The sequence below is a fragment of the Emydura macquarii genome, unplaced genomic scaffold (assembly GCF_026122565.2).
Source record: "Emydura macquarii macquarii isolate MOO-44397 ecotype Brisbane River unplaced genomic scaffold, CSIRO-AGI_Emac_v2 contig_369, whole genome shotgun sequence".
Classification (NCBI taxonomy): Eukaryota; Metazoa; Chordata; order Testudines; family Chelidae; genus Emydura; species Emydura macquarii.
In genome coordinates, this window is record NW_027130506.1 from 6,457,399 (window position 1) to 6,524,090 (window position 66,692).

Here is a 66,692-nt window from a genome sequence, read left to right on the forward strand (position 1 = left end):
CTAATGTAACTCCATTGACTTCAATGGCACTCCCCCAAGTTTACACCAGTGTAACAAATCAAAACCTGGCCCTGAGCCACGAGCTTAGGAATGCATCTTATCTTTTCAGATGCTTGTTTGTGGGGCCATCTGCTGGTTTACTTGGATATTTTCAACATTGGATATTCAATGGGTTGTACTAAGGCAGTTAAAAGATTAACAAGATTAAATCTTAAACTGTAACACTTTCCACATTTTCATTAAACAACCATAATATTTTGACTTTAAAATCTGGGAAGCTGTCTTTTGTAGTTGGTTTGTACTGTTCTTTATTGATGATTTTTTTCTGTGTTTTTCCTGACTGGGTTTTATATGAGTAGTCCTTCTAAGAACTGCCAAATATGTAACAGTAATCAGCGTGGATAAAATCAAGTGACCTCCTCTATTAGCTCCAAAGGAAACAGGCAGATGGAAATATGCTGTGTTGCCTCCCAAAGGGGTGTAATAGTTTGCATGTTCCTACTGTGTACCTGGAAGCCCCTTCATCCACTTCCACCCTACCTCTGATCTTGAGGTTTCTTGCCTACTCCCCAGTTTCAGCCTCCTTACTTGTCACTCTATGCTATCCCCTCCAGAGTAACCTCTCTTGGCTCTCCCTTATTCTATTAACCTACCTTCTCCTTCACTTCTGGCTACATCCCTTCTGTGTACCAACATACCCTGCTTTCCTCCATCCGTACAAAACCCACCTGTCAGTCACTATTCCTATCCCTTCAATTATCATGCCTTCCCCCTTTCTCTTCCAACATGGTAGGAAATGGAAGGAAACAGTCAAGACAAATGTGATTGCATAAGTAGGCTTAGTGTTCAAAGCAATCTCAATCTTGTTTTTGCCCCCTCTGCTCCACAGATACTGCTCTCACCAGTGTTCCAGAAAACCATTTCCTAGTCAAATCTCAAGACCTATACTCCATTGTCATCTTCCCCAACAGGTATACTGTCCCAATGTTGATAATGCTCTCCTCTTTGACATCCTGTCTCCCATTGACTTTCATGACTCTGTCCTATCTTGATTCTCCTCCTGCCTCTCTGGATACTTTTTCAGCATCTCTTCTTGATGCTCTTCCTCCTCCTCTCCACTACCCCTCACTGTTCAAGTCCCTGAAGGCTCTATCCTGGGCCCCTTGGCTTTGAGGTTGAAGTGTGGCAAGCTATCCCAAGATCAATGAGAAACAAAAGGAAGCTCATAGTATTTCCTTCCAAGCCCTCTGTCAGCTGCAATGAAGAATAGATGCAGCATAAACCCAATATGCTCCCTGCCATTCAGGCCTATAACTTAGGAATGATTTTCGACTCCTCTCTGTCATAACCAAGTCCTCTTCCATTCCGTCTCCACTGTACAAGTCACTTGTACATGCCCTGATCATTTCTGCTTTGATATTGGAATCTGTTCCTCTTGGCTCTGTGATAATCACCTCAGAGTCTCTCCAACCCATCCAAAGGGCTGCTGCTGAAATTTTCTGCATCCACCAGTTCAACCTGGTCATCCTCTTCTCTTTGAGTCATTTTATCAGCTCCCCATTGCGCTTGGCATTAAATTCAAACTACTTGTCCTTGTCAGAAAGGTCCCTATGTCATGTAGTCCTAGCCTTCATTCATGACTTTGTCTCCTTTTACATTCCCTCCTCATCTTCTTTTCTGCACTGATTAAACCAGCCTTGATACTCTCTTCTTCTCCTCTGACATGCATCTATCTTCTTCTATGCTGCTCCTTGTGCTGTAGTCTGAATTTCTAGAGAGAAGGAGCTCTCTGCTGCCATCTATTGGTGAACTGGAGAAAGAGACAAAAAGCCAACTTCATTTTGATCGTTTTGTTAAAAATTCATTTATGTTTTGGGTGTAGGGGTAATGAAATATGAAATATTAGCCTTATTGCATGACAAAAGGACAACAGAAATGAAGTTAGTGTCCTGAGTAAGGATATTAACTCATTCCTTCACTATTGAGTAGAGAAACTTGGATACAAGCCAGATATGAGGTTAAAGGGATTTCGACCTTTGGCTAGGAGCAAATCCCTGGTGGCAAGGACTCTGCTCAAGGGTCCTCCGTGCTATTGAACCCTTCCTCCCCCACCTTCCACAATGCAATGGCAGAATGCAATGGCTAAGTGAATTCTGATAAGAGCCCTCCAACCTAGCAGCCCTAGTGCTGTAAGTATGATAGCTGGGGTTTGGTCTACACTTACCCCGGCGATTCAGTGGCAGTCAATGGGAGTTACACAAACTACGCAGAAAACTTGCGTAACTCCTGTCAACTACTGTGCTTCTCTTCTGCGCGCCATCTTCATTGCACTGCACTGATAGGAACCGCGTTCCCGTCGAAGCAGCGCTACGCCACTTGCGGGGGGTGGATTAACAGCGTTGACTTCTGGATCGACTGAGCGAGTCTTCACTGACTGCTCAGTCGATCCAGATAAGTCGATCTGACGGCGGCGACTTTGTCGCCATCAGTGTAGATATAGCCTGGGTTAGATATTAGAGCCTCCAGACCTGGTGCAGAGACCCTATTGCAGCAAGAGATGATGCAGAGGTGATTATAAGGTATTTCTCCACAGCAGATGCTTCTGCTGGGAAACTCTTCTCCCCCCTGTGGGGTTGGAGGGATCTGCCTGAATGCACTCCTGGACTTCACTGACAACAAAGCAGCAGTGTTTTCCTAAGACATCTACATCAGCAGGTAAGGAAACTGAAGTGGAGGACTACTGCCAAAGATATTGTGGGGGGAGAATGTTTTACTTATTTTTTATATAAATGTGCAGTTGATTTGTTGTTGTTTTTGCCCCCACCCCAAGTAATGCTGGTTCTTTTTCCCTCAATAAAGTTATTTGTTTTATATATAGATTCAGTGCCTGCAAGAAGAGACACGTTCATTGCTTGTTAAAGGCAACCAGGGAAGGTATTTAGTGTTCCGAGGTTTTTGGGCATGGGGGGAGGGAAGGTTTTAAGCTGACATATTCGTTATTTTAAGAGGAACCCCTAAATACTTGAACCTGAGTCTAACAGCTGACAACACCTGGTGGAATAGCTTTCCAAAACCTGTTAATCAGGTCACCTGCCTTGCAATGTTCAAATCCCTCCTAAAAATTATATTTCCTGCAAAAATTGTAAGATGTAGCCCACAGAGCTAGCTTTAGCATTTATTTTATTAAGCAGCAATGCAAGGAACCTACAGGCCTATAACCTGTAACTGCTTCAGCAGTTAACATAAAGCTTGAGGCCTATGAAGTTTGGCACAGATAAATGGCCTAACAGTCACCCCTAGGTTTTGAGGAACTGGGAATACAGTGTTTAAGGGGGAAGTTTGTCCATAATGACACCAGCCAATCACAGGAACATGAGCTAACACCAGCTTTTGGATATTTTAGGATGGGAACATCTACAGATGTCTGACTATGAGAGTGCCACATGGCAGCAAATGGACATATATGATAATCAGCTGAGAACATTAATATACTAACCTGTAGGAGAAGGGCACCCCAACATTAGTAGAGTGAGGAAATACAAATAAGGAAGAGGGGAGAAACCCCTACTGAATATGCATTAGACATAGTAGTGCCAGCGTAAAATATTATAAAAGTTGTATCCCAGGCTATGGGCAGGAGGATAGAAAGAGATGTAGTCCTTGGGAGGTGCCAGAATGATGGCCACTGGTGATGAGAAGGAAGGTGATGGTGATGAGGAAGATAATGGCTAACATTTCAGGTTGTTCTGCAAGGGATAGTGTGAGTATATGGATGTTCAGATGTACATTCTGCATCTATCTTGCTGGATTAGAGTGTTTCTGACTTTGCTAAATGTATTAATGAACTATTGTAAATATAGAATGGTTCCTGAAGTGTGAGTATTTGCAACTGTGCATATCGGGGTTCCAAACTGAGTAGTAATTTTAATAAAATTGGGCCTGATCTTGGGACAAGAACTTGTCAAACCTCAGAGTGATTATTGGGAATTCTTAAGTAATCAGTATAATTAATATACAATTCATAGATTGGGCTACAAAGAAATGAAGAGAAACCAAACCATGAGCCATTCCTTAATTTACTAACTAGCTATTATGATCATCTTTCTCTTCTTGGCTCTTCTGTTTATGTAATGACATGTCAAATCAAGATTGTCTATCCTTTCTGGGCAGGGGCTTTCATTATTTGTTTGTGAAAAACCTACATTTTTGGGGAAATAAATGTCTCCAGGTACTCGTGTGGATCTTTCATAGCACATCAGGGAAAAGAAACATATTTTAAATGGGGAACATCATTGTAAACCTGCAAAAATTGGCCTGGGAATTCCTAGGCAAGTGAAGTACCTGAAAATAGTATACTTCTATCTCCTAGATTTGTTACTCCTGGTGGGAGGGCATGAGCACACCCCAATACTCCTAATATTTAAAACATCCTGACATAAGCCTTGGCATGCTTTAGTAAAAGCAAAAAACCCCAAACTAATATTGGTCCCCATGAGGTACTTACTACAGACTTAGCTTTATTGCCATAAAATTTTAATGAGAAAAAAAGCATTGAAGCATTTAATCAATTAGTCGTTCTGTTTTAATAATAAAGGCAAGTCATATAGTTCTAGATCTTAAATATTATTTTTTCATTCAGTTTCCTTACTTCTATTTTGAGGAGAATGCTACAAAAAGTTATTTTTTTAGGACCCAATCCTGCAGACACTTAAACATGTGCATAACTTTACTCGTGTGTTGCCCCGTTGAACACTATGGGGGTATTCATATAAGTAAAGTTATGCATGGGCTTAATTATTTCTAGAATCAGGGACTTAGATTCAAACTGGTATAAAGTATGAGATATGCTAACAACTTGACTCACAAAAAGTTTTTTGACTAGTGAATGATTTTTATGAATAACTGAAGAACATGCTCCTTTTTCTTTTTTATAGTTATTCCATTTTTGTGCAACAAAGCTTTACTGTTGCCTGTGGAGGAAAGATGTCTTATTTAGCGCCTCAGGAACAACCAGTCAGGAACCAAAAATAATAGTTTAATAAAATATAAATAAAATAAAATAAAAACTAAAAATATAGTTTAAGAGTTTTTTGTGGTCTATTTGGCATACATGAAATAAATTAGAGATGCAAGGTTGGTAAGATAATATCTTTTATTGGGCCAACTTCTGTAGGTGAGAGAGCCACGCTTTCCTGCTACACAAAGCTCTTCTGCAGGTCTGGAAAAGGTACTCTAGAGTGTCACAGCTAAATACACAATCAACTAGACAGTTCTGCATAAGTAGTTCTCTGTTTTGATCTTGTGTGTAGCTGTGACACTGAGTACCTTTCCTAGACCTGAAGAAGAGCTCTGTGGAGCAGGAAAGCTTATCTTTCTCATCAACAGAAGTTGGTCCAATAAAAGATATCACCCCACCCACCTTCTCTCTCTGATATTCTGGGACTGACACATCTACAGCAACATTGCATGCACAAAATAAATTGCCATTCCTGCCAGCAAACCAAGGACTTATTGCCTCCAGCAATCTAAGGACCTTTGCCATTCAGTGTTAAATTACACTGTTATTTATAAGCTGCTCTGAGATTTTTCTAGAATTACACTTATTTTCTAGGTTATGAATCCTTCTTTTAGGGCAAAATCCAGAGTCCATTAAAGTTCATGGGAAGACCCCCCCTGACTTCAGTGGGCTTTGGATCAGATCCTTACTGCCATGCAGCTACTTCAACTCACCACAGACCTGGGAGTACTGGCATTGATTTCAATGGATTGTGACAGGGCCAGACCTGAGGACTACAGAGAGTAGTAGAGGGGGTCTATATTAGTCCCACAATGAACAAATCCCTGTTCCCTGGGTGATCCAGCTGGGGCTACTCCAGGGCAACTAGGCCAGCTGAGGCCAATCAAGGAGCTTGCCCCAGCAGTTAAAAGCCTCCCTGTCAGGCAGACGGGAGCAGCTGGAAGGGAGTTAGGAGAAGAAGCGGCGCGGCGCGGCGCGGCGCGGCGCGGCGCGGCTAGGCTAAGGACTTGGAGCAACCACTGCCACATACTACAACCCCAAAGGTACCAGAGACAAGAGGGGGTACCTGTCTGGCTATGGCCAAGGACCTAAGGCACAGGCCTGAGGGAGAACCCCTCCTCACCCAGTTCCAGGAAGAAGACTGCAAGCAGTGGGGCCAAAGACAGATGACCCAGGGAAGGGAGTACGTCACGGACTGGGCAGTTTGAAGACTACTCCACACAGGGTCCCTGGGTCGGGGTCTGGGGCAGAGGGCAGGACCGGGCCCCCCGCTCCCACCCAGGCACATCATAGTCATAGCTGAAGAGGGCACAGTACCCACGAGAGGGCTGAACAAGCCGCCCTCGCCACAGGACGTTGAATTGGGCGCTAAAGCCTTTGGTCCAACTTCGGGGTGACAGTATACAATGTGATCAGTGGATGCTGCTTACCTGTACAAAAAGAAAAGTGACTGTAACAGGTGTTTAAAAGCCTGTGAGGTTACCCTATGACTCTGGGGAAAGTCTGACTCACTTAGCCATTGTGAGATAAGAAAAAGACCAAATATATTCTGGGAACTTTGTTTTGAGAACTGGACTTTTGTTTATATTGCCAGGCTGTCTGAATGTTGCCATTTGTGAAGCTGGGCATGTTCGAGTGAATATGACCACTGGAAAAATGAGCTAAAGATCCTTATGAAAAAGCCTCAATTTTTTTTTTCCTCTGTCGCTTAAAAATTCTAGAGTGACTAGAGGAGAAAGTCTTTTAGCACGTGTGAGTTTAGCGTATGTCCTTCCCTTCTTATGTTTCCCCTTTCTCTTTTACTGTCTGTTCCAAATTATAGTTGTTAGTACCACCTTCCTGATCACAGGACTTGGCATTCCTCAGAACTAATACATTGGCCTTTACTAATCTAGCTCTTGGAGTCTGCCAGCTCATCTTATGTCACCCTTGCTGGTCTGACACTGAGAAAAAAGAACTCCAGCCAGCAACTAAAGCCTGGTCTGCATGACAGAGTTAGGTCGATATAAGTCACCTTGCAGCAGCCTAATTATGCGTGTGTATACACTTAAAATTTGTCTCCCATCAATGTAAACGCCCCATTATGGCGACACAGTAACACCACCTCCCCAAATGGTTCTGAGCCATGGTTGATGTACTGAGGTTGATGCTGTGAGAGTGTAGTTGCTGCATTACTTATGTGAACCCTAACAGTCCTCCAGCAGCTGTCCCACAATGCTCGACACTGACAGCTTTGGTCATAATTGTGAACTCCTCTGTCCAGAGGTCACGGAAGCCAAAAGTCTCTTCCACCCCATTTAAAACCCTGCAAATTTTTTGAAATGCCTTTTCTTGTTCATCCAGATTGACAAGCACACTTAGCAGCGCTCTACTGTTGTGTGCAACTGCCTAGCTGCCCATGCCAGCAACATGCTCCAGCCATGCTCTAGCCTGGAATAGACAGGAGATATTTAATGTCCTGGGTCTGTGGGGAGAAGAGGATGTGCAGGCCCAGCTACAGAGCAGCCATAGAAATGTGGACATCTATGAGCAGATTGCACAGGGGATGCAGGAGAAGGGGTACGACAGGGAGCAGCAGCAGTGCTGTGTGAAAGCAGAGAAACTCTGGCAGGCATCCCAGAAGGCTGTTGAGGGCAACCATCAATCCAGTGCTGAGCCACAGAACCATTGCTTTTACATCCTTGGGGAAGCCTTCACCATGACCCTGCAGACTACCATGGATACCTCTGAGGAGCTGAAGACACAGAACTTTGGCATGAGCTGTGAAGATTAGGGTGAGGAGCATAGGCGTGCACAGCACATTTCATTAGGGTGTGCACCCAGGGAATTTTCATGATCTTTATCGGGGGTGTCAAACTCAATTCCACCGGTGGGCCACATTTGAATTACCCGCCGGCGGAATTCTCGCTGCGTCCTAGTCTCCGCCGAGAAACGTCACGAGGAACGGTATTTCGGTGGCAGATCGTGGCGAGTTCCCATCTGCCGCAAAATCTCGCAGCTCCTTCTTTTTCAGCGGCAGCTCGCTGTGTCTTGCCATCCGCCGAGAAATTGCGCGCCCTCCACTCTTTCGGCGGCAGCTCTACCCTCCAGCATCAGCTTGAAACACAGCCAGATGGCGCCGCATGCCACATCCAAAAAGGTTTGCGGGCTGGATACAAAAGGCCGAATCTGGCCCGCGGGCCGTATGTTTGAAACCCCTGCATTAGGATGTGCCTGGGCACACTCCGTACGCACACCTGTTTAACTCCACCACATTCCAGTCCGTCCCAGCAGCCGAGCATAGGCAAACCTGATGGTGGGGAAGGCACTTCAGGTAAGTGTGTGAATACATTTCCCATTACAAACGTTTAAATGCACTGATGGCACCTGACCCCTATGTAGCAGAACATAGCTATCGACTTTTCATTAATTTACTTGAACTAGAAGAGGTAGTAATACAACAAAGAGAGGTACAGTTGTTATCTGGTTTTCATTTCTCTGTAGAGTTAGGTGCGGGAGAGGGGCATGTGGAGCAGTTTGTTTATGCCTGCGGGGATGGCTCTTGCATTCTGCTGAGAGATCTCAATGAAACTTTCATGGAGGTACTCTGCAATCCTCTCCCAAAAGCTTCTAGGTGTTCTGCCAGGTGGAGTCGGCAGCAACAAGGGCCAGGTTCAATAGCCAGGGGTCCCTCTTATCAATATAACAGAACCGTCTTGAGCCCCTACCCAGTAATCTGAGAAAATTAAACACCACCCCTGGGGGCCACTAAGAGGCAATACTTCCCCACTTGCAAGCACTGAGTCTGTGTATAGCAGAGAAAACTTTTAATAAAAAGAAGAAAGGAACCTGGTGTTGGGTGGGGGATCAATTCAGATCAATTCATGTGCCCACAGCTGGGTGCCCAATAACCGTACCAGTGAAGACCAGGATTTAATCTCTTCAGTGCAAAGCTATTGTTTATTGAAAAGCAGGTATCACAGACAAATAGAAAGGACTATACAATGCCTTTCCTTTGTAAGCCTCAATTTCCCAAGCATAAACCCTCAGAAACTATGCTGGCCCCACACAGTATCCTGATTGGTAAGCAAAGCAGGATAGCTACCACTCCTAGATGAAGACTGACTCTGTCTTCTTCAGGTTCCTTCAGGTCCTTGGTCTATTTTCTGAGTTCCTTGCAGTGGGGTCTTAGCTATCCCGAGGTCCTCTGATCTGTGATTCCTCGGAGCAGGGTCTAGGTTACCCCGAGGCCCTCTGGTCTCACGTTCCTCTTCTCTCCGACAGTATCACAAGCCCTCTTGGATATATGAGATATAGATAGAAAAGCTAGATACCATGTGATCTTCCCAGTACTTAAACCCTCTTCTCAAAGAAGTCACATGTCCCCAAAATATGCAAAATATGCTTTGCCAGTGAATTATCCGACATATTTCAGTTAATTCATAATTCGGGAGGGGTTGCAGGGATTGGCTGATATGCACTTTCCATAAACTACACCCCTCCAGGCACCTGATGTCACATCATTCTACAGGGTCAGTTGACCCAGTCAGCTAGCCCCAGATTCACCAGTACACACCTCCACATATATACATCAGGCGAACTGCCCATTGGCTGATCATGACCATTTGTCTTCCACATCAGCATAGCTGTTTAGAGTCTGGACAAACATTTGTGACACACGTTGATGCCAAGTGCAAGTCTGGCCTTTTCAGTGATTTTCCCAGTCTAGTTCTATGAGGCCCTGCTCCCAGAATCCTCTAGCACTCAGGCTCACAAAACTTGTTCATTGTGATACTATATAGTGATTCAGCACTGTCCCAACACCTGGCATTAGGTTGGGAAAACAGCACATCAGACTGTGACAGAGGACCTGGAGGGTGAATGTTGCAGTCAGTCTGAAGAAGGAAAGAGTGGACAGGAGAAAGACGCAGGAGTTCCAGCAGGAAAAGGAGAGGGAGATGCACCAGGGCATAGTGGGGTTTCTCTGGCAGCAAACATGGATTCTGCAGACACTTGTGGACCTATAGGTTCAACAATCACAGGCTCATCTCCCTTTGCAGTCCACGGAAAGCTCCATTTTAGCACCTCTATACCCCCACAACATTCCACGTGGCAAAAGGGCTGCATCCCTACCCCTACTACTCCACACCAGGGAAAAATAAGGATAACCACAGCTTCACATACAGCAACCACGGCTCTCACACGTCAGTATATGTGTAGCCAGAATGGACATGAATGTTCTTTCCTCTTAATAAATTAACGGAACAGAAGTTAACAAGTATTTAATGTATTTGCTTTTAAATTGCACATCTTTTTTGCACTGGTTTTGTTATTCAATGATATTCCTATATTTTGAAAATTAAAAATCTTTGTTTGCTCACAACATATGCTGAAGAATGCCTAGCATTAAAAGCACGCACTTACTTATTATTCTACAGTGTGACAGTACTCATAACATTAGTGACAATGTAATAATCATAAATGTATAGCAAGCACCACAAATTAATAGGTGCACTAACGATGTTATATTCATAGATGTACACCAAACACGACACAATCCCTAACAGGCCAAAAGCTGCAGGGCCAGGTAGAGCACAGTATACCACGATGCATTACCGGGGCCAGGATCGTCCCTATGGGGGTGCGGGGGCCAGGGCAAACCACACTCTGTGGGCCCCCCGCCCACCTTCCGCCTGGTCTGTCATGCAGCTGGAGGCAGGCTGCAGCCACCTGCCTCCTGCCCAGTTCTGGCACAAAGCCAGGACCCTGGTAGCAGCTGCCCACCTCCCGGTCGGTCCCCACTCCCAGCTGGGAGGTGGGCTGCTGCTGCCCGCCTCCCCCCTTGTCTGGCACGGAGCCCCCACAAAGCGCAGGGCCCAGGGCTGTCACCCCGATTCACCCTACCCTAGGGACAGCTCTGACCATGGCTCCATGTTAAAATGCTCTTTTAAGGCCTCCCTCAGCCATATAGCTCTGCACTGAGCTCTTCTAATACCCCTTGTGTCAGGCTATTCATATAGACAGACATTCCACCTCTGCCCTCCACCCCTGTGACAACTTCCCCCGCCCCGCCCATGCCTCACAAATATTGTGCAGGACATAGCAAGCAGCTGTGGGATATTGGGTTATTTTTCTCAGAGTGATACAATTTTATGAGAAATAACACTATTGTCCCTTAAATCTACCAAAAGCAGAGTTAACTGTGGTGATCCAGCACAACTCCCAGACTCCTCCCATTGGTGCTGCTGCCAAGCCAGTTTTCCCCCATTCTTCCCTATGTGTAATATCTTATATTTGTCTTTGTTGAATTTCATTTTATTGTCTGTAGCTCAGTTCTCCAATTTATCAAGATCCCTCTGAATTTTAGCTCTATCCCCCAGTGTATTGGTAAATTCCCCTAGTTTTGTGTCATCTGCAAACTTGATCGGTATACTCTCTATTCCTACATCCAGGTCATTAATGAAGAACAGATCCCTGTGGAATCCCACTTGAGACCTCCCTCCAATCTGACGTCATTCCATTAATAGTTACTCTTTGTTTGCAGTTGTTTAATAAATAATGTATCCACCTGATGGTAGTTCTGCTGAGTCAACATTTCTCCAGTTTACCTATCAGAATGTCATGTGGGACTATGTCAAAAGCCTTGTTGAAGTCCAGGTATATTATGTCCACCACATTCCCCCTATCCACCAAATCAGTTACCCTGTCAAAGAAAGAAGTCAAGCGAGTTTGGCATGATTTGTTCTTGGTAAATCCATGCGGGCTGCTAGTTACTACCCTTCATCCTCCAGGTCTTTGCAAATTGAATGTTTTGTACATTGCTCAAGTAGCTTCCCAGATATCAAAGTCAGGCTGACTGGTCTATAGTTCCCCAGCTCCTCCTTTTTCATGATGGGCACTAGGTTAGCCCTTCTCCAATTTTCCAGGACCTCTCCTTTCATCCATAAGTTTGTAAATATTATTGCCAGTGGCTCTGAGATTTCTTCAGCTAATTCCTTCGGTTACCTCAGGTGAATAGCATCCAACCCCGCTCATTTGAATTCATGAAAATTAGTCAGAACATTTTTTATGTATTCTTCACTTATCCCGATCTGCATTCCTTCCCCTTTATTGTCTATGGTAACTTCACTAGTTGTCTGATCACGTTATTTTTTGTGAGATGACTGAAGCAAAGTAGGCATTGAGCAGCTCTGCCTTCCTATCTTCTATTACCAGCTCACCTTCTCCATTGAGAAACAGACCTAAACTGATCATTCTTTTTTGTCTCACATATTTGAAGAACTCCTTCTTGTTGTCTCTAACATTTCTTTCCAGCTGTAACTCATCCTTTGCCTTGGCTTTCCTGATGTTTGTCCCCACACGCTTGTGTTATTCCCATGTATACTTCCTTGGTGACATGCCCCTCCTTCCATTTTTGTATGTACCCCTTTTACATCTTTTAAGAAATGCCAGCCCCCTTCGACTCCTTTTCCTCCTAATTGGTCTTTCCATGGAACCTTGCCTACTATTTTTCTGAGTCAGTTGAAATCCGCCTTTCTGAAGTCCCGTATCCTTATTTTGCTATGTTCATGTCCTCTTTTCCATACAATCTTGAATTCTATCAGATCATGATCACTTTCTCCTAAGTTCCCAACCACTTTCATGTATGCAACTAATTCATCCCTGTTGGTCAAAACCAGATCCAAAATGGATAACCCCCTACTTGTTTCCTCAACTTTCTGAATCAGAAAGCTGTTCCCTCCACATGCTAAGAATTTGCAGGATGATTATGTTTTGCTGCAATAGTCTTTCAACAGATATCAGGGAAGTTAAAACTCCTCATTAATACTAACTCATATGTGTTAACTAATCTTGTTACCTGCTTGTAGAATGACTCATTCTCTTCCTGATTTAATGGTCTATAATAGACCCCCACCATAACATCACAACTGTTCTTTTCCCTTGTTATCCTCACCCAGAGACTCTCAGTACTGTAGTACTGCTCACTTCCTCTTGGACCTCGGAGCAAGTGTATACATTTTTGACATACAGCGCAACATTTCCTCCTTTTTTCCCATGCCTATCATTTTGAAACAAGCTATATCCCTCAATGCTGGTTCTCCAATCATGGGAGTTGTTCCACCAAATCTCTGTAATGCCAATTAAGTCATAATTTTCTTCATATACCATGACTTCCAGTTCATTCTGCTTGTTCCCCATACTCCTTGCAATGTATCCAGGTGTAGCCCCTCCTGTCTACTGGCCCAGCATGAGGGTACTTTATGACTTTTTACACAGCTTTGGGAAACTGGGTCTGAAGCTTCTCTGTGTACTCTGCATTGTGTGTCAGTGGTATTTACCTCAGACCAGCCCCACTCAGACCAACCACCAAGAACAAGGTTTTATTCTGCAAGGAAACATAGAACAAGATTACAGTCCATCTGCCTCCTCTCTCCTTGCCTGCCACATGCTTCTAGCCTCAGTTAGTGCTGAAACTTTCTGTTGGGGGAAGAGGGTACTTTGTATAATGCAACCCCCCTAACAAACATGTCCTAACTCCCACAACAACTGAACCCCAAAAAAAACAAGCCAGCATTGCCTTTTGCCTCATTTAAACATTTCTCAGAGTGCCCTTTAAGCCCCTTTTGGTGCTACCTGCAAGGAAACATAGAACAGAATTACAGTCCATCAGCTTCCTCTCTGCTTGCCTGCCACATGCTTCCAGCCTCAGTCAGTACTGAAACTTTCTGCTGGAAGGGCAGAAGGTACTTCCTGGCAGGAGCCAGGAAGTTCTCCCAACATGCCGCAGTTTGTAGTCCATAACTTGTAGTTCCCACTGCTGCTGCTGTTGAAGCACTCTGGACCTTGGGCTACATCATTCCCCCACTTATTGAAAGGGTAACCTCATCTCTTTCCCTAGTCAACAACCTCTTGGGTTGAATATTCTATTCCAACTCTTCTTAAGTGTTTCTGAGAGCTTCCTGCTGCACGTCGCCCTACAGCAACACTGGCAAAACCCTCAGTCTCTGGCCCTCTACCATCAGGCAGCCCACTGTTCCAGATCAAGCCAGACAGGTGCCTTCGCTGTTTGATTGAGCGCCATGGAGCTGGGGAACTGTCTCTGGACAGCTTTCTAGCCTGGTCCCACTCTGTCTGCCATTCTCCAATCCAATTAGGTTCATTTGGACTCTCCTCCATCCGGTCAGTCTAGTGTGTGGTCCCTGTGGTCTGGTCAGGCTCCTCCAGGTCACAGTGACAAGGTTCTGAATCAAAATGGCTTGGGTCTGGGGACTCAATACACTGTGGCCCTGGCTCCCCATCCCTCATGTTCCATGTATCCACTGTGTGTGTCATCCCCCTACTGGTTTGTTTTCCCTTATAGCAGCCTGGTTTATCTATACAGCCCCCAGTAAGTTCCTTCCCTGCCCCCGACCCCAATGGGAAATTTCCCACAAATTCTGGTTTAGCTCCCCCAATAGATAGGTACATACATGGTGTCATTCGGTTACGGTGTATCACCTGTTCCCCTCCTCCTGATTCTGACTGTACATCATAGACAGGCAGGTTCCCCTTGTCTTCTAATCACGATATACGGAATGGGTTCCCATCTGTCTCCCAGTTTCTGTCTCCCTTTCTTCTACCTGGACACTAACACCTTATCTCCAGGAGCCAGTGGAACTTCCCGAACTTCCCATGTCTTGCGGTCATAGTACTGGTGAAGTTTGGCAGCTTCAGACACTTGTGCAGCCTGATGATATGCTCTCTCTAGGAACTCCCTCAGCCAAGAGATGTACTCCTTCTCCTCTACACCCTCATCTCCTTGGTGGGTAAAACCCAGGGCCAGGTCTACTTTCAGCCTTAGGTGCCAGCAAAACATTAAGAAGAATGGGGAAAACCCAGTGGATTTGTGCCTGTTGCAGTTATAGGCATGGGTCATGGGCTCAATGTAATCCTTCCAGTTTATCTTTTGGTCTGGATGCAGGGTTCCCAGCATATTCATGAGTGTTTGATTGAACCGCTCAGTGGTCTCATTCCCTTGAGGGTGAGTGATAAAGTGTAGTTCTGCTCTTTGAAGTCCCCAATAGTTTCCAGAGCTGGACCAGGATATTACTTTTGAAATTTCTTCCCTGGTCCATATGTATCCTCACAGGGATGCCATAGTGGCAGATAAATTGTTTCCACATCACCTTGGCTACAGTTGATGCCTGCTGGTCACGAGTAGGGTATGCCTGAGTGTACCAGGTGAAGTGGTCAGTGACTACAAGAGTATTCTTGATGCCCTCCGCCCTCCCTGGATGGTTCCAGGGTGAGAAAGTCGATGCACACTAGCTCCAAGGGCCTAGTAGTATGGATTGAGATATGTGGAGCTCGACCTTCAGGGATGCCTCTCTCTCTTAGGCAGCACCTTTCACAAGAGAGGCACCACCCCTGGATGGTGGACTGCATGCCTGGCAGTATGGTCAGTGCCCATGTGTCCCATATCAGTGTGCAGGGCTTTGAATACTTCTCTCTGGAGTTTCTCTGGCAGCACCACCTGCAGGATCTGTCCCTCTCCTGGGATTGTTGTTCTGCTGTAATGGATCCCCTTACCGGCTGCAGTCACTTCCACTGTTTCAGTAATGTACAAGCTGGTGTTTCCTCCCTCTGCCTATCCTGGGCACTGGGTGCCTGTTGCCTGGGTAGGTAGGTTCTTACTCAGGAGATGACTGCATCATTTTCCTGCAGTCCCCTCAGTTCTTCCTTAGGCCGGCCTGGAATTAATTCTCCGTCTGGCCTGTGGAATGGCCCAGCTCTCCCCACTGCAGTGCTTTGGCATTCCTGGGTTGCTACGGAGGACACATTGCATCCAGCATTCAGAACTGTAGTCATCTCCTCCCAAGGTAACCAAGACAAGCCATTAGCATTGGCATTACTTCTTCAGGCTGGTACTTTATGTCAAAGTTGAACTCTGCCAGCTTTGCCATCCACCTTTGACTGGTTGCATCCAATTTGGCAGTAGTGGTAACATAGGTCAGTGGATTGTTGTCAGTCAGCACTGTAAATTGGTGTCCTAGTAGATGATCTCTACATTTATCTGCAACAGCCCATTTTAATGCCAAGAACTCCAGTTTATGGGTGGGATTTTTTTTTTCTGAGGGACTTAAGCCCCTGCTGGCATAGGCAATGACTCTCTCCTTCCCTGTCTGAACTTGTGCCAACACAGCTCCTAGCCCATCTGTGGATGCATCTGTCTGGAGTATGAATGGCAAGCTATAATCAGCGTATTCCAATATTGGTGCAGTAGTCAGCTTTGTCTTCAGCTCTGTGAAAGCCTGATCACATTCCTCTGTCCAAGCAAAACTGGGTATCTTAGTAAGAACCCTCTGACTTCTCCTTTTGCTCCAGGCTTCACCTGCTGTTAAACTGAACAATGGGGCTACCAATTTGCAGTAGCCTTTGATGTATCTCCTGTAATAACTGGTGAATCCAAGAAACTGCAGCATTTCCTTCCTGTTAGAAGGGGTCTTCCAATCCTTCACCTGCTGTATCTTATTGGATCTGTTGCAATGCCTTGGGCAAACACTATGTACCCAAAGTATCCTATCTCTTCTCGTAACAGGTGACACTTCCTGGGTTTCAGATTGAGACTGTGTTGACAGAGTCTATCAAAAACCATCTCCAAGTGGTGCAGATGCTCCTCAAAAGTACGGGAGAATACTATGACATCATCAAGGTAAGTTAGAACAGCTGAAAAGTTTAAATCCCCCAAGACATGCATCATCAGCCTCTGGAAGGTAGCCGGGGCATTCTGTAGTCTGAAAGGCATCTGATTACATTCAAAACAACTCCATTCGCCATTTCCACCTGCCAGTACCATGAGGTAAGGTCCAGTGTAGAGTTATATCTGGCTCCTCCTAGGGCATCCAGAACTTCCTTGATACGGGGCAGAGGAAATTCATCTTGAGTGGTCTTAGCATTCAGCTGTCTGTAGTCAATGCATACTCACATTGAACCATCTTTCTTCCTTGCCACCACCATCAGTGAAGCATATGGGCTTTGACTCGGTCTGATTGGTCCTGCCTCCACCATCTCCTACAAGTGTTTGTGGACCTCCTGGTATTGTCCTGGAAGTATTCTTTGATAGGGCTGTCTCACTGGAGTAGTATCAATCAAGGGTATCTCATGCTTGACTGTGGAAGTGCAGCCCAAGTCGAGGTCATTTTGAGAGAAAACGTCTGTATTCCACCTCAGCAATTCTTCCAATATGTTATTCAAATAACAAAAATTATAGGATCTTTTTCAGGGGATAAGGCAACAAGCCACGTTTATTGTGAATACAGAAATTTGGTAAATAGTATCAATAGAAAGAAAAGTATCAACACTGTAATAACATCAATATCGTTCTTTAGTGAAATAGTATCAATAATGTAAACACTAGGAAAATGGTATTAACATTGTATCAATACTACAATTACAGAGACACGTTTCAATTGGTACTTTCATTCACACTCACACACACTGACAGGCATACACAGAGAGACAGACAAACATACATAGGGGTCTTACAGATGTTATAGTTACCACCCTCTTGGTGCTCGTGATAGTCACTGGCCAGGTGACCATAGCACGAGGATGAGGAGCAAGGTCCTGCCGATGTGAATCGGTACTCCTGGATGGTGTGGTAATATAGACCCAAACCTCCAGCCTTCATTTTTCAGTCCCATTTAATAGGGAAAGGACCCCATGTAAGTCTATGGGTTTTTGCTCTGTCATGCTGCATCTGCATTTTTGGTGTGATCCTCAATCACCCACATTGTTGCAAGCCTGATCAGATTTTGTCCTTTGAAGTGGGCTGGCTCCAAAGTTATCAGGGTGGACTCCTCTTCGTCTAGTTGATTATCTTCGCTCCTTTCTTCTTCCCTCAAATGTTTTAGGTGAGGCTGGTGTTTTCTTCGTTATTTTGTCTCAGACCAATTGTTCAATCACTCTCCCTGTCTACCCCCACCTCAATTGCTCAGTCATTCACACTTCAGTCACTCAGTACCAACTCCTAGCTGAAGAATTCACATATTATTTTTAAAGCAAACATTATTTCATTTTTGCCAGTGTTTTTCACAATTAGGTAGGTATATTATATTTTACAGTGTGCCTTTTTATATTTAAAATAGGGTTTTTACAAATATATTGAAAGTGGGTAAAATTAACAGATAAAATGGTCAGTGGAGTGATTTTACAAACAATCTTAAAACAAATAGAATTATAGAAAGTACAGATAGACTTGAATTATTATGCAGTAAATGGATATTTTAAAAAGGCTGAAGTGAACATTTCAAAGGGTAGAACAATAAGAGTCAGTTGAGATTTTAGCTTTTGATTAAAGGTACAGTGTATCAGGCTGAAGTGCCTCTTGGTAGAAAGGTGAAGGGGGGTGTTTGTGGCTCTGTTCTTTCATGAAAACAGGATTGGGCCAACATTATCCCTCCTTTGACCCTTCAACTTGAATAAGTAGAACGAGTCATATTTAATCGTTTTAAAGCTATATACTGTGAGGAAATAGGGCTTGTGGTTCTAACTCACTCCACTTTCCTTTGTTCTTGTCCTGGGGACTATTTTAAGTTGCTGCTCATGTTGGACATGCTGTAGACTACTGAAGCTGTGGCTAGTGGCTGGCTCCTCTTTATTGCAACTATTATTTGCCCTACATGATGCAGATAAATATAAGCCTTCCTGTGCTCAACATCCATTATGCCATCCTCCACCTTCTGGCAGGTGAGCCTTAGCATCAGGTTCAACCAGAGCAGTGTATGGTCCCTACCCTATACCACAGGGGGTCTTCACCAGTACACGTCTTCCTTGTTCAGCTCTTAACAAGATGGGATGCTTGCCAGCGTATCTTAAGGACGGCCTCTCTTGGCAAGAGATCAGTTACTTATAGGCTTCATGCCAGGCTGGTGACTACCCTTTCAGGCAGGACGGGAATTGGTTCCCCCACTGGTAACTACATCCTGCCAGCTGGAACAGATGACATTTGTCCCTAGCAACATGGGGACTTCCTGGCCGTACTTCGTCCCAGGCACCACAAGGACAGGGACTCCCTTGTAGGTTTGGCCAAGAAAAGATAAATCTAATTTGATTGCTCCTTGATGAGAGATCGCTGGAACCCTGGCTCCTTCTATTAGGATATGTACAGGCATAGGATATAATCTGTCCAGGGTAGGGTGGTTCCTCCAGAAATTCTCTATGATGGTTGTGACTTGAGACCCTGAATCAATTAAACCATTCACCTCCATAATTTCCTCGTTCAAAGGCTCCACCAGACCAGGATGCCAGGTTGCGACTGGTAGAGTGTACTGGGAAGTCGTGGGGCTTCTTATTGGCTCTATGCCCTTCACCTGCCCCTCAGTGTTGGGCTTTAGCAGTTTAAAGAAGAGGGAGCCTCAATTTGCCCTGGACCCATGGGGTGGGACTAGGGGTGCTGATGGTAGCCCTGGGCTATGTGACCTTCTTGCCTGCAATGGTGGCATATGAAATGGCCTCTGGCACCATGGACACTAGCATCAGAAGTACCTTGATTATTTCCCCATCTGAAATTTTGCGGTGTTATCGCCACTACTGCACCCTGCTGCAATACCTGTTCCTCCAGTTCCACTCTCTCATAGCTCTGTCTCTGGAGGACAATCAGTTCTTGTACTAGCCCGGTTAGGCCCTTCACTGCCTCCAGTATCATGTGATCTGGGGTTCTGCTGGGTGGCGGCACCTCAGGATAATTTTGCACAGTGCCATCTGACAGGACAGTTTGTTACATGCTGTTTATCCCCTTGGCTGGCATATCCATTTTGCCTTCTATGTTCCTCTCCCAGGCCAGGTGACGCAGTTCTCCTTGTAGCTGTCGGAATAAGTGCCAGCCTGTTCTTCACTTCTCGCTCCTGGGTGCCCTATATGAACTGCTGTCAATTTATAGTCCCAATCAGGGAAAGGATGGCCTCCTCTGAACTTTTCCTCTACTTCCCACAGTAGTGTACATGGGTTCTTGTGATTTGAATTGTCACTATTGTAGTTAATAGATTTATGGTTACTGCATTGTATTTGGAAAACACCATTTTGAATGGAAAAGGACTACCCAGACTCCATATTGTGTACTCTCCTTTATGGGTTTTCCCGCCCTTTCTGGAGATATGGCAGGAAAGGGACTGCAAGATCTGCCTGGCAACAGCAGACTATTTAAGAGCAAGAACGAGGCAGATCGGGGCTGTACGCCTGTGAGGCAGCATTCCAGCTACAGCTTCAGGAGCAGAAGAGGACAGCCTGGCCCACACCATCAGTTTACTGTTCCAGAAAAGGAGGAGATTGGACATTCATACTTACCGTCGTTCCACTGTTGAAGAATCCTGGTTCCTGATACTTCGGACCAACCTGTGCAAGGGACAAAAACAAAAGGGTGATGTACTGTGTCTGCCCCTGGCCTAGGATTGTGTTCTGTGGTACAGGACCCAGGTTTTATACCTATTTTATTACTTAACCCTGAGCACTCTCTGTTATTTTGTCCTTCCCTAATAAAAATCATTGTTAAACCTCATAACAGAATGTCAGTAATTTACAGCAAAGTAATCTGACTAGTGACAAGATCTAGTAGGGGTTTGAGCTTAAGACTGAGCTGGGTTTTAACCTGTTCCCAGTTTTAGTTTACCCGTATTAGCATACCCTGCTAATTTTGATTAACAGTAGGGCCTCTAACTCGATGGCATAGGACGAAGCTGTCTCTCTAGGGTGTTGGGGTCTCTCATAAAAGTCTGCCATGAGATCTAGTGATAAATGGCAGTCACTATACTCTGCTCTAAGCTCTTCAACAGCTCGGGCTGGATACTGCTTCTGAGGCAGCAGGTTAAGGACTAATTTATGGGCCCCTCCACTCAGGTATCTCATGAGAAAGGGAAATTTCAAAGGCTCAGGAATGTCAGTGGTTGCTAGCAGGTAATGTATATCCTTTATCCAGTCCTATATGTCTACTCTGCAATCTGTACCACCACTGGGCACAGGAACCCCATGGATCTGGTGTTGTGCAGGGAGGCATTACTGTGTTCCTCTCTAAGATTTCCTCTACAGTACTTTCACCCCTAATGGCAGGAGTCTCTTGGCTAAAACATCCATTGGGGGTCTCTATTTTCACTGACTCCAGACCAGGGCCAGGCCACTCCCCTGGGCTCCAAACTGTGGATCCATGCTGTCCTGGCTCTCTTGTGTGGGAGCTTCCCTACTGTATGCAAAAATTAAACTTCCCCTATCTGAGACACAGTACCAAATAAGCAACAACAACAACAAAGTAGCTCCTCCTGTCAACTAGCCCAGCATGAGGGTATTCAAGATAGGGAAAGACTGCCTTGTGACTTTTTACTCAGCTTTGGGAAACTGGGCCTGAGGCTCCTCTGTGTGCTCTGCTTTGTGTGTCAGTATGGATTCACCTCAGGCCAGACCCCCTCAGACCAACCACCAGGAACTAGGTTTTCTTCTGCAAGGAAACAGAGAACAGGATTAAAGTCCATTGACCTCCTCTCTGCTTGCCTGCCACATGCTTCCAGTCTCAGTCAGTATTGAAACTTTCTGCTGGGAGGGCAGAGAGCAGGAAGTTCTCCCAACATGCCACAGTTTGTAGTCCACAACTTGTAGTTCCCACTGCTGCTGCTGCTGAAGCACACTGGACCTTGGGCTACACAGGCATCAAAGGTATTTTGCAGACTGCCCTGTTGCTTTTCTTTTTGGCTTTTTAATTCTATTGATGCACAGAAGTTAGGATTGGTTACAAAAGAAAATAAAAGAGTAAGATGCAAACTAATACCTAACTTAACAAGCTAAGTGACCTTAAAAGCAAAGGTTTTGTTGCATCATATGCTGCTGTAACTTTCACAGGCTGCACCTCCTTTCAGCCTAGGACCTTCCCCTTTAGTTCAGTTCTTTGAGATTTGTTGATGTCATGAGCAGATAGACGGGAAAAGTGTTTTCTTCCCTTTTTATAACTCAAGTTTCTTGTGCTAGAAACATCCTTGATGACTCATGGCAACACATAGTCTGTTGTGGATGTGAGGTTTGAAACGTTCCTGTGATGCAATGTAAATTGGAGGGTGCTAATAAATTGGGACATTCTTTAGGTAACTCCACCCAAAAAGTACTGATATGCAGCTTTTATTGAAGTCAGTGAGTTAGGATTCTCTTGCATTTTGTCTCAATCTCTTGCATCTGCAAACTAAACTCCAAGAAGGAATCTCCAACTCCCAAAGAAGAATAGTCAGTCAAGAAATATCTCTGGACAAGAGCATCTGTGAGGAAAACACTATGTCTAAGACACAAGCAAGAGAACTACATTGAAAAAACACTGCAGCACAGTTGCAGCAGCTGAGGGGGTTAGACAAGTTTTATGTGTGTAATCAAGTTTTCACGGAGCACTACAAAGGGATCAGTTTGTTTTTATTCATAAATCATCCACCTATATCTGGAACAGGTATTCTGGCGTGGAGGAGGAAATAAATAGTATTACTCATAAGGCTAGATTCTATGCTGGGATCCTGATCATTTGTGTTGCTCCAATTGCACAAAAAGCAGCTAGATCTCCCCAGCTGTGTATTTCCCTGCTGTAGGGGAGTCCCCCTCTGACACAGCCAGCTCTTGCACCCCTGCCTCCCATTACAGTTCCTGGCATAGGCAGCATATAGGCATTGTCAGGGCCCGACCAAATTCACAATTGTGAAAAATGTACCCTGAAATCTGATCTCCCCTATGAAATCTGGTGCCCAACCAAGGTCTCCTACTTTACACTGGACTCTAGCTGTTAGTCCTGGCAGGGAATGGGGAGGGATGAGATTTCCTCTTCCCCTGTAGAGGCTGCTCCTAGGGCAGGTCAGACTCACTTCCAGGAACCTCCTCGGCTGCAGCAAGCTCCGGATCTAGCTTTCACCCTTTCCTACCGCACAGGGAGGCTGCACAGGCTCCAGCTATCACACGCCCACCCCTTGCAGAGAGGCTGCAGCTCCAGCTAACACCCTTCCCCCCCACACAGGGGAAGCTGTGGCTCCAGCTGACAGCCCCCCACACTGCTGGGAAAACCAGACATATGGTAACCTCCACCATACCCTGTAACCCTCACTTCTGTGCTGCTGCTAGTGGTAGCAATGGCTTTAGAGCTGGGCGGTTGGCTACCAGCCTTTCTCTCTGGCTGCCCAGCTCTGAAGGCAATGCCCCTGCCAACAGCAGGGCAGAAATAGGGGGTGGCAATCCCATGACCCCCCTACAATAGCCTTGTTACCCCCCCACACACACACTGACTGCCTATTGGGTTGGGACCCCCATGATTACAACACTGTGAAATTTTAGATGTAAACATCTGACAATGTAAAATTGACTGGCCGTGTAATTGACCAAAATGGTCAGTGAATTTAGTAGGGTCCTAAGCATTGCATTAAGGCAGCCATTCCTTGTAATCCCCAACATAGGTATGTGTAAGGCACATTCAAACTGTGGCCAGAATAATAAGCTCTGACTGTTTTTGAATGGTATAATGGTCCTGGGGGCCACAGCCAGCCAGCATATTTAGCAACAGGAACTACTGGGTATAAATGAGAATCTGGATCAGAGTTAATAATTGCTTTAGCTACATGCCAGTTCCACAAGGAGTCTGAGGCCTTAGAAATCAGAGGAGCACAAAACTGATGTTCTCATTTTGGGGAAAATTGGTGGTTCAGAAATGTTATTCTCACTACATGCTGCCATATCCTTTTATAGTCCATGCCCAGTTTTTCCACCAGAAATGCAATATATGACACAATCATAGAATAATATGAATCAGTAATAATAATAATCTTCCTTTACACTTTTGTTTTCACAACACTTCACAAACATCAGTTAATGTTTGCAACACCCTTTAGAAGTAAGTATTATTGTCCTCATAATAAGGCAGGAAGGTTAAGTGACTTTCTTAAGGTCTCAGCATCATATCCAGGATTAGAACTCTGGGTTCCCATCTCCTGGTCTTGTGCTCAGAGCACTAGATCACACCTTTCTCATTATGCTATTTTAAAAGAGAAGTTTACAGATATAGAAGTTTAAGGGTGGAACTTGTGTAAAGTAATGCTACTTTCTCCAGCCTCATGAGTCTGGGTCTCAGTTCCCTCACCAAAAGAGGGTAACGAGACATATCTATCTCACACGGGTATTTGAGACAAAAATCATTTGAATGGGTTGGAAGTCAAGGGCCTGATCCAAAGTCCACTGAGGGTATGTCTTCACTGCAGCCTAGAGATGTGATTCCCAGCCCCGGTGGACATAAACACATTAGCTCTGCTTGAGCTAACATGCTAAAAATAGTAATGTGGTCATGGTGGCAGCTCAGACCAGCCACCTAAGTACAATCTTGCCCAGCACCTTGGGTACATGTTTGGATGGCTAAACCATGGCTACATTATTGCTATTTTTAGCATGTTAGCTTGAACAGAACTAGGATGTGTCTGTCTCTCTGAGCTGGGAATCACATCTCCTAGCTGTATGTAGACAGATCTTGAAGTGAATGGGAGTTTTCCTATTAACTACATTGTATTTTAGACCAGGCCCTAAATGCTGTAAGTAGGGTCTGAATGGACTTTTCCCTGCTGATCTGGTATTTGCATGAGCACACCCACCCTGCTTAGGTGCTCAGCATGATGGGACTGCTTTGCCCAGATGATCCCTTTAGCTGGTGCTGGGTTAAAAATTACTTGATAGTGTTAAATGCAGAGGTAATGAAATATTGCTCCCCTTCTTGTATGAGGAAAGGGTAGCAGAACTGTGCTTAGCCTGCTCTGCTCTGTTTGAAGGGTCACTATCATCAGCACCAAACCTGCTAAGCAAGAGGTTTAGATGCCAGAGGCCTATGACATTTGAGAGTAGAAGGGGGGGGTGTGTGTGGGAGGTGGGGATAGGTATTTCTATCTGGAAGTGTGTCTAAAAGCCCCAGGCATTCTTTACCCAACCTCCTCCTTCTTCTTCCACTGTTTAAAGCTAATTAAGGGTCTATTCAGTCTTTTGTTCTGTTAAGTACTTGCTAGAGCTGAGCTCCTCTACCGTGAAACAGTACTCCTGCTTAGCTTCTACACTGAGGTTTACCCAGGCCATGTCTATACTGATGCGGCAAATTCGCCTCCGTTAGATCGATCTTTCTGGATCGATTGAGCGGTCAGTGTAGACCCGCTCATTCGATCACGAAGTCGACGCTGGTAAACCACCCCCTCAAGCAGCGTAATGCTGCATCGACGGGAACGCTGTTCCCATCGGCACAGCGCAGTGTAGACAGGGCGCAGAAGGGAATCAGAGCAGTCGACGTGAGTTACGCAAGCTACTCTGCGTAGTTTGCGTAACTCCCGTCGACTGCCGCCGAATCTCCAGGTAAGTGTAGACCAGGGCCCACTAAAAGCTGACAATCACTAAGACCCTGTCTACACCTACCTGCGAGATTCGGCAGCAATCGATGGGAGTCACACAAAGTATGCAAAAAACTTATGTAATTCCCGTTGACTGCTGACCTTCTCTTCTGCGGTCCGTCTTCACTGCGCTGCACCGCTACTTGTGTAGCTGGACTTAGTACGTCGATTTCTGGATCGACTGAGCGGGTCTTCACTGACTGCTCAGTCAATCCAGAGAAATCGATCTGACGGTGGTGAATTTGCCACCATCAGTGTAGACATAGCCTAAGACTCAGACAGCTGGGAGAATCTCAAGAGACCAACCTCCAGAAAGCATAGTGGAGAGCCAGGTAGTAGCAGAAGTTAATGGTGTGTGGCAAATTGACCAGCAGAAAGGCTGTAGCCTGCAGAGCAATGAGTGGCCAGCAGGACAACTGGAAAGACAGCCAGATGGTGAAATGAGTAAGGTGCCTTCTTTTCCCCTTTCCCCCACCCAACCAGGGTGGGAGATGAACACTGCAGCTGCACCTCTAAGCTCGGGTCAGCCCTGATTAAGGACAACACCTGTGAGTGGGGTGCTGTGAAGGAAGGGGCACATTAAAGGAACTTCTTGTTGCTGGACTTAAGAACCTGAAACAAAAGGCAACTGCCCCATGTACCCTGGGGTAGGTGTTTTGTTCATGGTTTTATGCATGTGAATCCTGCTTGTGGTGTTTTCCCAAGTTAATGCTGGGTTACTTTTCCCCTTTTTATTAAAAGTCTCTTTTCTACACTAAGTCTCTGTGCTTGTGAGAGGGGAAGTATTGCCTCTAGAGGTGCCCAAGGGGTGGTGTCTAATTGTTCCAGGTTACTGAATGGGGGCTCAAGCTGGTTTTGTGTTGCATGGTCGAAAGTAACCCCTAGATATTGAACCAGCCCTTGTTGTTGCCAACACTGACTAGCAAAAGGGTCACAATGCAAAGTATTATTTGTATTTATTATTATAATTAAAATAATATGGAGATATAACCCTTTAAGTTATTCTATCATAAAGGAATTTCTGCCATGACAGCAACTGTATATAGCATCAAAGCCATAAAGACAGTTTAGACACTAAGGGCTAGAGTCACAAAAGGACTTAGGCTTTATGATATTCAGCAATGCAGTTTCTAATGTTTAGCACATCGAAAATCACTGGGATTCAAAAAGCCTGAGCGAGGAGTTCAGGCTTCCTACAAAATGAACAGAGATAGGCACCTAAGAAAGGGATTCACAAAAGCCAACGTTGTGACATTCTGTACCCCATGTACACTGTTGTGTGACCTGGGTGTGATTTGTGTATCATTCATCTTCACCCTTACAGTGTAACTCTGTATTGGCTGATGCAAAGTATGCCATGTAAGGTATTTTTGGAATGCTCATGACAAACTGAACATTATTATTATAGTAGCATGTTTCCTGCAATGTCATACATATGTACAGATATGAAACTCTGCTATGTCATGTCCCCAAATGTGTGTCTCACATGGTTTGAATAGATACAGAAAACACAAAACTGTGTTTCCACACCCCGCAGAGGCATGCATACAGGAACAATGGACTGGCCTAAGCACCTTTGAGCACTTTGGCTCAAGAAGGAAAAATCACGCCCATTGCTGAACATGGACGATCACCTGACCCCAAGGAGTGTCCAGGAAACTTGTTAAAAGCTGAGAGGCTTGTTAAAAGCTAGGGGCTCTCCCCTGGAATCTATCTTTCAAGCAACATCAAAGACTGGCACCTACTCACACGGAAGGGTAGCGCCTGGTTGCAAGATGCATCGCAACCAGCCTGTGTGGTAAACCTACATCATAGATTGAAAGAGACTGGAATATTAATCCTAGTTTAGGGTATGAGTTATCTTTTAGTTAATTGTGATTAACTCCTTGATTTATTAATAATCTGACTTAGAGTCACTTAAAATCTTACTGTAATCAATAAACTTAGTTTTTTGTCTTTAAAACAGTGCATGTGGATTGAGTGTGTGCAGAGATCTCACTTAAGAGTTACAGAGCTGGTGCATATCAATTTGTTTGATAAATTGATGGACAAATGTAAATGAGCTTGCAGGGTGAAGTGTACAGCACTGAACCCTGCAAGGCGACAGTTGCCAGGGTTGCATCTGGGACTGAAGGTGTTTGCTGGGGGTATATCCCAGGAGTGGCTGGCCAGAAGGGACCAATTACTCGCAGGAGGCTAGGCGTGGGCTGACCCAGGAGTTGGTGGTTCACACAGCAAAGCGGGGTAAATTGGGGCCCAGGACTGAGGAATTGGGGTGATACAGCTACACACCAGTATGGATTGCAGGGGGGGAATGTCACACATATACTTAAATAAGTGGAGAGGGGACTGTCCTAAATCCCAAACCCCTGAGAGGTTAACTTTGCTTGGGAATCTCAGCTGCCAATCCTTTCTTGGAGTTAAGCGCCTAAGGCATTTCTTGTAACAACAAGGAGCTCTCTCTTAACCTTTAACCAGAGCACACACCTACAGCAATCTACATGCTTCTTAAAACTCCTGGTAGAAATTGTTTCTCCAAACTTTTTCCTGTTGAGCGTGAGCACCAGTTACAAGTAACATTTAATTTAAATTAATAAATAACAAGCAATAAATAAATAAATAATAAATAAACAAACATTTAAATTTAAAGTCCAAAGACCATATTTTCAAGGGAATTTAGGCACCTAAAGTTACAATAGGTATCTAATGGGACTTTCAAGACTTTCTAAACTGATTAAGTACCTAATTCCCCAAGAACAGAGTACCGAGCAGTTGAAATGAAACTAAATATAATTATAGTGTAGCAGCAGAAAGAAGTCTATTACATATTATTATACACAAGATATTATTTTGGTAACTTCCAGAATAACTACATTGAAAGTAATTAAAATAATACTTCTGTGCTTCAATTCCCTGAGGACTAGATCTACTCAGACTACAGGCCAATTTACAGCCCCTTTGCCGCTACAGAGTGGAGCATAAAGTAAGTAGCCGATCTGTGATTCAGGCCTTCTGTTTACTAAATTGTGAAGGGTGCTTTGGAGAACACTTTAACATAACTACTCAACAGCTACTCACTACCAGCAAATATTATTTTTAAAAGGTAACAAAGTCAACTGATCTTCACAGAGTTTTGCAATAAAAATCAGGGCCCGCCTTACAATGCCCTTATTGCCATGAAAGCTAACGGCATATTGGGCTGTATTAGTAGGAGGATTGCCAGCAGATTGAGGGAAGTGATTATCCCCCTCTATTCAGCACTGGTGAGGCCACATTTGGAGTATTGTGTCCAGTTTTGGCCCCCCCGCTACAAAAAGTATGTGGACAAATTGGAGAGTTCAGTGTAGGGCAACAAAAATAATTAGGGGTCTAGAGCACACTACTTATGAGGAGAGGCTGAGGGAACTAGGCTTGTTTAGTCTGCAGAAGAGAAGAATGAGGGGGGATTTGATAGCAGCCTTTAACTACCTGAAAGAGGATTCCAGAGAAGATGGAGCTAGGCTGTTCTCTGTGGTACTTGATGACCAAATTAGGAGCAATGGTCTCAAGTTGCAGAGTGGGAAGTCTAGTTTGGATATTATTAGGAAAAATTTTCACTAGGAGAGTGGTGAAGCACTGGAATGGATTACCTAGGAGGTGGTGAAATATCCATCCTTAGAGGTTTTTAAGATGCGGCTTGACAAAACCCTGGCTGGGATGATTTAGTTGGGATTGCTCCTGCTTTGAGCAGGGGGTTGGACTAGATGACCTCCTGAGGTCCCTTCCAACCCTATCTTCTATGGTTCTATGATGAGCCCTCACCCAGGGCGCTGTGGTCAGGGGTGTAGGGTGCTGTGGTCAAAAGGCAAGGAGTGGGATGGGCCTGGGGTAATGGGGGGTGGTTGGTAGCCTGGGGAGGCAGTAGGAGCTGAGCAATGGGGGGATGGACGGAGGGCCAGGGGAGACAGAGGGGACCAGGGACGACGGGTGGGGAGCTAGGGAAGGTGATGAGGGAGAGAGAAGGGGTAAGGAGCCCAGGAAGGCATCAGGGCCCAGGGGTAATCATAAGGTTGGAAGAGGTCATCTAGTCCAACCCTGTGCTCAAAGCAGGACCAACCACAACTGGGTAATGGGGGGGGGAAGCCTCAAGCGAGGGCCAGGGGAATGGGGAAAGGGGACAGAGAAGGCAGCGAAGAGCAGTGGCACAAAATACAAGTTCACCCAGGGCACCATTTCCCCTAAAATTGACCCCGATAAATACTATAGAAAGTGAGTTTTTTGAGAAACAGTAAATTTGCTGCTTCTATAGCTCTCACTCAGATGTACTAGGAGAAAGGTATGTTATTGTTTATACAATAGCTGCAATCCGTTTAATCATTACTCTTTTGCTGAAGTAATGCTTGAAAATAACATAATGTCACTCACTCCTATTTTAAAGTCACTAAGATTGAGATTCTGAATCAATGGGGGTAATACAGCTGTTCCTGGGAGTAGAATTTGGTCCCACATCTGCATCAAAAAGAGAGAAAAATAAAGCAGTGGGTCATTTTCATATATTATTGAGTCAAATTCTGCAGTCCTGATTTAGGCCCTGATATTGCCCAGAGCTCTGTGTGGTCAGACCCTTTTATCTTTTCAGAGGCCCACTGATATCAATTTTTTTTTAAACTTTTGGCCTTAGGCCAAAACTTTCAAACTTGGAAGCTAGAAGTTAATTTCATAAATCCACATTTAGGCACCTATGGCCTTATTATCAGAACTACTGAGTACTCAGCAGCTCCCATTCACATCTGTTGCTGAAAACTCATCACTTTTGTAAATCAGGTCACTTATTTAGGTGCCTAAATATGATGTAACAGGATCCCTGGGCTCACAATTAGGATGACTATATATCTCTATGCTGAATATGGGACACCTAGTAAAATTACTCATGTGGGGGGAAATGGAGGGGTGCAGGCAGAGCTGGACAGTGGCTGTGTGGGGGGCATGCATATGGGTGTGGCACATACTCCCTTACACCTACACACATATCTAAGGAAAGATGACTCTCATACATGGAGTGGTGATTGACTGATCAACCCTCCCTGCCGGCGCTCTCCGCCCTCCACGCTTGGCTGGGCCTCTCGCGGTACCTGTTACCGCATCTTCCCAGCCTCCCCACCTGGCTTGATGCCATCGCCTGCCCACACTCACCAGCCATTGCAGCTCGCAGCGTGCAGCCAGCACTGGGGCAGGGTCCTGCTGGCTGAGCTGGGATCCACCCTGAGCTGGCACATGGCAGGAGGGCAGGAGCTATGATAACAGACTGGCAGGGCGAGTGGCCCGGCCCTGTGGCCTTACCCCACTACCAGCCTCACACATCCACCCCCATCAGCCACTGGACCCCCCCCCCCAGTCACCACTAGTGAAAGGGTGGCTGGTGAGCAGGGATCACCACAATGCCACAGCCATCCCCTAATGGCCCTTGTAAGTGTAGGCCCCATGCTTCGGTGCCCTTGTAAACCCAGGACTGATCAGGAGGCAGAAAATATGGGACTATTTGCCAATTTTTAAGGACAAAGTTGGGACACCTGCGAGAGGGCTCATATATGGGATTGGCCTGTTAAAAACCAGACTTAGGGTCACCCAACTCACAATAAGCCACAGGTGTAAAAGGCAAAGGTGTGACGTTCTGGGCTGCAAGCCAGACCAATGAAGAGGTATGTCCTGCCCCTGTGCCCCACCTCTCTTCCCCCTTCATTCCTGCCCTCTGTGCCCCACCTCTCTCCCCCGCTTTGCTCCTGCCCCATCTCTCTCCAGGGTGGAGCAGACTCTGAGCCCAGAGGCAGGGTGGTGGCCTGGTTGTTGCCAGGGAGTCTCGGCTACATTGAGGGCGAGCCCAGGGAACAGGCTCTCTCGAGGAGCAGGGCTCAGCCCCGGGAGGCCGCGGCGTAGATTCTCCGAGCCCCGTGGCGGTGGGGTGCTGCGCGGGAAACTGCCCCCCGACCGTCCCCGCTAGCGCGACCAATATCTTCCCTCTTCGTTCCCATGGCAACCAGAGCGCTCATCCCTCTCCCGCTAGCTACCAGATGCAGCCCTGCCCCGCCCGCTCATTTCGTCACATCGCACTAGGGGCCCGGAAAGCGTCAGGCCTCGCCCTCCGGTCCCTGCCATTGGTCAATCCTCAATAGCGCCATCTCGGCCTAGCAGCGCCGATTGGCCGGGAGCCGCTGGGGCACTAGGCGCGCGGCGCTTGCAAAAGGATGGAAGGATCCGCTTGTTAGCATAAGACCCGCCCCTCCTCCTTCTACTCCCGGCTGATCGGCTGCGGCCAGGAGAGTCTGTAGCCTAGGCAGCGGCGTCTGCGGGAGAGTGGGTGGCCTGGCTCCATCTGCCTCAGCCTGGGAGCGCCCCGGGAACGCAGCCTCGGGGAGAGGGGCTTGGCCGGCAGAGGGGAGCCGCAGGGGGGTAGTGGCTGAGGCGGAGCCGGGCGCCCGATGGCGGGAAGCGGCTTATTTAGCTCGTTCCTGTCAGAGGCTGCTGGGGGCTTCTTGTGAGGAGGGCGAAGTGAGAACAGCTCGAGTATAAGATCAACGCCTCAGGAGCTGTGACCCTCCCCTCCCCTCCCCCCGATATTTATTTCATCTCAGGATTTAGGGGAGGAGCCCGTGTTCAACCTGAGAATTAATAAGGTTTTGTAGTTAGCAAGGGTCTCCTTTTACTTAGAAATTCCTGGGGAGCTCGTGGCGACCGCCAGAGGCTTTATTTCCAGCCGTATGTAATAATAGGTCTCGCTAATTATTCTTTCTGGGCGGAGCACCTGGTGCTGGAGGAAAGAAGAGGCTAACCCCAAAGGAGATCTAGGAGCAAAATACCTCGCCCTGGCAATTAATTTCATCTTCATAAACATCAGACAGCCATAGAGGAGGCCGATGCTGTAGTCAGTTTCGACCATTTAAATAATTTGAGCTGCTGTAAATCTCATTTTGAAGAGGAGACTTGTATTTAATTCATACCGCTTTTTGCAGCCTCCTTGTCTCTGGGCTGCCGTGCCCTAGGAAGGCTGCAGTGGCTGTCTTTTCAGGGATTTGTGAGAGAGTCTTGCTTCCCCATTGCCACATACATATATCTTTCAAGAGGATATTTGTATTTTTATAATTTTTATAGCTTGTGCAGAAATCCCCTTTTTTTAAGAGGACGTCAATCACAGTTCGAGGGAACCACCTGCAACACTTACTTGCTCTCGTCACAATGTGGACTTTTCTGGGCATTGCCTCCTTCATCTACGTGTATAAGAAATGTGGAGACTTGATGACTTATGCCAACAAAGAGATGCTGCTGACCATGCTGATGTTTTTCTCTCTTGGATTGCTGCTCTCTTATCGGTATCGTGCCGGGTGGCTGAAACAACAGCAGCCGGGGCAGCAGAAACAGTCCCACTTTGGGAGGCTCTACAATGGTCTTTCAGCTTTGCCACTCATCGGTTTTTTCTGGACCAAATCTACCCCTGGATCTCAACAGGCAGAGCAACCCAAAACCAGACAGGTAGGTTCAGTTCAAACCTGGCGAATAGAATGGAGTCCTTTTGCTATTGTTTTAGCATTAGGGTTCCTCCTGTCATTTTGAGAGAAAAGTAGCTATTGAAAGGTTGGGGAGGATTTATTCTTGTAGTCCCCACCTAGGAATTTGTTAGATTTTTATTTCAGTTATGGCTGACAAGCTCATAGATGGAAACTGTTTAATCGAGACACTAAGTTATCTCAGGTTTCAGATGAAGTTTAAATGTAAACCTTGGGAGAAAGCTCCATTAAGTTGACTTGCAGTTTCTCTGTTTGTCGAATTTCAGATAAAGTATTTTTCCCACATAGGAAACAAATGTTAAATTATTAGTGCTGTGACTTACATCAGCTTTCAGCATCTTTACATTTGAAAGAAAAACATGTATCCAAGACCACTGGCAGACCTAACAAAAAAGAATCTGCAGTTACTGTGCTTCTGATGAAATCCAAATAATTCTGTAGATAACAGTAATGAAAAATCCCATGTATATGCTTTACATCTTCAAAGGCTGTTAGAACATTGGGTCAAAATATCTGAAGCAGACTGCCAGTTTGTCCCTTTGTGCGGGTGGTAGGATTAACAGTATGGTATTATAGCAGAAAGCTGTAGTTTGTGGCTGGAGATCAGTAGGAGCCCCACTAGTTGAGGCTACTTAGCAGATGTGCAGATTCAGTGCATCCTTGAACTACAATAGTTGGACCCCCTTCCTTATACAGTTTGGAACAGTGCCAACTCTGTCTGATCCCAGGTGCTAGAGATTGTGGTCTCCTGCTGCTGCCACAGTTCTCAAGGGACTTTCAGCGACTGTAGTGTTTCTTACAAGTCTATGCCCCTTGAGCCACAGTTGCCTGATTACCTAACTTCATTCAGTTAATTTATTTTATATTTACTTCCCAGGCTTTTTAATCTTTTAAAGTAGATAGAAACACAGCACTGTTTTATCTAACATCCTCTTTCCCTTGTAAGCAGTTGTTGCACTGATACAGTCAAGTTTTTACTACAGTAAACACTGCATATTCAAATTGCCATATCCTTATTGCAGTAAGATTGCGTATCCAAATGAACTGGATTACATTCTACATTGTACATCATTGACAGTTGTCATTTAAATTCTGACTATAAATTCTGTTTATTAGTGAGAATGATGTAAAAAGCAGAACATAATTGAGATTTTGAAAGTTCCAGGTACAGGCTGCAGCTATGGCAGTAAAAAAAATATTTTGAAAGTTGCCAAGCAAATTATTGAGGGAGAATAGATAAGCAACTCTATTATCAAGATACTTTCTTCTCACTTTTGTGCAATTTGTGCAATCAATTTATAATTGATAGGTTCTACTCATTCCTGGCAGTTACCACTTAAATCTTTTTAATACACCACAAATTAACCAGTATATATAGTTTGATGAATGATCATACTTGGGGTTTCAATTGTAAGCAATATAAATAGTCAAATGATAGCACAGTATATATTTAAAGCTGCCTAACACTTTTCATGATAAAACTCTGTTTTCAGTTGCTTATAACTTTGCCAAATTATAACTGTTTGGGCTGAAATTTTCCATGCTGGGTGTCTGCCTTGGGGTGATTTTATTTTATTTTATTTATTTATTTTTGAGGAGAAGTATCAGCTAAAATCCTTCAGCCATTCTCAGAATAGGGTTGCACAGAAATTAATTTTACCCAAGTTAAAAGAAATTCTTTCAACTTTTGAGAACTCTAGTTCTTCTGTGCTTTGCAGCATGTACTTGAAATTTGGCACAGAGGTTGCCTTGGTGTCAGGAACATGTTTGTTTTTCGTCTCTGAAAAATCTCTGAAAATTTGGCCAAGTTTATAATTGGCCTCAGAAAAATCTCTGCCTCCACTGCAGTGATGTCCTGTCATCTATGGCCTTAATATGGGTTAGGGTCCATTTCTGAAAACCCTTTCTACTGAGTTTAATGCCTATTACCATGAACTTATTATTGTTGAGTAGCCCCATTGAACTCCAGTGGGAGTACTCACGTGACTAGGCTCAATAATAATGGTTTGTAGGATTAAGGGAGTTGATACTAAGATCCAGAGTAGGCAAAACTGACTAATTTTTAAATCCAAAAGATAATTCACAATCATTCAATTTTTATATTATATTGCCTATTATTATTATTTGTAATTTAATTTAATTTATTATTTGTAAAATGAAGAGTAAAATGCTAGATTTGTCACTTGCACTTTTGTTGGTTTTAATTTCTACATAGGATAAAAGAGGGGTAAACTCAAACACAACTGTGACGGAGACTGCTACAAATACAAAACTAGCTCCTCAGTATGATCCAGAGGTTATCATCGTGGGTTCAGGTGTACTTGGTTCTGCTTTGGCTACAGTGCTGTCAAGAGATGGAAGAAAGGTGACAGTAGTGGAGAGGGATCTGAAGGAACCTGACAGGATAGTTGGAGAATTGTTACAACCTGGGGGATATAATGCTCTTAAAGACCTGGGTCTTGAAGGTGAGTAAATCTTAAAACTCAGATTTTTTGTTGCAAAGGTATTTACTTGACAAGGACAAAAACCCCTTATATCAAAGAAAAGCATGTTTACAGAGAAAACTAAGAAATACAACATATTCTGGACAAATTTGGACTAAAGCTGCTTGTTCATATGTTTTCTGCCCACCATTTTGAAAATGTCCCTTTTTGTGTTAGATGTGTGTGATTGTATGCTAAAGAAATAAAATACTCTTGGTGTAGAGGTCAGTTTTTACAGACTAATGCATGTCTCTCATTGTTCTTTATTCGTTCACTACGATATTGGAATTTGTTTTCCAGACACAGTGGAAGGTCTTGATGCTCACTTAATAAATGGTTACGTAATTCATGATCTAGAGAGCAAATCAGAGGTTGAAATTCCTTATCCAAATTCTGAAGATGGTCAGGTGCAGAGTGGAAGAGCATTTCATCATGGGCGCTTCATCATGGGTCTCCGAAGGGCAGCCATGGCAGAACCCAAGTAAGACAACTGACTTAAAATTTTAATCGATATAGTATAACAATTTTAGGTCCTATTTCTGCATCAGGATCCAGTAGCACAGTTCTCTGCTGCTCTGACATCCTCCATTTGCTTCAGTGGAACTCTGCATAGGTGCAGAGGTCTGGACTAGACAGTACTAATGCAGGAGCTGTGCTTATATGCATGCTAAAGCAAAAAATCATTAAACTTCTTTTTGTGGATGTTTATAAGAGGTACACTAATTACACCACAATAAACTAAAAGACAAAGGCTCTGAGCCTGTAATTTGATCTATGTAGGTGGACTCTTGCACCCATGTGGAATCCCACTGACAATCCAGTTGTTGCTAATTCACTTGAAGAGCTCCTTTTACTGTCGTAAGGACATATTTGAGTAGGTTGGTTTATGAAGAACAGATGATACCAAAATCATTCAAATATGTATTCATTTTGGTAATGTTCATTGCAGTTTGCCATACCTTTATTTTAATAAACCTAAAAGTATATTTGCAATGTAATAATGTTAAAGAAAATGGTTTTGAAAATCATTTCCTAGGAAATAAAATTTATTTCCGTAATTCTGATGAAAGAATTAAAAAAAAAAAAAGGGGGGGGGGGGGTCTGGCTTATCTTTCTAGTCTGAAATTCTAGCCCCATGAAAATGTGGTAGGTTTTTTGTCCTTCTTCCCCCATGATTATAAGGAGCATCCATTTTTGTATATGACATAATGAAGGAGGCAAGCAGTGTGGTAATACTTCTGTGGTCTACCCTACAAAGTTTTGCTAACATCACTCTCCGTTAGGAGTGTTGTATGAATTTCAATGGAATAAATGGGCCCAATGAGTCAAAGGTATTAATATGATTCTCACTGTACAACTTTGACAGCTTTAAACATGGTTTGGGGTTCAAAGTACAGAGACCTCCCCCTGCTTAGTACCATGGCAAACACACTAAGAATTTCATGGCAAAGATTAGAAATGTATTAATTGAAACACTCAGAAGGAAAAAATCAAAACAAGGCAAAAACATTAAAAATGAAATTGAATGATTATGTAAAATGAACTTAATCCAAACCTTTAAAGTCTCTTTAAAAAGAGGAAATATTGATTAGGGTATATCTATGCTGCAATGCACGCTGTGTAGTTGCACTTTCTGACTGAGTTTACTGGATCACTGGGCCCATTGAAGGGAAAATAGCTCACCTTTGGCTTTATGAAGATTGTGAAGAGCAGAGTAAGTTGGGAGAGACAAGATAGGATAGATAAAAATGGGGGATATATGGCTTTTGTTGATGTTCTCAGGATGCAGGGTAGCTAGTCAGTCATTAATGGATGTTTTGGGCTGGCAACTCAGCCAAAACAGCTGTTGTTCTAGACCCTGGATTGCCTCTGTAAGCAGGATATCATCTGGATGGTCTGGTTAGATCCCTTTCCTTCACTGGTCTTTCTCAGGCCAAGGAAAGCTGGATGGGCCATCTCATCTCTGGCAGGGTGCCATGGAGTGTAGCAGGTTTCAGGATATGGTGAAAACCGAGAGAGAGGAGAGGAGGAAGATAGTGGGGGACGGAGAGGGACACACAAGAGAGAGGAAGACAGAGCAGGATCTCACAGGTATCAGGCTGGGGTCCTTGCTGGTGCAGCGGTGATGGTCAGTTATCCCCACTGGTGTATCAAGGGTGAAAATCCTTCTGCTGCAGCCACAGTAGTGGTTATAGTTATCTTTTCTCTCCCAACTCTTTATTTTTTTTATTTTTTTAAAAGTCCCCAAAAAGGGGTGATGAGTGGAATAGCTCACATTATTTTGTCCACTAGTTAGGTCTAATTTCTGGTCCCCACATTCCCCTTTTTTACCACACCTGATCTTAACACAGTCCTTAACACATTTTTCATAACTGGGTTATATCAGAAGACCTCTTTGCTTAAATTAATTCAGTCTTTCTGTCTCCTCCTAACATCTTTTTAAAACAACTTTATATAATAGGTCATTGTGACAATTCATGATCTTTTACTCACTTTTCACCAGTTAGGCTAACGACTAAAGTAGGTCTGCTAGACACCAATTATTCCAACAATGAAAAAAATCACAATCCCTAGCTGATTTAGCTATGCATGCAAACACCCTAGTGTAGATGCAACTATACCAACAGAACAGTGTTCCTGCTGGCTTTGTTAATGTCATTCTTGGAGGCGGTGTAGTTGTGCTGCCCATAGAACTCCTTCTGGCAGCTTACGCTGTATACACTAGGGGTCTCTGCCTGCATAGCTATACCAACCAAAGCTTTATATTGTAGATGAGCTCAAAGACCCCAGTCTTGCAAGTACTTTACTTGTCAGACTGTGAAATCAATGGGATTAATCACTGTGTGTAAAGTTAAGCATCTGGGGATATCTTTGCAGGATCAGGCCCATAGAATTCAGTGACACTTAGTCTTGCCCAGAGATTTCAAGAAAACAGGAACCATTTAATACTGCCTCTGAAACTGGGCAGAACAATTTTGTTTGTGTAAATGAATGCTTTTTATATATGCAGTAATGGGATTGTGAACTTGCATTCTTAATGTCATAAGTCAGTTTGAAACTTTGGCCCTAAATATCCTTTTATTTTTTCCTGTACTTTTAAAAGTTCTGGTTTATTTCAGCACAAAATTCATTGAAGCGACTGTATTACATCTGCTTGAGGAAGATGACTGTGTGGTGGGTGTTCAGTATAAGGAAAAAGAAACAGGAGATATTAAGGTGAGACTGCAAATTTTGTGTTTATTGTATAGTATGGTAACAGATCCAGCATTTAAGATGATTTGGATATTTCAGGATATTTAAAAAAATGCATCAAGCATTAGGAAAATAAAGGGAGGTTTTGTGACCTAGTGGATAGAGGGCTGGACTGTGTCATAGAGACATGCTTTACATTTCTGGCTCTGCCATTGGTCTGCGGGGTGACCTTGGAGAGGTCACTGCACTCCCAATGCCTCAGTTTCCCCATATTTAAAGTGGGAATAAATGGCGATTTGTAAACCATTTTGATCAATCAGTGAAAAGTGCTACATACAGGCTAGGCATTACTATTCTTTTAATCAAGGAAGCAGTGCCTTCCACATATGGCAGTATAGGATACTACATTACATTAAGAAATGTGTACAGTTCCTTTAGTTGGGGGAGAGGGGAACATTTTCGGGCACTTTCTAGTGTGGAATATTTTAGTTTTCTTCAAATACAATCCATTTAACAATTTTGCAGTTTCAACTTCAGAAAATCATTGATGTATTTTCAGACTGTATTGTACATTTCATTATGGGATTTTTGTGCTTTACAGCTTTAATTTTGTTCTTCTTTGCCATAGAGAGTTTTAAATGTGGGAATCACTCCACCTCTCTAAGCCTATAGGGGGATAAGAATATTTAACTGTAACTGTTGTAGCACTCTCCATCCATATATACTATATCTATGTTTGTTTATTAGTAGCCCAGAATCTCTCCTGCAGAAGTCCAATGGGAGGATTTTCTACAGAGATTTCCTCCACATAGGTTCCCCTTGCTGACATTTCACACCCACCCCCTTGTTTTCTGTTGGGAGGCAGGTTCCCCATAAAGAAAAAGCCTCAGGAGCCACCCATAAATGTGGTAGCTGTCTGCATGGAAGTCCTGTCTGTCTCTACATAGGCTCTGGTCTCCGATATAAAACCTTTCAGCTCATTGGAAGCATGGCTTTACATGTAGCTGCACTACCAGAGCTTTTGTCTGCAACTGTGCATGTGGTTTTTTGTCTGTTTATTGACCTAGGTTCTTGTATGGCCCCATTATCTTATTTCTGAATATCTGTTAAGGTTGAGAAGCATATCTGTAAACCAGATGTTAAATTTCAGTCAGAAGGAATAATGCTTAGGCCAGATAATGCTGAGATACAAGATAAGAATATGGTTAGAATATCTTTTCTAGCTGGGAAATACCTCATAGAATGCCAGCTATGTTTTTTTTTCTGCCCTCTTAAACTGTTACAGCAAGTGTGGCATGTTCTAGAAAATGGAAATTAAAACAAATTTGGTCACTGTCACATTCTCGTTTTTGGTTCAGGGGTGCAGTCCGGATTATTGAGGGGTTGTATCATTGCCTGCCCTGTGACTTTTGGGTGCTTCACAATGCTTTGCTGTTGTAGCTCCCAACCTCGGCCACTCACTACCAGCCTACCAGCATGCAAACCACAGCCTCAATGTCGGCTAGACAGCCTTGGTTCAGCAGCTCTGACCTAAGTAGCCTGTCTACAGCCCTACTCTGGCTTCCGCCAGTCTTGGTTACTATTTGCAGGGTGACCGCAACACACTCCCAGTCCTGAATTTTCTCAAAACCATGTGATCTGCCATGTCCAGCCCAATCCTGGACAGTTCAGTGAAATAATATGGTTCGTTCATTGCTTTTAAAGACACAAAAGGCATCACAGTTTATTAACTTGATTGTGGGGGAGGGAGAAGCTGGAAATACACTTTTCCATTTAAATACAGTGCTCAAGTTGGTGTTTAGTAAAAATAAAACTACTTTATTAACAACAGGACATAGGTTAAGTGATGCTAAATAAAAAGAATAAAGTTAGAAAGGGTTACAAGAAAATAAAAGTGAAAAACATGCATCCAAAAGTCTAAAACGTAATGTAGCAAGATACAGGCTTTGTTCGAGATGTTTTCTCACCAGTCATTCTTCTTCCTAACCATGGCTGACTTTCCCTAAGTCAGGGCCTTCCATAATAGTACAAGATGCTGGCTTCCCTTGCTGTCTTAGCTGCAAGATCTTTGCCTAAGCAGGTTTTTCACCTATTTTCAGTTCCAGGGACTTCAACCCTCCCTCTCTCCCTCCCACTTCGGTTGAAGGACCTGTCTTTCAAGAGCTCTGGTCTCATGTGTCTGTCTAGTGATGAGTGCCAAAGATGGCTTTTGTCCTTGCTTATATCTTCCAAAATTCAATGAAGTTGTTTCAAGAGGCAGGATGACTTCATGCTATTCTTCCCTTCCTGTGGGCTTCCCTCCCTCTGTATGATTTCTGTGTAAATGGAGCTTCCATTGTTTCTGATTCCACCAAGCTTCATTTACAAAGGAAACAGATAGCTGTGACGTTTCCTGCTGTCTGATCAGCCTAATATCAATGAGTATCCGTAATTCCTTACGTTGTGTTAATACATTCATTTCACAGTGGTATTAATCATCACTGTGTCATTAACTTTCAGAAAATACCTCACTCTATGCACTTGTATAATACAGTAATAATATATACGACCAGTTGATTCAATTGCTTATCACATGAGGTTCAGTCCCCATCTTTATAGACCAGTAACCTTTTGAAATGGATTCTTCTGAGGGTTACTCCTCAAAGGAAAGCTTATTCAAGCTGTGAGGAAGGCGACCTGAAGTCTTGCGGTTAAAGAAGCTTTGTGCTCTTTCTTCCCCTACTTGTTGGTTTTACAGCTAATATGTAAAAATGGACCTTCATGGTTTTTGTCTGAATATCAGGCTGGTCAGAGATTCAAATACATATTCCTTTGTGCTTTTGTTTAACAGCTCTCCCTGACATGCCTGGCTTGAACACATTTAGTTATCATTCCAGCAGATGACCATAATTCTTAATGCACATTGTGTACATGCATCATGTAAGAATATTAATGATCAGTGAATTATTAATTTTCAAATGATACCTCACAGGGCATATTTTATACAAAGATTATTACAGTAGTGTGTAGGTTGTGAATACAGGGATTTTTAGTATCACAGTCACTCTTCCATAATTATTTTAACCACAAAACGAAAAAATGATTGAAAAATACAGGGGTTGTTTGTTGATTTAAATAAAATTTTATTTAATATCAAAAAGGAGGTTCTGTGTGACTCATTTTGATAGATTGCCAATGATTTGGTCAGTAATTCCAGAACTGAATAAAGGTGCTAATGGAGTGTTATCTGGAAATTATGTTCTCATCTTATTTTTTTTTTTTTTTTTATTTAAAAGAAAAATGAACTGAGGAATCTCTGCAGAAATCTTTTATTTATTATTTATTGGTGTGTTACTGTTGTAAAAAATATTCTATTCTTGTTTTGCTTGGTTATTTATATATAGACTTTTTTAAGATTCTGCAGTAAAAAATAATGTAGATGTTGAGAAGCGTTTTCCACTATAAGCTCCTCACCTTCTTAAGTTGCTCATAATGTCTCAGCAAAATTCTTATGGGGTTGAACTCTTCCATATTTTCTCTCATTCCAAAAGTAATGTATTGTGGTTTTTTCCTTTTAAAATTGAGGTAAATGAATTCAGTTATTTTTGAGTTACTTATATATTTGTATCTTAATATCACATCTAAAATTATATAGGATCTACACATGATTAAAGAGATACTTTATCCTTATCTTTTTGAGATAAATATCACATTTTTATGTTGCAGGAACTCCATGCGCCTCTGACTGTTGTTGCTGATGGACTTTTCTCCAAGTTTAGGAAAAATTTGGTTTCCAGCAAAGCTACTGTCTCGTCGCATTTTGTTGGCTGTATTTTGAAAGTAAGTTTGTATGTATAGTACAATAGAAGTGGAAATGCCACTGCTTTTTTCATGGGCCTGAATTTTAGTGAATAGTCTGTGCAGTTTATTAACTTTCTGCATAAATTTCTCAGGGCTCAGTTATGCTTAAGAGGGTGAGCCATGTAATGCTTATTCAGTGTGTGAGTGGAATCAGCACTCCCTTCTTTATAACCTCACCTGGGGCACATATGTCGGAGTAACTATAACTTGGCCCTAACCATTATGCAAGCTGTTCTAGTAGCTGAGATGCTGTCAGTAAGGGAGCAGTTGCTGTATATTAATCAAGACAAAAGACCTGGCTCAAGTCAGATACCTGTGAGAAAAGTGGATTCATTCATGGAGGAAGAAATGACTAAAAACTTTGGTGTATATTTTTCTCTCCATATTCAGCCATATCTCCCAGTTGCTGTAATGAGTTGTGTATGGAATGAGACTTTACCCTTATGGAAGACATTTAAAAAACCTATGCTTTATTATTTTCTGTTATTCAGCAAGTACTGACAGCAAAATCTCTTGAATTCTATTATTAAATGGCCTCCAAAGGATCCATTAGAAGAACATTGCTTTTAAATATTTGTACAGGAGTTCCATTAACTTTTTCATTTTGGCTTGGGAATTATTGGACCATGTCAAGAGTAGTGACTTTAAAAATGGGGGGGGGGGGGGAGGAGGGATGTTTTTATTCTTAAATTACTGGGTTTGTCTATTTGGAAAGTTTAGTTTTTGGCAGACCAAGTTACCGTGACTCTCTAGCTCACTAGCTTGCTGCACATTTACTGGCCTTGTGGATCATGCTATCGTGCACTAAAAGTTCTGTAGTGCGCTTTACTGTACTCCCATTTTCAAATGCACTACAGAACCTTTAGTGCACGATAGCAGGATCCACTTAGCCAGTTAGTGTGGCAAACTAGTGTGCTGTAGATTTTCACCTGGGGTTACTGTGTATTAATGTTTTGTGTAGATGAGTCCACTGATGCATACTCAAACTTAACTCCATTTTTTATCTGGGATTATTATAGTTGTAATGTCAAATATAACATGCCAGGTACAAATTCTTACCAACCAAAATTCTCAAAACATTACTCCTACTGAAGTTAATGACAAATATCTTATTGACTTGAGTGAAAGAAAGGTTGGGCCCATAGTCCATACTTATGACTAGTGCCCTTACTTGGTTTGGAAAAAAACTTGTTTTTTATTTAACAATGTCACAACCAGTTAAAAAATATTTACTACAGATTATAGCCCTGATTCAGTAAGGTATGTAAGCACATACTTAACTTTAAACATTCAAGTAGTCCCACTGACTACTCACCTTTTTAAAGTTAGATATGTGCTTAAGTGCTTTGCTGAACTGATGCTTATATGGAGTAGAAAATATAATTACACCTATGGGCATTTCATCTCCTCATCTGTCTTTTGTTCATTTTAATTAATATCCTAAATTGGCCACTTTACAAATAAATATTAATGAAGGATTTAATAAAATGTGGAGCTTAATATACAAATGAAAGTGTATTGCCATAAAATATTCAAAACGTGCAAAGAAGTCAAATTATCATTGTTTTTGGAACCTTAGCACTTTCATTGCCCAATATGCAATCTTAATGTTAAATTAATGTGACTTGTTTAGTATTTAATACTATTTTTAAAGAATGTCAGGAAATGATTCAGCAAAATAACAACTTTTGACCCTTTTACTGATCAGTTTTTTTTTCTTTCTTTTTTAAAAGAATTCACCACAATTTAAAGCCAATCATGCTGAACTTGTTTTAGCTAATCCTAGTCCAGTCCTTATCTACCAGATTTCTTCAAATGAGACTCGAGTACTTGTTGATATTCGAGGTGAAATGCCAAAAAACATTAAAGAATACATGATTCAGAAAATTTATCCACAACTACCTGGTAAGATTATGAAGATTTGTGTTTATAATCTTCAGAATTATTATACTCTTCAGAATTATAATATATTATCCACCAGAATGTGTGGTGGTATTTTGTTTTTCAATTTGTTGCTGAATTGTCCATTTGGAAAGTCAGACATCTGCTCAGCCCCAGTCTTTATTTCTGGATATTGTCAGGGAGCTCTCTGTGGCATCCAGAATCCTTGCATGGAATGGGAAGATGGTGATCTCGCTACAGAAGGCCCTGATGCAGCCACTTTGTAATTCATCCCCTGTTGGCCAAATGTCATTTGACTCTGGAAGTACCCATCTCTTTTTACTAGGACATCAGTACATCATTAGATGTAACTCCTATAAGGCCAACTAAACAACAGAAGCTTTTGCCATGTGGGTGTGGTGTGTGTGGGGGTGGGGGTGGGGGCAGGAGGGGTCACCGCAACATTTCTATACCAGAAAAAGCCTTCGTGTAGATGCTGTTATATTGGCATAAAAGTGCTTTTACCTGTATGTATGGTTTATTTTTCTCAGGGAACTAGTATGAGCCGTACTGATTAAAGCACCCTTTTGTGGATAAAAGCTGCATCTACACTAGAAGGATTTGCCATTACAGCTATACTAACAAATCTTGTAGTGTAGACCTTTCCAAATCTTGACTATGTATGGAAATTGGGCTGGATGGAGATTCTGATTCCACTATTAGAGAGGGGTCTGCTGTGGCACAGGAAAACCCTGCTGAGACCAGGGTGGGGAGCTGAGAACTGATAGGCTTGGCGTATGGAAGGCATTATATTAACTCTGAATTGCTTGGCTCTTCTTTGAGTGCTTGCTCATGTCCATTCCCAATTAGGTGTGTGTACGCCACATGCATCAATGCTGGAAATTTTTCCCCTAGTGGTACCCGTAGGGCTGACTCTAGTACCCCCTACAATGGCGCGCGTATGCACCCACATATAGGCACTGGTACGTCTCTTCCCCCTTGCCCCCAGTTCTTTTTTACTGCCTGTGATGGTTCTGGAATGTGTCTTCTCTCGCAAGTCTTTCAAACCTTGTGGTTTCTTCTTTAATATGTGTATATAGTTGCTATTAGTTTTAGTAGTTAGTTGGTGACCCAGGGATGGGACATGCCCCAATTTCCAGGTTCTTCTTCGAGTGATTGTTCATGTCTATTCCACTACAGGTGAGTGTACGCCACCCTGCACGGTTCCCGGAACTTTTTTCCTCTTAGCAGATCCCATAGGGCCAGCTCTGGTGCCCCCTGAAGTCCCATGCACATGCCACGGTGTATGAGGCACTGCCGGCCCTATGCCCCCTCAGTTCATTCTTTCCTCCCATGACGGTTGCTGGAACTAGCCTTGCTCTCGGCAAGTACTATTCCCCTTCTTGAACTCTTTGTTGTTCGAAGCACTTCAGTTAGTTTTAAGTAGTTAAGTGTTGTTAAGTGTAGTATGATAAAGAGCAGCTGGGCCATGCCCTGGTCACCTGGATTTAAGCCGTGTGCCTCCTGTGGGAAGGCTTACCCGCTCAGCGACTCCTACGATCTGTGCCTTAAGTGCCTGAAGGAAGAGCACAGGAAAAATAAATGGAAGATTTGCAGGACTTTTAAACCGTGGACTCAAAAGGACCGAGAGATCTGGTTAAAAGCCCTGTTAATGGAAGCAGTGCTCCGCCCGGCGTCCGAGCCGTCCCGCTCCACCTTGGCACTGAGCATAACCTCGGTGCAGAGCGCACCGCCGGCACCGACCTCGACTCGGCACCGAGCAACATCCTCGGTGCCAAAGAAGAAGAAACAGTGCGCAGAGCACGGACACTCCCCTGCGCCATAGGTATGGGCAGGGTCGAGTGCGGAGATGCACTGGCCATGGCCCATCAAGTCGTCTTCGGTGCCTGCATCTCTGAGCAGGGAGCCTCCCCCGACTCCGGGGAATGGGAGAGTGCCCCTTCTGACACCGTCGACACCAGAGGCTTTTCAGGCGGCACAAGCCTTGTTGGCCTTGCCTACAGTACCTCCATCCCCCTTCTCTGCAAGGGAGATGGGGCCGGTGTCCCGGGGCAAGCCCTCATTGGGTCCCCCCGAAGGGCAATGAGGTCCCCGGTACGGGAAGGAAGATCTCCCGCCAGACGGCAGTGGGGTGGAGCGAGGACGCTCCCCCAGTAGTTGCTCCAAGCCAGTGTCATTGAGCCGGCCTGCTTCAACTCAGGATGTGGAGTCTCCCTCTTGGCACCGATGTCGGTCCCCAGCACCGGAGGCAGCACAGGCTGAGGCGGCATTGGACGAGGTCCACCAGGCGGCGCTCAGACAGCTCCTGTTCCAGATCCCCGGCACCGAGGAGTTTGCCCGCACCAAGGCGGTGCAGAACCTGGTTGCCATCCGAGGACCCTGCACCGTGCAGTCCCTGACACGGAACCTAGTCACCGGAGTCCGGGTCGGCACCGCGGAGTCCGGAGCGGCGCCGGTCTCGGTCACTGAAAAGCAAGCGGCGCTGCAAGTCGTTGGTACTGAGAGCTCTTCAGAGCGTGCCTCCACTTGCCAGCACCGCTCGCAGCAACAGAGGTGCTCCTTGTCATCCTCCACATTGCAGGCATCGAGAGGATGGTCCCCGGCACGCCACGGCACCCGGGACCAAGGTCGGGCACGGAACCGCCGGTAAGGCGTCACAGCAGGTGGTGCGGTCAGCCCCGGTTTGGCCCCAGGGACAATGGTTGCAGCAATGGGCTTATTGGACTCCATGGGGCATCCAGATGGGACAGGGGCCCCAATCCACCCTGTCAGTGGGGATTCAGTCCGTGCCCCCAGCACAGAAGAAGGCCCATAGATGCCACTCCTCGGACGAGGAGTCGGACTCCATGGAGGGACCGTCTGCGGGTGCATCCCTTCGTCAGGTGGGGGAGCACCCGCAGGATGTGCCTCGGTAGTCCTCTTCCTCCTCCTTGGACGAGGCAGTCTACCGGGACCACATGGCGCCACTGGAGGATTTCAGGGCGCACCAGGAGCTGCTCAAGAGGGTGGCCTCTAACTTGGGGCTGGAGGTGAAGGAGTTGGAGGAGGCCGAGGATACCCTCTTCAATATGCTGGTGGTGGCTGCCCCAGCAAGAGTGGCCCTACCAGTCCATGATAGGGTCCTCAAAATTGTAAAGGCCCTGTGGCAAACTCCTTCCTTGGTCGCCCCTACGTCGAAGGTGGCTGAGAAGAAGTATTATGTCCCGGCTGAAGGGTTCGAGTATTTGTTCACTCACCCGGCCCCAGGACCCCTGGTGGTAGACTCAGCCAACCAATGGAACAGGCAAGGTCAGCCTGGTTCCACTCCCAAGAACAAAGACAACAAAAAGCTGGATTTGTTCGGGAGAAAAATTTATTCCACGGCAGCCCTGCAGTTCAGGATTGCCAACCATCAGGCCCTCCTGGGGAGATACAATTTTAATTTGTGAGATTCCCTCAGGCGGTTTGCTGAGGCCCTGCCCCAGGACCAGGCCGCAGACTTCACCACCATCCTGGATGAAGGAATCACGGTGGCTAGGGCAGCGCTCCAAATGTCCAGTGACGCTGCTGACTCGGCGGGTAGGGCCGTAGCCTCCGCCATCTCTATGAGAAGGTGCTCGTGGCTGCAATCCTCGGGCCTGTCCCAGGAGGTGCAGCAATCGATTCAGGACCTCCCCTTTGATGGGTCAGCCCTATTCTCCGACCAGACCGATGTGAAGCTGCATGGTCTGAAGGACTCCGTGGCCACGCTTCGCACCCTGGGCCTATACATGCCCCAGGCTTCCAGGAGGCAGTCATGGCCCCAGGCGCAGTAGCAATCAAGGCCTCCACCTAGACCCTTTCAACCCTATAGAAATAGGGACAGAAATAGGGGGTTCAGAAGAAGAAATCAGCCCCCCAGCTTGTCCTCAGCCCCCCAGCAGGGGCCCCCCAGGGGGTCGGACAACCTCTAAACAGTTTACACCTACCCCCCTTAACAATCCTTCCCCTATGTCCCTCTTCAGGGACCCCTCTCACGAACAACCCCTCTTGTAGGAAGTGGACACCCTCCTCAGCATAGGAGCAGTGGAAATGGTCCCTCAAGGCAGAGGGGGGAAGGGGTTCTATTCGAGGTACTTCATCATCCCCAAGGCTAAGGGGGGTCTGAGACCCATATTAGACCTGAGTCATTTAAACAAATAGTCAAACAACTCAGGTTCTCATGGTCTCCCTAGCCTCCATAATCCCTTCATGGGATCCAGGAGACTGGTATGCCACTCTCAACCTCAGGGACGCACACCTTCATGTGTCTACCCTCCCCAGCCACAGGCGTTTCTCCGTCTCACTGTGGTTGCCTCCCACTACCAGTTCACAGCCCTGCCATTTGGCCTATCTGTGGCTCCAACGGCATTCACCAGGTGCATGCCTGCATGCCAGTAGTGGTTGCCCACCCGAGGCGAAAGGGTGTGCAAAATTTCCTTACCTGGACGATTGGCTGATCAGGGGCAGGTCCAGGTCCCAAGTTGAGGAGAACGCAACCCTCACTTGCTCCACATGCGGCAGGCTGGAACTGCTCATAAATGAGCAGAAGTTCACTCTAACCCCAGTGCAATGGATAGAATTCATTGGGGCCACCCTGGACGCTTCCCAGGCCAGAGTCTTCCTGCCTCAGCCACGTTTTGAGGTGATGATCTCCATCACCTCTCAGCTGCACCAATACCCCATAGCAACAGCCGGGCACTGCCTACGGCTGTTAGACCACATGGCGGCCTGCACGTACATAGTGAGATGAGCTCACCTGAGGCTCAGACCGATTCAGGCATGGTTGACCTCTGGATATGTGCAGAGCAGACACCCATTGGACCGGGTGGTCACAGTTCCCCCTGCCCGTCCTAGCCTCCCTAAACTGGTGGCGGACTACCGGGGCAGTGGTAAAGGGCATTCCGTTCAAGGAAGGTCCCGTCGGTCACCTTAATTTCCGACGCTTTGGATGTAGGATGGGGAGCCCACATCAGCGCCAACCTAGCACTCAGGGGCTATGGTCAGGGGAGGAGAGGTGCCTGCACATGAACGTGAAGGAGCTGAGGGCCATTCGCCTAGCGTGCAAGGTGTTCCTCTGATTCCTAACAGGCAGAGTGGTGCAGGTGCTGATGGACAACACTGCAGCCATGTTTTACATAAACAGGTAGGGGGAGCGTGCTCCTCGGCCCTCTGCAAGGAAGCCATCCGTCTGTGGGACCTTGCCGTGAAGCACGATTTCCACATGACTGCCTCTCAGCTCACAGGAGTGAGGAACAACGATGAGGAGGATAGCCACAGCAGGTTGTTCCTACCCTGCCATGACTGGCCGTTACCCCCAGAGGTGGTGGCTATGATCCTGCAGAATTGGGGTGTTCCCCAACTGGACCTATTCACGTTGGCCTGGAAGTGTCCAAGGTTCTGTTCACTCTGGGGTCGTGAGACTGAGTCGATTTCCGACGTGTTCCTCATCGACTGGACGGGGACCCTCATGTACGCGTTCCCGCCCATTCTGCTCCTGCTCAAGGTCCTGCTGAATTTAAAGAGAGACAGGGTGGACAGTATACCCATCGCTCCAGCCTGGCTGAGACAGTACTGGCTCAGCACGCTGCTGGACCTTTCGATCACCCCACCCCTGGAGCTCCTGAGGTGGCACGACCTTCTCTCACAGGACCATGGTTATCTGTTGCAGTCGGACCTGAACTCCCTGCACCTCACGGCCTTGAGGCTCTGTGGCTGACTGAGGGAGAGCGAGCCTGCTCGGTGCAGGTCCAACAACTCCTGCTTGGCAGTAGGAAGCCTTCTACACAGGTTGTGTATCGGGCTAAGTGGAAATGGTTTACCTCTTAGGCGGAGTCTGGGGCATTCTGTCACCTTAACAGGTGATCCTGGAGTACCTGCTCCAGCTAAAGTGCCAGGGTCTGGTACTGGCCTTGCTGAAGGTTCACCTGGAGGCCATTTCGGCCTTCCATCAGAGGCTAGAGGGGAGATCACTGTTCTGCCACCCCATGTCGGTCAGGTTCCTCAAGGGAGTGGAGAGGCTTTACCTGCAGGTCCGTGACCCGGTGCCTTCCTGGGATCTCAACCTGGTCCTCTTGAGACTCACGGGGCCCCCCTTTTGAACCCATGGCTTCATGCCCTCTGCCCATGCGTTCATGGAAGGTAGCCTTCCTGGTGTCCATTACCTCAACTAGGAGGGTCTCCGAGATTAGGGCCTTGATCTCTGAGCCCCCTTATACGGTATTCTATAAGGATAGGGTGCAATTGGGGTGGCATCCAGCTTTCCTGCCCAAGGTGGTTTCCCAATTTCATTGTAACCAAGATATTTTTCTCCCCATGTTTTTCCCAAACTGCATGGTTCAGAGGAGGAGTAGAGATGGCATCTCCTCACAGATTACAGCATGCATCAAGTTCTGCGACAAGCAGGTGAGGGTGCCGCTTCCGGGAACCATCACAGCACACTCAACCAGAGCTCAAGCGCCATCGCCCAGCAGGCGACAGAGGACATGGGATTCGGTAGAGCCATGCTGAGGGCAGCTTACCGGTAACTCCTATCCACCTCCAAAGTATTGCCTGTTAGTCACCTATAGTGGAATGGACATGAGCAATCACTTGAAGAAGAAAACAAGGTTACTTACCAGTAACTGATGTTCTTTGAGATGTGTTGCTCATGTCCATTCCACATCCCAACCCCCGTCCCCGCTGCTGGGGTTGGCAGAAAGGGGAGGCTGAGGGGGGCATAGGGCCAGCAGTGCCTCATATACTGCAGCATGTGCGAAGGAATTCAGGGGGCACCAGAGCTGGCCCTATGGGATCTGCTAAGGGGAAAAAAGTTCCAGGAACCGTGCATGGTGGCGTGCACTCACCTATAGTGGAATGGAATGAGCATCACATCTGGAAGAACATCAGTTCTGGTAAGTAACCTTGTTTTTTAAACCTTGTGCTTCATGTAAGAAGCCTATGCCAAAGAGTGACCTGCATCAGAGCTGTCTGGAGAGCTTGGGGGAAACTCATGTTCGTGAGAAGTGTAAAATCTGCAAGACTTTCTGAGCCTGGTCTAAAAAGGACTGTGATGTTCAGCTAAATGTATAAGTTTAGTTTGCCTGTTCTGATTAAAATGCCAGAATTATTGTTTGTTCTTCTCAATTTTCCTCCCCTCTGCAACAAAGGGCCTGATGCTGCAAGCCTATGTGCTAAGCTCCAATTTATGTTCACACTTGGGTACAGATCCTATGAGGTTCTGAGAATCCTCTACTCCCAATCAAGTCAGCTGCAATTAAGAGCACTCAGCATCTCGCAGGATTGAGCCCTTGTAGGCTTTGCAGAATTGAACCGTAATTTTTATTTTATTTATAGATACAGATGTAAAATGAACAAACTATTGTTTGATGTTATTGTAACACTGGCAATTCAGAATGGTTACATCTCTTAGAACTTATGAGTAGTTCTCTGCAAATTATTTAACTTGATTTCCATATGCGTAATATAATTAGAGTTTTGTTCCTGCAGAGCATCTAAAGGAACCATTCCTAATAACTGCTCAAAATGATCGTTTGAGGACCATGCCAGCAAGTTTTCTACCTCCTTCGCCTGTTAACAAACAAGGTAGAATAAGAATAAAAAATATTTAAAAGCATAGGGTTAATTACCATCAAACACATTTAGAAATATTTTTGTTTGCTGTCAGTGCTACTTTCCCAGTCATATTTGTTTTATGTTGTGTGAAAATGGTACTTTTAAAACATGCAGGTTTTTTTTTTAAACAGGTTTTAAAATGGACCAACCAACAACATTAACTCTAGTGTCACTATCAACATGCTGTTTATAGGTGCCAAACACACACAGGAATATTTTTTTAAGTGAATTTTGGGCTGTAGGTTTTTCATGCTTGTTATCTGTCAAGAGAGGGTTATTTTTTTTAAAGGGAAGTATAAAGAAATTTTTATAACCCTTTCTTGAGCTGTTTTTTTGTTTTGTTTTGTTTTTTAAACACATTTTCAAGCTTTAACTTGTTCAGATGCATTTTACACTGATTTTTAAGCTGCTGCATGGAATCTGTGTAGTTTTTAGGCTGCAATGTTTTTTTGGTACGGTTTAGCAAATTTGATAAAGAAATAAGTTTTGATTTCTAAAATGGCATGTATTCTATGCCATTTTTTTTTTCTCCCATATAGGAGTTCTTCTTTTGGGAGATGCATATAATATGAGGCACCCTCTGACAGGTGGAGGAATGAGTGTTGTTTTGAATGATGTTAAAATATGGAGAAGCTTGCTCCAGGATATTCCAGACCTTTATGAGGATTCTGCTGTTCTGCAGGTGAGACGTTATTTTGAAGTTAAATTTATCGTAGGGTTGCCAACATTGTAGTTAAAAAACAATGGACTGTTTTCTTAGCACCTCCGCCCCACCTCTCCTCCTCTGATGATGATAATTAATTAGTAATAATAAGCAGTGCTCACCTACATTCGTCAGGGGGTATTTCTTGCTGCTTTTTGCAGCATTCAGCAACTCCCAGTCTTGTACAGAAACGAAGAAATAAGAGACGGTTGGCAACCTTACCGTGGGACACTGCCTAGGCTGGGGTTTATGCAATTTCTATCAGTTACTTAACATTTCACTTAACTTTGGGGTAAGGGCAGTTTAATAGATCTGTGCCCACATAATCAAAGCTGGTTTTAGAAATTATTGTGGATCATTAAATTGCTATGGATCAGAGGGAGGATTAAAATGGGGCTTAGCTGGGGCCATCCCACCTTCTTTTCCTGTCTGGATTCAGAACTGTGCAGGGCAGACGCTCCCTATCCCATCCACTCTGGGGAAATTAGGACCCATGTGGTGCCCTTGTTCCCTGCCCTTGCTTCTTGCTATGTGGCCTTTGGGGGATGGGGAACAGGGGGAGAAGAAACTGCAGAGAGGAACCAGCCAGAGACTCCAGCTGGTAGGAGCAGTTACAGAAGCAGCCAAAGCAAGGACATATTTTGGACATTTAGAGAAGTTTCTATAATTCTGCCCTGTGATGATTGGCTTGTTTGATCCAATCATTCCCCCTCCTCCCCAAGTCTCTTCACCTCAGCGTCACTCCATACCTGCCCCTCTTACCCTCTTCTCCTTTGCCCCTCACTCTTCTTCCTTAAGTGTCTCTTCTCCCTTCATTTTTTCAATTTAGCTTCTCCCCTCCTAACCAAACCTACTGCAAAATAATTGTGGAACTAACTTGAAGTTTGCTGTCATCACATCATTCACTCTGCTTGTGTGTGATATCCCATTTCCCCATCCTGTTTCTGTCTTGTCTATTTAGATTGCAAGCTCCTTGGAGCGGGGATTGTCTGTGTTTGTACAGTGCCTAGCACAATGGGGCCTCATTCTGGGTTGGTCCTTAGGCATTGCTGTAATAAACATGATTTTGTTTTGCCAGCATTCTTTATTGCACTGTAGTGATGCCATTTCATGCTGTGATCTAGTAAGATGTCACAAACGAAGGGATTTTCTACATGGTGGGTTAATGAGTTCCACAGGAATGAAATTTCTAAAGCACACTTAGCTGTTACATATCAATTGGTCTGTGTAGACCCTGCTGGTGCACATAAATAAAGGTTCCCTCGTGTGCTTTAACATAGCAGTGTTTCAGGCAGCACTATGTTAAAGAAAACCAGTAGAATCTACACAGATCCATTTTTGTGCTTTAGAAATCCCTCCCCTGTAGAGGGCATAACCCCACTATGTAAACAAACTTTAAGATGTAGATGTGCCATTACTTGGATGAGAGATCGCTGAAGAATAATGTAACCCTTCTGCCAGGTGGAGTTGGTACCAACAAGGGCCAAATTCAATATCTAGGACTTCCTCTTAACAATAGAGAACAGAATCAGCTCAAACCCCCATCCAATAAGTAGGAAAACTTAACACTGCCCCTGGTCACCTCTAAAAGGCAATAGTTCCACACTCAGAAACACTTGGTCTGTGTGTAACAAAAAGAGAACTTTTCTTAAAAGGGACACAGGCATTAGTTTGGAAAAACACCACAACCACATTCAAAAGCATGTAACCATAAGAAAAATCTGACTCCACAGTACATTGGGCAGTGTTCTTTGCCTCAGTTTCTCACCTTGTGGTGGGAAAGCCCCATGAATGAACGTCCCTTTAACACATCTGTCTGCTGCACCCTATTCACAGTTGGGTGTCCTTGGTTAGCAAAGACCCAGAGTTCAGAGGTGTGTTCAGAGGGGTTCACCTCACCCAACAGAAATGGAAGGGACATTGAGCAATGTCTCTGTTTGCTGTTTGCCTCTGCTGCTCGCTACTGGTTCCTTGTTACCACTGCTACTCTCTTCAGCCGTTGTTGGACTCTCACTGTTACCTCTGCAATGCTGTGTTCTGAGGTTCTACTGCTTAACTCAGGTCCTTTAGTGATTCAGCTGTTAGTGATTTCACTGGGTAGCAGGAAACTTCACTGCTAGTACAGCCCCCTGCATTGTGCTTCATTTCACCACTGTCTTCACACCAGATCTAAGGTGTAGCCCCTAGATCTCTTTATCAGGGATTCAGCTCTGTTAATCAATGAACAGAAACAGTGACTCTCAATTGAGTCTAATCAGCTTTGTCTTTAAACACTGTAAAGGGACAGATCAAATGGTGTGTAGAACTCCTTAGGCAGAATCCACACCACCAGGTAGGAACACCTGTCCCTACTCACACTCATTTCCACAGGGACTTGGCATCCCTATGCCCTGTTTAGCAAGTGAGGCTCATTTTAGGGTGCTCAGTCGAGAGCAGGCTAAGCACAGTTCTGCTGCCCTTCACTCATATAATAAGGATGACAACATTTCATTACCCCTGCATTCGAATATTAGTGATTTTTAGCCCAAACCAGCCAAAATTGATCATTTTGGCAAGCAGCTCTATCATGCTGCTCACCTAGGCACAGCAGGCATGTTTCTACAAACATGATCTGTTCCTGAAGCCTTTTCCCCTAGTGCATCACTAGATATCATGGGAGAGCTGATTCAGAGCCTGCTTACAATAATGATGCACTTGCATAGCACTTCAAGTAATGTATGAACATTAACTAATCACATAGATGCAAAAGGAAGTAATACTTATTAGGGAGGTAACATTATTGCCTCTGAATCAACATCCTGTTGTGGTATTAAGAGGCTTGTGCTGCTGGAGGCACTCTCCCAGGTGAGATGAAAAGCAAAGTCTTGATTACTTGAGGGTCAATAAAGTTCTTGTAGCTTTTTATAAGAGCGTGGATGTTACCTTTAATGACCTGGCCAAATTCCAGCTACAACAATCAAGTGTAGGAAGTCCTTAAAGAGAGTGTTTGGGGAAGTGGAGGGGGTGTTGACTAAATGTTTGGTTTTTTGCTGAGTATGCAAGTCAGTGAGGAGCACACTTGAAGCACTGCCTTACCAAAGCTGCTGCTTCCAAATTATGAGAGATTCTCCACATTTTTCACACCTCCTAAGCACTGAGTTTATGGGATATAGTTTTCAAAAGTGACAGATATTTCAGAGCTTAAACCCCATTGATTTTCAAAGTCACTAGTCACTGAGGTGCTTTTGAAACTTTTAGCCTACATCTCTAAATACATTCTTCAATATTCATTAAATATGATATTTTTCACTTGTTCCTAAACTGTTGTTATGCACAGTAAATATTGTCTTCAGTTCTGAAAAAATGTACACAAACTGGGTCTGGAAAGATTACTTTTAGAGGAAAGAATAAAAAAAGATGGTGGACATAGTTCCACTGTTTTGAAAGATTCTACCATTTTAAGCTATACATTCTCTACTTAGATAAGGGCTAATCCAAAATCCATTTGAAGTCAAAGGAAAGACTCCCATGATTTCAGTGGGCTTTGAAATAGGTTCAAATGGGGAAAATATGTTAAAAATAGTAGAATCACTCAAAACAGTTCAAAATTTTTAGAGTGGCCAGTGTAAACAATGTTTAGTTTGGCAAAGCAATTAGTAAAGGAGAGAAGGATAAGAGCTTACAGATATTTGGATGGTGTATATTCCCAGGATGGAGAGTATTTAGATGGTAAAAAGGGTATAACTGGGAGGAATGGATGAATATCTGAAAAAACTTGTGTATACTGTGTGATATAGTTTCCCAAGGAAATGATGAAAGCCCCATTAGTTAAAACATTCTTCCTATTTCTACTCTATTTTTAAGAGATACCATAGGGATTGGCAGGGGAATGGACTTTATGATGTTACCAGTCTCTTCTGTATCAAAGTTCCATGATTTTATTTGTCCTAATGGCTACAGCAGAATGAGGGAAGGGGAGATCTAATTGGCTTTTAAACAGGCTGATGTCAATATCATAGTTGAGACTGATTTTGATCTTTAAATAAAAAAGGTGTACAAAATCTGTAGGAAGATAGGGTAGCAGCACCAGCAGAACTTTGAAAAGGAAGTAATTTCTATAACTATTTAGAATACTTTAAAATATTTTCCTGTACCTTGATATAAAAAATATTTTCTTATCGTTACAGGCAAAAAAGACATTTTATTGGTCAAGAAAAAAGTCTCATTCTTTTGTAGTGAATGTTCTTGCTCAGGCCCTTTATGAACTCTTTGCTGCCAGAGATGGTAAGTACATTTAAGAGAACTTCTGTGATTAATTGCAACTTAGGAAATAAGTACACTCTCTGTGTGTTTTCACGCCTGCGCAATGATAATTGCAATTATAATTTTAAAAAGATTTTTAGAAATACTTGTCAGAGTTAGACTGTGCCTTCATAAGTGTGAGTGGTGCTGGTGTCTGGGGTGAGCTGACATTTTGCTGTTAATGTCTCAGCAAACAGCCCAGGGACAATTGGTATAAGGAATTCCATTTTAAAAAAAAACAAAACCTATTTGAGTTGCCTCAATGTAGTACTCACGGACTAGTAAGTATTTTGTAAGATTATTCTTTACTTAAATAGTAAGGCCTGATTCAAAGCCCATTGAAATCAATGGAATGACTCCCACTAACTTCAATGGACTTTTGGATCATGGGTTTATTTTTTTAGGTGGTTTTAGTAGTTACAGAAAATAATTTTAATTCCTTTTGTAGATTCCCTGCATCAGCTAAGGCAAGCATGTTTCCATTACTTCAGACTTGGGGGGGAGTGTGTTTCCGGTCCAGTTGGATTGCTATCTGTGTAAGTTATATAAAATAACAAAACACCCACTGTACTGTATCAGGAACTTGTATAAACTTTAGTTAGTGGAGTATGATCCACTAATGCTCACACTGAATAGGACCCTATACGGGCAAAAGGGGCCACACTAGCAAACCTCTTTAGGATTGGTCCTTATTTTGTTTTATGCCTTTCCTATAAAGTGTGTTCCAAAACGCTGAGCAGTTAGAAGATTCCATTAAAACAGTTGTGGAGAGAAAGTAAGAGACATGGACATGAGAGTTTCAATGAGACGAAGAGGTTCAGGATGACTGAAGACTTGATAGCAGAGACAGTTCATTCACCAAGAGCTGAGTTTATGTAAAGCTGCAAAAGAGGCCAGTTCTAGATGAGTGGAGAAAGCAGGGGTGGGAGCAAGTGAGGCCCATTCTTTGAAGAAGGCTGGTGTGAGTCTCTGGATGGTTTTTAAAAATGGGACAGTTTTGAACTGCACCCTGAAATGAATAAACATACAATGGACCGTGTTTCTGTGAGCATGTGAGAAGGTGGGCTACTGCATTCCTGACACAGTGGAGTCATGAGACCTGTGGAGACCTATCAAAACGGGATCTGAAATCATTCAGATGGGAGATGATGATAGAAGGGATGAGGACTGCAGCAGAAATGGAGCTGAGGCAATGGGGCATACAGACTATGATGGAGGAGGAATTACTTAGCACACAGCAGCCCCAATATATGGCAAATTCTTCTGCTGTAGACAGCAGGATGGGATTGTTTAGATTAAACAGGTGTGAGTAGTATGCGAACAAAAACCTATTGAATTATTATGTAAAATTGAAAATTCTATAATGCTTCAGATTTCCCTTTATTAATGTGATTTTTCTCTTCTGTCTATACAGCTTATCTCCTAAACCAATGGTGCTGATTGGCCACTTCTTTGCTGTTGCGCTATATGCTGTTTATTTTTGCTTTAAATCAGAGTCCTGGGTCACCAAGCCACGAGCATTTTTCAGTAGTGGTGCTGTACTTTACAGGGCTTGCTCTGTAATATTTCCACTTGTTTACTCTGAAATGAAGTATATTGTCTATTAAATATTAGAGGAAAATGAATGGAAGAAGAATACATGAAAGTCACCAAGCCTTTAAAAATCTTTTGGACATGTACTGTTCAATATTGTATTACGTTCACTTCTGTTTAAAGTATAAACCCCTGTTCAGGATTTGGCTTTATTTTATTCTTGTGGGTGTTTGTACATATGTAAATATATGTTCCTTTACCATTTAAATTTAAAAATGACTTAGCTGTTTACAGGCACCATAATTAACTGCTGACATATGGTAGAAAAGTGCCAGTTCAGGAAGAGGGCAGTTTCCTCACTTTATCCATTGCATAGAATGCATCGTTAATGATTATGATAATAAAAAGAAGAGTGAACAGTTTGTCATTTGCTGCTGCATTCTTCATGTTTTTTCTGTTCAGTATTTTCATGGAATGTTTGTTTTCTTTATTACTGTGAAATATTGTAAGAAAATTCTTCATTTATTTCATGAAAAGTCTTTGTCTGTATTTTATTTCAGTTGCAATTAAAATAGCAATCTACTGACACTCAAGGGGTTTCAGGTTAAAAAATTACCATATATTTAAACTTGATTACTGTTGCAAATGTCATCCTGTATTAAGTAGCTAATTAAAAATCACTCTCTTTTACCAGAATTACTTTTACAAGAGGTTACCAGATGAGAATTTGTTTAACAATTCTGCAGTGCATGAATGTGGTAAAAACATACAATTTGAAGATACCTTCTTCCTGTTCCACACTCTAACTTTATTTAAAACACTTACTTTTAATATTGCTTGTGCAACAGAAGTTAACAGCCACTGACCATTTAACAGAAGTACAGCCACAAGGTGTGTACACTGAAAAAAATTCAGCTGGGAGCTATTCCAAGTGTACATTAGAAACAGTAGTAAAGGTTATTTTAAACCTCCTAAAAATACTATGAAAGTGTCCTTTTAATACTTGGATTTTGTTTTTCCTCTACAAGTTATTGCATGTTACCAAAAACATTTAATGCCTTTTCCTGACAATATTCCTCTCAATGGTACCTTTAATAATGTAATTTCCTCTGTTTTTGTTTTGTCCCCACCTTTATTTTATTTTATTTTATTTTTATTTTTTGACTGCATTATGTAACGTTGCATGGCTCTTCGATTTTGGCTCACCCAAAAACCTTTTATAACGGCACAGCCAAGAGGTTGGAGATTAATGACAGATCACTCTTTTCTCTACAATTTAGTAAACCTAAGTATATCTTTTTTTAAAAATGACTGATTACATAGCTGTATATAAATTTAATTAACTTTTCTGTTGGATTGTGAAAATACTTATGAAGAGACTTTTTTAATATTTTATTTGATAAATATTTCAAATGACTTTTTCCTCCCCCAGTGAAAATAGCAATATGTATATTTTTCTAACTAATATCACTCTTCATACCCTGTTGAAATTAAACATTGGTACATTAATAACTGATAACTTTACTCAAAGGGAAAATAGTAATTTTCAAATACCATTATATATGAAAATTAAACAATGCCACTTTAAGGGTATTCAAAGTTTGCAGCATTTATATTTAAAGAGTTTTCATAATTTGTGGAGTCTAATTTTTGAAATATTATGGATTAGGTTAATGTACTCTTAATGTATGTTTTATATTTAAATATTCTTTGCAATCAGTCTCCTGAAAACCAGGGGTTAATGATCTTGATCCAAATATGCACCCCCAGCTAATTAACTTAAATAAAGTTATGATACTTATTGTTCATTTGTAGATTTTTGTCACTCTCTGGGTAATGAATGTGGTAAGACTCTGATTTAGCAGGAACTACTAATATGCTTAAAGTTACACATGTGTTTAAGTACTTTTCTGAGTTTGGGCTAAGTCTAATAGCATGCCTGCAGAAGGACAGAAACTACTCATTAGGGGAACAGGGAATCTTGTGTGTTTGAAGAGCAACTTGCAAATGTAACTTGATTAAATAGATGTATAATTTGTCCAAACAATAAGATACAAAACATTTTTTAACAAACATGATGAGGTGTTGAATGAACTTGGATCTACTTAAAATACATGAAAGATCTATATCCCAGTGAACACCACAGAACATCCCACTAGCACTTAAAAATAAAAGCTGAAATTAGCTGTATGGTAATATTAGAAACTCAGCAAATTCAGGCTAAACAATATCGTTATAATAAAACAAAGGTTTGTATAAATCCAAAAGTTTTGAGTTAGATCATCAAATACTAGGACTATCCTATGAGGAAGAGTTGAAGCGGTCTTACCTCAATTTCAAAATGCAAGAGTAATTTCAATTCTGCATGCAGTTTTGACTTGATACAGAAAGGTCATAAGTGCACTTTCAACTCCCCTTTTTGAAGCGAGGTGTAGGATTTAAGCACTGTGTGTTGACTTAACTTTTCTCCCATTGAAGTAAATAGGCGATTTACTATAAGGATCAGCTCCACCCACACTCAAAACTGTGCCCAGGGAATTCTTCTTTGAGTACTAGCCCTTGTTACAGTACACCAGAACCCATACTGGCTATCCCTCCTCCTCCTCCTGAGCACTTTTGAAAATCACCCTTGTCCAGTGAAAGCCTGCCATTGAAGCCAATAGGAGTTTTGCCATTGCCTTCATCAGGATCAGGATTTTTAACCCTGGAGGTTTAACCAAAATCCTTTCAGAATTGCCAAGCATCTCAGGAATAGCAGTGTATAATAAGCTGATACCCATACCAGAGTCTTTCTTTCCGGTGCCTGAAGATTTTAAGTCACATCAAGAGCTCCTGAGGCAAATGGCTTAAAAAATATGCACAAGTTGGTGGATGTTCTTGGCCCCAGATAGGGTAGCTCTTCCTATAAATGAAGCGCTGTTGGAACCTGCAACGATCATGGCATACCTTAGCTTCCTTACCTCCCATGGGGAAGTGTACTGACAAAATGATACTATATTCCTATGTGGGCTTTCAAGTGCTTCTATTCTCATCCAGTCCCCAAGTCCCTTGTAATGGCAGTAATGAGAGATTGTGTCATGGGAGATATAAATACATGTCTAAGGATAAAGAATCTAAGGATATGTCTTCGCTACCACGGCTGCTGGCATCAATTGAGCAGGTCTGTGTAGATGTGCTCTCCGAATGACACAATTAATCGACCTTCCCGAAAGAAATAAGGCAGGGGCGAGGGGAGGGTGTCTCCCGTCAACGCAGCTCCAAGAAGATGCCGTGCTACACGAACGTGTGTCAATGTGCTACATGAATGTATGTCAACGGGAGATACACAGGCTACCTTATGTAGCCTGTGTATCTCCCGTCGACCAATGCCGCCAGTGTAGATCGTCCCTAAGAGTGTGGATTTGATGGGTGTTGCTGCTCAATTCCTGCAGATGTCCACCCCTCGCTCCCCTCTCTCCCCCCCATCCATTTGGGCTAACAGTAAACGCACGACCTGACCTTATTAGGGCAGCCAGCCAAAGGATCAGCTCCCACATCATACATGGGAAATGAAACTGACCATGGGAAACGAAACTTACCAGCAACCAGGAAACTGAATTAACTGCAAGTGTCCCCCGACCAATCCGGTGCTGGCACGTAGCCCATAGTTTATAAAAAGGGGTCTTTCCCAAGCCCCAGCGGAGAGCCTCATCGCAACCAGCCTGATCATCTGGTCTCCGACTCTCCCCGCTCTGTGTCCCCTCCCTCCCCCCCGAGCGTGAAACGTGTTTTGCTGGCCGTATCGAAATTGAACAATGCTGTGGATATCAGCCTGTGTTCTCCTACGTCTGTGTGGTGGTGAGGAGTTAACTATCAGTCTGTGTTTTACAGCTACGTTGTCTGTTTAACTGCCCGTTTGTGTCTTGCAGTTAACTGTGTGAAATCTCTGTGTGTCTGTGTGAAAGCATTCTGTCCTGTAGTTAACTGTCTCTGCCTCTGTGCTTTGTAGTTAACCGTCTGTGTAACCCCTTTCTGTTTCCTGCAAGCAACTAATTGTATGTGTAGCATGGTGGTACGTGTCTCTATCTGCTACGTGGGAGACCAGGGTTTGATTCCTGGTCAGGGAACCACTGTCTGTTTAATATTAGTTTAGGTCTTTATAGTTAGTTGCCTGTTTAATACTTTCTTATATCAGTTTATGTTTTGTGCTTAATTGTTTTTATGTCCTTTTATATTAGTCTATATTTTATAGTTAATTGTTTTTTTAGATGAGTATAACTAGTTAAAAATCTATATTACTCCTGTGTTTATAATAAAACTCATTTATTCCCTAACTGACTCATTATTGACTCTGGGGGATCACTAACCTGTTGGAACAATGGGGAGGAAAATTTATTCAATTTATTACAAATGAGCATTGCAGATCAGTAGGTGCTGTTCTCGACACATGCTTTTAATTAACCAGCCCGTCCTCCAGCTTCAGGCAAGCAACCAATTTGACTGCTAGATTGACAATAGCATTCCAGTCATGAACATGCTGGCTGGGGACAGGCTTTCTCACTTCCACATTGCTTGGGAAACAATAACCTAAGACAAAAGGGTCCTAAACAGTGTGGGATTTTCATCCTATTTCATCCAGTTTCATCCTATTTTCCCCACATTGAATCACAGCAACTGGTCTGGTGCCCTTAGGCCTCTTGAAGATCATTTCCATGTGGCAATTTTCCCAAGTCACAGGACTTTTCTGAGATGGGTATTCACAGAATAGCACTATCAATACACAGTGCTCCCCTTTGGCCTACCTTTAGCTCCACTTTTTTCCACCAAATACATGACTCTGGTAACTGCACATCTCAGGAAGAGAAGAATACATGTCTTTCCTTACCTGGATTATTGGTTAGTGAGGGGCAAGTCTAAAGATAATTGTTCAGTCATGTGTGGTTCATACTGCATCCCTTGGAGCATCCGAGTCAGATAATATTAGTACCAGTGCAAAACATGGAGCTAACTGGGGCCCTATGAGATTCTACAAGTTCAAGGGCATTTCTGCAGAGTGAGTGATTTCAAACAGTTTGTTATCTGCATCTGTCCCTTCCATCTCCCCCTTCAACTACCCATGTGGTCCTTAAGTTGCTAGGTCATATGGCCACATGCACTTACATAGTCAAGCATATGAAGCTGCATCTTCAGCCTCTTCAGGCCTGGCTGATATTGGTATATCACCCAAATTGTCAGTCATTGAATGGCCTAGTACGAGTGATGCCACCTGTCCTGGAGCCCCTAAAGTGATGGATCGATCAGCTCAATATTTGCAAAGACATTCCCTTTACCTGCCCTCCACCTAATAGAGCCATAGTCACTGATGCCTCCACAGTAAGTTGGGGAGTGCTCTGGGGTCTTTGAAAGTTCAGGTGTTATGCACAGATCAAGAAGTTTCTCTTTATATCAACATTCTGGAGCTTTGCACCATTGGTCAAAGATCAAGGACACAGTGGGTCATATACTCACCGACAAGGCCACCACATGTGGACAAGCTGTACGGTGCCTATTCTAACCAACTTTGTTAGGATGCAATAAAGTTTTGGAAATCCTGCATCAAGAACATCATTTCCACGACTGCTCACCAACCTGAGATGCGGAATCGCAGCAATCAGGTTTTTTCTCAGAATCCTGAATGGTGCCTGAAGAACTGTGTGGTGAGGTCTAGATTTGGAGAATGGGGCAGTGTGGCGGTCAACCTGCTTGCAAAAGACAGAAAGATGTGCGATCAATTTGGCTCTCAAGCAGGTCTGAGTCCTTGCTCTTTGACAGATTATCATCCTAATAAAGGTGGGTGTATATGTCTGTACTGGGACAAACTTTTTTGTTAACTATTTAATTTTAAATGTGTAAAATTTTTGTCATGCTGATGTTTTGGTTTTGAGCTGGTAAATACCCAAAATGTCATGTCCCACAATGTTTTACTAGGAAAGGGACACGTCTTTACAGGTACTCCGCAACAATACAAAATTCTCAGAGAAAACCCAGGCTCAAACTGGCTCACAGCACCATGTAGCTAACAGCATTGTTCCTCCTCTGCAGTAGCCTTGATGTCCTGACAGTTGTTTCGGGGAGGCATGTAGCCAAATGACCTTGTCAGAGCCAAGAGAAGCCCCAAGAGTGAAGCCTGGCACATTGCCCGGGAACAAGCTCCTGCTCACTGCTTAATTTGTAATGAAAGAGGTGACAGGGCTCATGCAATTAGGTATCAGGGCTCCAGTCGTTTTTTTACTTTCATACCTGATGCAGCAAGCCCAGCGGTAACAGAGCTCTGAATGCCAAGCCTGGAGGTGCCAGGGCTCAGTCCTGGCACAAATTAAGCACTGCTCCTGCTGCTCTCTCCATAGTGCTTTTCTCACGAGAACAGAGAGGACAAGGAAGGGGCAGAAAGATGGGAAACAGTAGTGGCAGGAGGTAGCTCCTGAAAAGAAGGGAAGACCAGGAAACTAACACTGGCAGCAGAGGGGCACAGTCCATAGTCAAAACTGCCAAAAATATGGTTCAATAGCATCACTGGCAACCAGGGTGTGCTGCTGAGACTGTCCCTACACTTCCCTTTCTTACTTCTCTGAGCCCATTTGGTTGAAAAAAACACAAGCCAGTCACACAGCAACTGAAAGCACCCAGAAACGTTAACTGCCAGGATCTCACATCTCAAAGTCACACCACTGCCAGCCCCCCAACATAGCTTTATTTTCACAGCCAGCCAAACAAGCTCACAGCTAACCACTCAGATTGCATTTCCTTCCCCTGCTCTTCCCAGGAAAAGCAAGACACTCCTCCACAGTAGAGAGCAGCTAGCACAAACCAGCTCCTTCTACCACTGTCACGCTCAGAAGGAAATGCTACCACTCCTCATTGTGGTTAGCGGGACCAGCCTTTCACAGCCACGCTTCTCTAGGCGCCAACTATAGAAACAATCCCTGAAAGCATAGCCCTAACCTACCAACACCCCGCCAATCACAGGCCACTCTGGCACATTCTCCTCTAACTGCTGGTTGCTACAATTTGGACTTCATAGGAAACAGCACAATGAGAAGCCCCACGTGGGCAGAACCTGGCTCTCAACTCTCCCCTCCACGGACCCCTTCTGTAGGCTGCCTAACAAAGCAAAGCTGCTCAAAGTGCTCATCCCCTTTCATTTGCATAAACTGAAGACACAGCCAGGCCACTCCACCAATCTTCTCTTTCTCCCTGCTCCATACAGCCCAAGACAATAACTGTTATCTGGCCACAGAATCATAAAAGGTTAGGATTGGAAGGGACATCGGGAGCTCTTCTAGTCCAACCCCTTGCTGAAATCAGGACCAAACCTAACTAATTGGTATACTGGTCTGCTGTTCCTTTGGGAATGTAAAGGGGAGTTATTTTTATATTGTAACATTGTTTTCTGTCCATGGGACCAGCTAACAATGGATAGCTTGTGCTTTGCTTGCCTTTCAGGGCACAGCGCAACCTTCAGTTCAGCATCTACTACTCCCGCTGACTGCCTATCGCAGATTAGAAGATGGAAAAAAACACCTCGGGCTGACACGTTCACTGAGATAATGAATGCCTCTGTGGCTGCTGACACAGAGCTGAGAGCCTGGAGGTTTTCATTATCGGAGAAAATGAACATGGACATGGACAATAGGAAGGCGACTCAAAAATGTGAGCATGCTACGCAGGATTAGCTGCTGCGCATAATGAGGAATCAGTCGGACATGTTGAGGCATTTGGTTGAGCTTCAAGAAGAAGGGTGGCAGGACAGATTCCCCCTGAAACCCCTGCAAAACGTTCAGCCCACGCACTCTTTCCTAGCCCCCACTCCGAAGTGATCTAGGAGGAGGTTGAGAAGGGTGTAACAGGTGCTGCACTTCATCCTGGGTGAGGGGAGCAGAAAGAAGTACCAGCCTCTTTAAGAAATGGGACTGTGCTGTTTTCACATTGAAACTTTGTTCTGTGTCCCCTCACAACCGCATTACACTGCATGCGAAGTGTTGAAATAACTTCCTTTCCCTCCACTCTTAATGATCAACAATAAAAAAAATGTACTTCTTTAAAGATTACTTTATTGAGACCGTGGGGATTAGCGCTGGGGTGGGGGCTAGCACAGTGCTGTATTGCTGGGGAATGGATGAGGGATGGGATGGGAAGATTTTTCAGAAACATTAGGACTCACTGCAAAACTGATTTTTCAAGGCTTCCCTGAGGTGC

At 44.0% G+C, this 66,692-nt stretch overlaps 1 protein-coding gene and 1 non-coding gene across 2 annotated transcripts; one reads left to right on the forward strand and one right to left on the reverse strand.

The window, feature by feature from the left end:
- The first annotated feature begins 31,712 nt into the window (after positions 1–31,712).
- On the forward strand, positions 31,713–60,415 carry SQLE (squalene epoxidase). Its single transcript, XM_067531348.1, has 11 exons — positions 31,713–32,898; positions 35,149–35,398; positions 35,717–35,897; positions 38,536–38,632; positions 42,314–42,427; positions 44,182–44,353; positions 51,836–51,931; positions 52,501–52,643; positions 56,831–56,927; positions 57,394–57,481; positions 58,360–60,415. Exons 1-11 carry the CDS (start codon positions 32,605–32,607, stop codon positions 58,550–58,552), a joined length of 1,725 nt encoding a protein of 574 aa, XP_067387449.1. The 5' UTR covers positions 31,713–32,604; the 3' UTR covers positions 58,553–60,415.
- A 4,806-nt stretch (positions 60,416–65,221) lies between these two features.
- On the reverse strand, positions 65,222–65,435 carry LOC137142440 (small nucleolar RNA U3). The gene has a single exon (XR_010916930.1). It is a non-coding gene; the product is annotated as a small nucleolar RNA U3 (small nucleolar RNA).
- Between the last annotated feature and the right edge of the window lie 1,257 nt (positions 65,436–66,692).

What these genes read in the sequence shown, in the direction of transcription:
- SQLE (XM_067531348.1), top strand. Translation starts at nt 32,605, where the DNA reads ATGTGGACTTTTCTGGGCATTGCCTCCTTCATCTACGTGTATAAGAAA. An exon ending in AGCAACCCAAAACCAGACAG is followed by an intron (nt 32,899 to 35,148) that starts GTAGGTTCAGTT and finishes ATTTCTACATAG; the next exon opens with GATAAAAGAGGGGTAAACTC. An exon ending in AAGAAACAGGAGATATTAAG is followed by an intron (nt 38,633 to 42,313) that starts GTGAGACTGCAA and finishes TTTATGTTGCAG; the next exon opens with GAACTCCATGCGCCTCTGAC.